The 69885-nt window shown below is 57.8% G+C and overlaps 2 long non-coding RNA genes across 3 annotated transcripts; one reads left to right on the top strand and one right to left on the bottom strand.

Moving 5' to 3' along the window:
• Positions 1 to 21942: 21942 nt before the first annotated feature.
• LOC138844517 (uncharacterized) lies at positions 21943 to 44731 on the bottom strand. Of its 2 annotated transcripts, none has more exons than XR_011380409.1 (2): positions 33357 to 44731; positions 21943 to 32880 (listed from the first exon to the last, which is right to left on the bottom strand). It is a non-coding gene; the product is annotated as an uncharacterized lncRNA (long non-coding RNA). The 2 variants fall into 2 exon arrangements; XR_011380410.1 differs by having other exon boundaries at positions 33699 to 44731.
• A 6927-nt stretch (positions 44732 to 51658) lies between these two features.
• Positions 51659 to 66112, top strand: LOC103352197 (uncharacterized). The gene is made up of 2 exons (XR_007910649.2): positions 51659 to 56727; positions 57159 to 66112. It is a non-coding gene; the product is annotated as an uncharacterized lncRNA (long non-coding RNA).
• Positions 66113 to 69885: the final 3773 nt, after the last annotated feature.

Raw genomic sequence — 69885 nt, 5'->3', positions numbered from 1 at the left:
ACGTCCGCAGCAATCTGGATCAGAGCAGAGTGACTAGGACCTGAAGCAGCACTGATGTGGGCTGGGTTATCCCAAGCACAACTTAACCCTCTGCGCGACAGCACCTGCCCTGGAGACAGCTTAAATCCACGCACCCCTGCCCCGGGTTACGCTCATGCCCCTGCTTGGGAAAGAGCCAGCTCACATCTCCACCCTCCTCAGTGTCCCATCAGCTCCCACCCAGGACGCCAGACTGCGAGTGGGGGCCACGCCAGGCTGTACCGTGCCAGCGAGTGCACGCCGGCCTGTAGTCGGAGCATATGGTGCCGCTCTGACCCCAGGGGGTGCCCATGAAGACTTCCTGGCCTGTATTCCAAGCAGTCCCTCCCCACATCGCACCTGTGAACAACCACGCCAGGGATGTTTAGAGTTTTCTGATGAAGCCCAGGGTAACCACGCTGGTGCTTTCCAACCAACCACCGCCTCCAAACTGATGACAGTGGGTCTTTCCTCCACCGCCGGCTCTATTCCCTGTGCCAGACTCGGTGAACGGTGCATCTGAGGTCATCTTTAAACACTCGGGTCCACAAGCACTGTATCAGGGGATCCTTACAGCACCCTGGAAAGGAGCCATTTTGGGGGTTCTGGATTGTGACCCAACCCTTGCCTGGCATTTACACAGTTTCTGTTTACATGGACAGACAACCTCAATTCCCAGCTCCCTAACTTTGAGGATCTCAGACTCGGATCTCTCCTGCATCTCACACCCGGGTCATGGGACTATTGAGTACAAGTTCAGGTTGTCTCTATAAATCATCACAAACCAAAACCCAATTCTGCTCCACTACAGCCCCTTCAGTGTGTGCGTCTGGGGCACTGTGCTAAGTGTCCCCCCAGAATTCAAACAGCAGGAAGGCAGGGACAGTAGGGTACCAGAGCCCTCTTCTCCCCAAACCCTGCACTTCTGACTTCCCTCTTCAATCTGCCGTCCCATCCTCCCCCAGGTAATAGAAGCACTGAACCTCTGTAGGCGACCCCCGGACCATTTTCACCATTGAATTCTTGCTCTGATGGCTAAGCTCTTCTGTCTCATGGCGGAAGAGTTTCTACCATTTTCTGTCTAATAAAATAAGCCCTGAGGCCCCCTCCGCTCTCTGCTCTACCGTGCGCTGGTGCTTGGTTTACTAAGGTGCATGAGTGGAATCAAGATAGTCAACAAACCCTAGCTTTCCTTGTAGATGCAAGATAACCTGTCTAGAAGGCGGAAGTGAGCACGGGTCCCCTTGATCTGAGACCCCGCTGAAGAAATCTGTGTCCCGGGTAGAAGAGTTGCCCTTTGGGCAGCGTAATTTGTGGAGAATAAAAATACATTAGCATAACACATTTTTGAAAGATTATCCCAGGGTCACTAACACGCAGAGTAGAGAGAGGTTGAGACTCCATTCTCTGTCTCAGACAAACAAAAGCCAAAGAATGAAACGCAGCCTCCTCCTTCCCTCGCCTCTCCCTTCCTGGTGCCCAGGGGAAGATGCGGAGGGAAACAAACCAGGTTCCCCGGCTACTCTGCCTTCCCTGCCCGCCCCTCCTCCCGTTTTCTCCCTTCTCTGGGTTTTAATGATGACTCCCTGAGCACCGTTGCTCTGAGATCAGGCCAAGAGTCAATATTTTTCAGTTATGAGTGATTAAGAAAAGCTTGTTTTGTTTCCTTATTATTTATGTCGTGAGTAAGTGATATTTAATCATTCCTGGACAGTGTTGATGAATTAAACATCTGAATAATGAGTGTCTGGAAATGCGGCCACACTTTCCAGAATTAATTATGCTAAAAGAGCCAATTTCAGTGTGTTCACACTACAGGGCTTCTTACGGAACTCTGCCTTAAGGTACAGCACGGAGACCCTCTCTGTCTTCCACACGGTGAGATGGATCGTGTGGCCCAAGGTGACTCAGCTGGTAGGTGACACAGCCATGATTCGGCCTGTGTTACTCGGCATGTAGCCTGCCTTGCTAACCACCAGGAGAGAGACTCCCTCCCTATAATTAGCACACTGGGATGCACAGCGTTTTGCAAATATGGCCGTGCAAGCCATGTCTGCCTGCAGTGCACCCCACACCAGCAACCCCCACCTTAGAGCCATGTGAGAACAACCTGGCAGCATCCTGCAAAGCCCGAACTCCAGGCCACGTGCCAAGCAAAGAATGACCTGCTCCAGGGATGAGCTCCGCGAGTTCTGAGCGCCAGGACAGAGGTCCTCTAGTGCCAGCATCCGTGATGTTACACGGTTCAGATACGCACTTGATGTGTTGACTGCTTTTCTTCTTATTATCTCCATGTAAGCGGATGTTGTTGCTACTATAAACTCCAAAACCTGCCTAAATCCTTGCTTAGAATGAGTCTAGATAAACGTTAATCAGATCAGCCCAGACGGCATATCAGGAACTCTAGTAACCGCAGCCTGAATGTTGGGGTTAGGAACCGCTACCGGGTTGTGCGATGTCCCTGCCTGGTGTCTGAGTCCCACGCTGAACCTCCCCAGGGCCCCAGGCCAGCGACGTCAGAGGCTAAGCTGGGGGAGCCTGCCGGCAGACTGACCCCGAGCACACCACTGCTGACGCGTGCGCCCGTCTGTCGACAGAGGGGAAGCAGAACTGCCACGTGCATCTCCGTGTCTACAAATGGGCTCGTTCCAGTCCCCAGCGAGCTACGGAACCCTGGGAAGATGAGAGATTGGAACTAAGCCACACTGTCAGTTCCTCCTGTGACTTAAGTTCTCAGACCCTCAGGGGGCTCCCGGGTTGGGCTAGGACGTCCTCCGTGCAAAACGTCATGGAGCGCGAGCAGACAGAGGTTGGTCCTCTGCAGAGACTGCTCCATGGTCAGCTGAGTGTGCGCTCACTCTCCCATGGCCCTGCCGCACAACCCAGCCCCAGCGCTGCCCTGCAGGCCGTGGGCTGAACAACTTTTGACTAACTATGGTCTTTCACACTGCCTAGCTTCCGTGCCTACCCAACTTACATGCACAAAAAGGCTAAGACATGAAATATATATACACATATATATGCGTATATATACACACACGTATATATACATACACACAAACACACACACACACACACACATATATATATATATCCCTGGTTGACATTCTCAGTTAAAGTCTCTGTGTATTGGGGGCGGCACTGTGGTATAGTAGGTAAAGCCGCCGCCTACAATGCCAGCATCCCATATGGGCGCCAGTTCAAGTCCCAGCTGCTCCACTTCTGATCCAGCTCTCTGCTGTGGCCTGGGAAAGCAGTAGAAGATGGCCCAAGTCCCTGGGCCCCTGCACCCACGTGGGAGACCAGGATAAAGCTCCTGGCTCCTGGCTTCAGCTTGGCCCAGCTCCAGCCATCGCAGCCATTTGGGGAGTGAATCAGTGGATGGAAGCCATTCTCTCTCTCTCTCTCTCTCTCTCTCTCTCTCTCTCTCTGCCTCTGCCTCTCTGTAACTCTGACTTCCAATTAAATAAATAAATCTTTAAAATAAAAAAATAAATAAAAGTCTCTGTGCAATAACAGAGGCTGAGGGCAATGAATGGTTTGATGGTCCTGGAATGTGAGCTGAGTGTTGAGTCAAAGTCTCCAGCTTCTGTTGAAGCGCCCACTACCTGCCGGCGCATTGACGCACTCTCTGTAGCTCACAGCGACCCTAGAAAGCAGACTTTGAGACCGAAGCACAGGGAGGTCAGTATCTGGCATCCAGAAAGCAGCAGGGCAGGTGCCATCCCAGGCAGAGCTCCCGGCTGAGCACCCTGCCAGTGACGCTCACTCATGCTGAGCAGTAGAGAAGACTCGAGGTGCACTGTTCCCCAGCCCCCGCCTGAGCCGGAGCTGCTCACCGAATGAAGTCAGAACGCTCCCTCGCCGGCGCCACGGCTCACTAGGCTAATCCTCCGCCTGCGGCGCCGGCACACCGGGTTCTAGTCCCTCCCGGTCGGGGCGCCGGATTCTGTCCCGGTTGCTCCTCTTCCAGTCCAGCTCTCTGCTGTGGCCAGGGAGTGCAGTGGAGGATGGCCCAAGTGCTTGGGCCCTGCACCCCATGGGAGACCAGGAGAGGCACCTGGCTCCTGCCATCGGATCAGTGCGGTGCACCGGCTGCAGTGGCCATTGGAGGGTGAACCAACGGCAAAGGAAGACCTTTCTCTCTGTCTCTCTCTCTCACTGTCCACTCTGCCTGTCAAAAAAAAAAAAAAAAAAAAAAGAAGAAGAAGAAGAAGAAGAAGAAGATACCGGCGCCGTCGGGCGCAAGCGGGTGAGGACAGCAAGCATTGCTGCCACGCGCTGTTTCTTGAGACGCTCAGAAAGCTTTGATCTCACGGCAGAATGGGTCTTTGTATGATTTGTGGTTTGGTTTTCTCTTTGCTGGCGTGCACAAGTTAATTTCATATCCCCCAAAATATCCTAGATCTGTGTCTAAGAAGGATTCTCGAAACCTAATGTGGTAGAAACCTGTATGTTCATAATTTATGTAAATCCTGCTACGGGGTGGGGTGCACCTTGCTAAGGCAGGTAGAACGGTCATCACTAGCAGCTGGTGGGGGGTGGGGGAGCGAGGGAGGGTGGACACCTGGCACCAAGACACTGCTGTGTAGGAGCAGTGAGCTCGTGTGTTCTGCAGCACGGGGAGCGGGGTAGCTACAGTTCACAACAGTTGACCGGGCTTTCATAATCCACTAGATGAAGACACGCAGACTCCACACAGAAGAAATGATAAGGCATAAAGAGATGGGAATGCGGAATGCCCCCTGATGTGGCCGCTAAGCGGGGCCAGAACTCACGAGCATGCGTGACTGTTGGATGTCAATGAAAAATAGTTCTCAAAGACTCTGCCGCTTCCTCTGAAAGTTAGGACGTCCAAGAACTACCGACCCGATGGTGGCAACAACGAAGGAAGCAGGCGCCCTCTGTCTGTGTGCAGTGCGGCCGAACGAGTCGGGTGGGAGCCAGCAGAGCAGCTGCTGCCCTCTGAATTCGGGGACGGGCCACACTGGGGTAAGGCTGGGGGCATGAGCACAAACCACCCTGAGGAGGCCAGGAGCCACACGAGGTCATGAGTGACGGCACAGCCACCCGTGGCTACTACGGACCGCCTTCTGTGGGACCATCGCACAGTCGTGCTGCCCGGCGCACTCGGCACCCTGTGAACGCAGAGCCCAGGGGGAGCATCCTCTGCTCGGCCATTTACCAAAACCCCCGCACCTGCAGCGACCCCCGGGCCAGCCTGCTGCTCCGGATCCTAACGGAGTTACGACGACGCCTCTGCCCTCTTTCTGTCTGCCGGGTCCTTGGGACGTCTTGCCCAGAGTGGCTTCCTTGTGACCCGACTCCCTGCTTCAGCTCTGCTCTATACCAACAGGAGTTTCGCGCACTACTTGTCTGTTAAAGGCTCGGGACACACAGCCTACAGTCACTGGCTGGTGTCTTGGCGGGTGCTGATGAGGTGCACCAGGGACGCAATGAACCGGGCAAAGCTTCTTCCCCGCAAAGTTCTCCATGCTTCGGAGGGAAAAATCGGCTCCGTCTCCTGCCACCTGTTCCCACTCACCTTATCTTCCTGCCACGCCAGAGCAGCCCTGTTCTTCACCCTCCTCTTTCCTGTCACTCCTCTGCCATCAAACTCCTACTCATCCCTCAATACCCAATCCAGTGATTAACTTGTACATGAATTTTTTTTAAGCAGAATTGTCTCTGTGCGTGTTCCTAGAGTGCTTGGCCTCTCTTCTTGTAGTGCACTTATCCCAAAAATTGCAAATATTTGCTTAAAAAATATCTCTCTTCCATAAGACTTCATCCATTTCTAGGGCGTAAGAACCATATTTTGTGCACATGGCATACCCAAGGGTTAACGGAGTGCTAAACTATGACAGAGATAGAGAACACGGCTTTGAAAAGTAATTTGTTAATGATTGCAAGGATGTAGACAAGGTTTGGGAAATCCAATGGAAATCCGGTACAAAATAACAACACACATCTGTATTCCAGCAAGCAAACTGAACATTGCCGATGGAACGCTTGGGGAAACACCCAGAATGGGTGAGTGTGTGAGGGGTTCTTGGACTCAAGACTGTAACAATCCTACCTCTAAATGACTTCAGAGGAATCTCTCCATCCTGTAGATCATTTGCTCAAAAAATGTCCAGTCCTTACCAGCTGGATGGTTTATGTCTGTCCCCGTGGTCCCCTGTTGGTCTGGTGTATCAGATCGTCCCCCTCGTCTGATGACAGGCACATTGCAGGGAGAAGGAAGATCGGGCAGGCTCCCCTTCGTCTGGGTACCAGAGACGGAGAGAAAGTCACTAACTGGCAGCCCAGCGAGAACCCGAGGCGCTGATGTCTCCTCCGACCTGCGGTGAGAGAAAGCCACGGAATCCACCTTCACTCTGCTGCGCTGCAAGGGAGAAAGGTTTTCAAACTGTCACGTTAGAAACGGGGGAGATTCGCGTGTCACCTGGAGCCCGCCCCAGGGGGAACGCTGGTGCGCCTCAGTGCATCTGCCAGGAGCACCCCACCCCCAACCAATCGTGGCAAGCAAGGACATCTCCAGATATTGTCAAATGTCCCTGGGGGATGGCAGGTGGGGGCAGAATGGACCCTGATTGAGGACCACTGACCTGGTGTACACTAACAAAAATGCCTGCGACCCGCTAAAGACAGCCGCCTTCTCCAAGGCATTGACAATGACAAGACACGGAGTTCTGTGAGCGTCACATCCTGGAAGGGGAGCGCAGAGCCCCCTGAGGAGCAGGGAACAGCCTGTGACCCCAGCTCCCCGAGGTCCACGCGAGGATGGCCCAGCTCCCTGGGCTTCTGTTGAAAACATGCAGCAAAGTTCCAGACAACGTCCTGCCCACGCAGCCTGCAGGCGTCCCTGCCGCGGCCTCAGCCCCCCTCAACCTCTCTATCCTGCAACCAGAGGAACCACACGGGGCCAAACGCACAGCAGGTCATCAGAGCACGGTCACAGAGAACGTAGTCTTACCAGGACCTCTGCAGGTTTAATCCGCTCGCCTCCAACATGGGGCCAGTGGACACGCTCCAGGGGTTGCCAAACCACATGAGACGGTGTACACCAAAGCATTGGCTAGCACGTGGTGCGTACCAACAGCTGTCTAAACATCAGTGTCCGTGTACTTTCCCCCTTCCCCGATCCCATAGGAGAACTGACATTAGAACAACTCTCACCTCCTTTTGCCAACCTCATCAAGATGGTAAGGAAGAGAAACCTGACACTAATCCGTCAGGACACCTCAATGAAATACAAAAGCCACTGAAAAAATGCTTCGTATAAAATAACTTTGAAATAAATGCCTTCAAATTGAACAGCTATTGACTTTCTAGTTGGTGGTTGGCTTCCTGATATTTGAGCCCTGAAATCATTGAGCCTCTAGCAAACATGCTTAAAGAGTGACAATTTTGTACTCCATCTGTTTGTTAACACTCCGTTCTCAAACCCACACCAAAGGGGCATGCGTCGCGGAGTTGATGGAAGAGACAGAAAACCCAGACCAAGGAGGTGAAGACAGCCAGGGAGGGGAAGCCACGGTGAGAGTTTTCTCTCGTTTTATACCCCAAAGTTAGGAACAATCTACACATGCTTGCAACATTTTTTAAACATCAAAAGTATCAGTGAAAAGTAAAAATAATCTGTCACCCTACACTACATTAAAATATTTTAGAGTGCATAACTCAAGGATTGGCAATTTTAAAATTCAGAATCGCAGTCTTCCCTTCCACCAAGTGTTGGCATTTGTCAAACGCAAGAAAAACACATCAAAACCGGGTCAAAAAGAGCCAAATCTTAATTTGGAGGACAGGAAATACAAATAAGCACGCCCAGCAGCCCCTCTTCTGAGGCTACGACCGACAGCGGCCGGCTCTTGGGCACAGATCTCCGTGGTTCTGCACCTGTCACGTGTCACGTGTCACGTGTCACGTCGTGACCTGCTCTGGTCACAGAGGAGGAGCTGACGCTGGAAGAAGTGCATCTTCAGCAGAGGCAGGATTTGAACTCAGGGCCCTCGCTCCTGCCCGTCGGGCCGGGTATCTTACCACCTCCCCGGTGCTCCCCGTGGGGCTGAGATACTCCCAGATGTGAACACTGCGGCCTGTGGCCCGGTGACCGAGCACCCACAAAGTGGGAGGACTTCTGAGAAATTCTTGGCCCTGAAGGACGGCCTGAGAGGAGGTGTCCGAGGGCACCGGGAACTGCGCACAGCACTGAGGACTCTGGGTCAGCTCTCGGCCCTTACGCCCTCAGCCAGGCCCCACAGGCCGCCCGCTGTCTTCTTAGCCTCTGTTCCTCTGTGAGCTTGTTTAGCTGATTCGCCTCCATCCTGTCTTCTTCTTCCTTCAATATTTAATTTATTTATTTGAAAGTGAGAGAGCATTGTGGGGAGCAACTCGGACTAGACTAAGTTACTGGAATTAAGACTTATTCTATGCATCTGCTCTCCCACAATATGGCGCTGGGAGAGGAGGAAACAGCTTCTACACAGCTGCCTCTCGCCAACTTGAGTGATGACCTGCAGGAGCTGATCCTGCTCCTGATTGGAGGAGAGCAGCGTACTTGGCGTGTGGGTAGCCGAGTTGGGATTGGTGGAAGAGGACTATAAAGGAGGAGAGAGACAACATGCACCAGGAACATCTAAGAGGAACATCTGCGCAGCCCCCGAGAGAGCCGGCCGGCGGTGTGCCGCTCCCCCGCGGAAGTGGGGAAAGTGGCAGGGGGAACCGCCCCTCCACGGAGGTGGAGAGATGGCAGCCAACCCGGGAAGAACCAGCAGCAAACCCGGGGAGGGCCGAGCAGACAAAAGAACAGCGCAGGGTCCTGTGTCGTTCCTCTGTGAAGACGGGGAGCGACAGAGCATGTGCAAGAGAGAGATCAAGAGAGATCTTACACCTGTTGGTTCATTCCATAAATGCTTGCAATAGCCAGGCCTGGGCCAAGCTGGAACCTGAGGCCGAGAACTCACTCCAGAGCTCCAACACGGAGGCGGGAGGCTAAGGACTTGACCACTGCCTGCTGCCTCCAAGGGTGCACATCCTAGGACACTGGATGGGAGCTCCCAGGGCTGGATCCCAGGGGCTCTGACCTGGTAGGGTGCACTCCAAGTGGGGTCCTAACAGCCACATCAAGCACCTGCTCCCATAGTCTCCTAGGAGGGAACGCATGTCAGGTAGATCAGCCAACAGCCACTGTGGGGTTGACTGGCGCGTTGTCAGTTTCTCATTCACTCGGGTGGACCCTTCAGCTGGACTCTGAGGTGCTGATGGGAGCTTTGCCTCCAACTGACGCCAACTGGAACATCTTGGTCCTGCTGGGGGAGGGAGTGGGTGGTTTAGTGGGTAAACTGCTGTGTGTTCCCTAAGACAACTGCACAGATTCCTACCCTCAGATGGGACAAGGCGGATGTAGCTGACAAAACTCCACCTCTCTTGGTTCCTTGAAGCTCGCAGGCCTGGCCTGGAGAAGTTGGGTGTGATAAGTAGGACCCCGGGATGTCACGACACCTGCCCGAGCGAGAAGTCGAGCAGACGGAGAGGTGGGGCAGCCGGGTGGAGCGGCTGGGCGCTGGGGAGGCAGTCACTGATTCGTTCACTTTCTGTTGGCTTGGGGATCGGAGCTGAGGGCGGTGGCGATCTTTGCCACATTATCTGGATTTTCTGAACTCTGAGCAGGTTTTTAGCAGGGTCTGGATGTGGTCTCTCTTGGTACTGCACCTTCAGGTTACACAGAAAGACTACGGCAGATTGGGTGTCGTCTCCTTTCCCTCAGATAGGATGGGTGCCTACCCCAGTACCTCACGATGGCACTTTATTTGGAGATGGGACCTTCACAGAGATTATCGAGATCCTACTGCAGCAAGACTGGTGTCCTTATCAAACGGGACAGCTTGGACTTGGACAGACGTGTCCAGGGGAGGATGACGGGAAGGGAGGCAGGGAGACAACGGCCATCTTCAAGTCCAGGAGAGTAGCCTTGGAGGGTGCCCCACAGAGGCCAGAAGGAGCCAACCTCTGCTCACAGCCTCCCTGAGCTTGGATCTCCAGCCCCCAGAGGAGATAAGCTCGTGTGTACCCCATCCAGTCCACGGCAGCCACGGACGTGCCTGAAGAGCCCTAGCAAGGGTTGGATGGCGCAGAAACTAAGACAGGCTTTAGAGCCCTGGGTACTCTGCTGTCAAAGGAGACAAACAGATAAAAGGAGCTTGACAATACATTTTTTAAGATTTATTTATTTTATTTGAAAGGCAGAGTTACAGAGGCAGAGAGAGAGAGAGAGAGAGAGAGAGAGAGAGGTCTTCCATCTGATGGAACTGCCAGAGCAACGGCCAGAGCTACTTCAATCCAAAGCCAGGAGCCTCCTCCAGGTCTCCCACACAGGTGCAGGGGCCCAAGCACTTGGGCCATCTTCTACTGCTTTCCCAGGCCACAGCAGAGAGCTGGATCGGAAGTGGAGCAGCCGGGACTCAAACAGGCATCCATATGGGATGCCAGCATGGCAGGTGGTGGCTTTACCCACTATACCACAGCGCTGGTCCCCGCAATCTGTTTTTTTAAGTGAGAGATCCACGCTGAAGGGAAGATCAATGAGTCAAAACCAGCCCCAGCTGAACTACTGCCTTGAATAAAGAAAATGGCCAATGGGACTCCAGCCTCCTCTCCGCCTGGTTGCCGAGGATGGGCACTGTGCGAATGGCTCCATCACCACCTTGGGTGTGCTGAGCCTGGGGCCAGAGAACAAGGTCATGGCTTCTTTCCTGCTGGTCGTGGGAGTCGGCAGCTCTTCCCAGTCAACCGGGAAAGAACACTCGCACAGGCGTCACAGAGCGCACCCGCTGGGGCACTGGGCTTCCTTCTCTTGGCTTCAACATGAAGCCAAGGGATCAGGAGTCACAAAGAAAACCAGCCAGCCTGGCTGTCAATCTTCAAGAAACACCGGCTGGGTGCCTGCCCTCCTCCAGGGGCTGGCGGGGAGCCGGGCTGAGCACGGTTGACTAAATAGCACACAGGGTCCCTGCCCACAAGGCACTTAACCCATTGTTAAGGAGCAAGCTTAGCCCTGAGCCATGGGGGGAGAAGCTCCCACCCACAGGGGCAGGACAAGGGGGCTTTTTAGTTATGGGAACAGAGAGCTGGGGAGGAAGCAGGAAAGCATGGGGGGGGGGCTGCTGGAGGGGGGGAGCGACTGTGTTAACCGGAGCTGCTGCGTCCAGGCCCAGCCGCTACTGGCTTCCCCCAGTGAGGAGCTCGCCTGCTTCCTGTCCAAGGTGAGACGCAGCGAGGAGCGTGGCTGTGAAAGCAATGCCCATGTGACTGCCGCCAGCCTTCCCTGTGCCTGAGCCCTGCAGTGGAGGGAAAGCACACCCCACTTCCACGCCTTTCGTCGTAGAAGTTTCTAGCTCGTCCTTGCCTCCCACCTTGAAGATTCATTTCTGCAAGTGTCTCTCCCCACGGCAGCTGCCAGCTGGAAACAAACACCAGGCTTCAGCGCTGTGTTGCAATGGGTGCTTCCAGGCGTGGAGAATGGAGCCAGGAAGTCTTGTAGAAACTTGTAAGGTTCGTGACTCTTGGCTCAGGGCTGCTCACGCTGTAAGAGAGCCCAAAGGGGCCAGTCCCCAAGGGAGAGGCCACCATCAGCATGCAACTCCTCTCCCGGAGTTCTACCCTGTTGGGGCTGCTGGGAGCAAAGCTTTGAAGCCACGGAAGCCCTGAGTCCCCCGAGGACTTTGGGAAGGCACACAGTGGGGATCCTTGAATTGCCTGCTCTGTCACACCCAGGGGTCTGCCTTGTTCTCTTCTCTACGCCTTGCCCCGTCCCCCCCTTCCACTACCTAACATCCACGCCTTCCAGCAAGGTGCCACGGTGAACCAGTGCACCTGCTCGATTGGGCCCTTTAGGCTAGAGAATTCCAGTCCCTGTCTGAGTATCGGTGAATCACAGAACCCCCCCGGGCTGGAACCTCAGACAGACGGAGGTCACATTATCACACCTTACAGAATCAGGCCCAGCTAGTCCTTAATATCCTCCAATGCCCAGTCCACACTCTTGGCTTTTTATGTACTGTACGTTTGCTCAAACTGGAATCCAGGCAAGACCCACACATCGCCTTCGGGTTCCTCAATCCCTGCTCCCTCCTGCATCCTGCTGTGGCCAGGCCACATCGCTGGGCTCCTGGGTCCACTTCTCAGCCCAGCTTGGGAGAGATCACAGAGCAGCATCTTGGCAGAGTGTTCCGTGGCTCTCCACTGTGTGCTTGTTAATCTCCCAGTCCCTGTGTTCTTGTTGAACACACGAACTTCTCATTCTGTTGGGTGAGAGACACTTTGTGGTGGAGACACCCTGGGGATTCTTACAAGGAAAATCAAGACGGTGCCTGCGGAATGCAAAGGGTTTATGGATTCTTAAACACGGTCACTGCTGCCGCCCAGGAAGCAGGTAGGTGACTGGGTTAGCAGACCGGCTTGGAAATCTGGGCTTTCTACTGGCCAGCAGGTGTTTGCTGAGAGAGACTGCTGGAGTCTTCCTTTTCCAGCACTCTGGAAGAGCTGTGCTGTGGTTGAGGTGCACACAACACGGCTGGACACAAGCTGGGTGTGCAACAAACAGTAGTAAAAAGACCATGTGTGTAAAATGCATATTATATCACCCATGACCATCCCTCTAATTCCTCTCTCTCTGTCTCTCCCTACCCCCTGCCTATCTCTAACCACATGTAGATAGGAATCTATGTAGTTTTTTTTTTTAATTTATTTGACAGAGTTATAGACAGTGAGAGAGAGAGCCAGAGAGAAAGGTCTTCCTTCCGCTGGTTCACTCCCCAAATGGCCGCTACTGCTGATGTTGCGCCGATCCAAAGCCAGGAGCCAGGTGCTTCTCCTGGTCTCCCATGGGGTGCAGGGCCCAAGCACTTGGGCCATCCTCCACTGCACTCCCGGGCCACAGCAGAGAGCTGGACTGGAAGAGGAACAACCAGGACTAGAACCCGGCGCCCATATGGGATGCTGGCGCCGCAGGCGGAGAATTAACCAAGTGAGCCACGGCGCTGGCCCCAGAATCTATGTATTTCAATGTATGCTTTGTGTTGTGCAAAGATTTGTTTCGTAGTCTAGGTCTGGACTCGGCTTTTCCTAGCAGTCTGGCCTTAAGCAGTTCAGGCCACTTGTTCGAGCCCAGTTCACTCCCTTGTAAAACAGGAACAGCCGTATCTGTCCTGAGGACCGGATAAGGCGAGGGTGCCACGCACACCGGTGCCACGGAGGTGCCAGGGCTTTAAGCACAGTGCCGATGTCGACTGGCAGGCTAAGCGCAAAGTACACCGGGTGGACTTCAAATAAGTGAACGCAGATGCCAATGCCATGAAGTAAGTCTTAAGCACTGCCTGCTAAAAACAATCATGTACAGCTTCTCAGGTTTGCCCGGGTTTCCCCGCCGTTGAATCGTTCCACCGGAATGCATAAGCAAAAAATGCTAAAGGACCCTGAAGCTTGGGGCTGTGTGTTAAGGAAGAGTCCCCTTGGGGCGGTGGCACCCTCCACGTGCATTACCAGGCAATCCCTCGCAAAGGTCAGGGGGCACAAGTACCCAAAGACGGATTCAAGATGTTCCAGTCACGTGGTTCAATCATTGGGTTTTAAATACCCAGCGAGAGGCATGGGGAAAGAATGGGGATTAACACACCCAGGACAAGGTGAAAGCAGTGTGGAAGGCCGCCATCCCCAAGTCCTGGTTTAGACAATGTTGATAGCTCCCCGGCCTCCTCCCAGCACACGTGCACACAGACACACACACATGCACACATACCCAGGTGCACACACAGGCACACACATGCATCTTCACATACAAGCACATAGACTCATGCACACACATGTACACACACAGGCACAGACATGCACACACACTCAGGTCAGCCTTCTTGGCTTGGGTTATGAAGAAGACTAGAGTAAGCAACAAGTGGGTACCCGAGAGAGGCAGGCACCTTCATGTGGTCTCTGAGCTGTGCAGAGCCGCGTGCTGCGTCACAGGTGTAGCTGCGGCCAACCGCGGGGACAGGTGGCCTTGGTCACAGCGGTGGCTTGCAGTTAGCTATGGGGACAGGCGTGCATGGTCACAGGTGTGCCTTGAGCTTAGCCCGCTGTGCTTTGAAGGCAGAACCAACATGGGTCTCCCTGTGCCTCCAGAGCTTAAGCCCTGGTGTGCGCTGGCTGCCTCAAGTGAACCAAGCATTATTTTGAATAGTTGGTGCCTCTGGGCCATTCCCCTCTTCCATCGGCCACCAGCACACATGTTCTCCGCCTCCCTGATGTGTGTTTAGCATGTCCACTCCGCTTGCCCTGCCCTCTTTGGTCCACTTCCCTTATTTTCTAGAATGAAGTGGAGCTTCCTGAAACAATACGGCAGAGCTGAAGCGCACCCTGAACTCCACAAGTGCGACCTGGGGGGGGGGGGGGCTCGAGCCTGGGACGCGGCTCCTCCTCCCCCTCCGTGTCTCCCGTCCTCAGAGTGATGTGACCCCGCCCTGTTTGCCAAATAATCAGCCCCAAGTGGGACCTGCTCAGAGGAAGGCTCCAGTGTGGCAAGTCAAGGAGGGGGCGCAGCTGCGTCCTGGGAAGGAAAACCAACGCTTTTACAGCAAGGGTGAGAAGATGGGGTGGGAGGGTGGAGCCCCCCCGCACAAACAGCACCCATCTTCACACAGCGCTTGTGCAAACCCTGCCCCCGGCCGGGCCGAGCTCCAGGTTGCAGTAAAACTCTTCCTGGGCAGCCCTTCCAACAGCAGGCTCAGGTGAGCCGGCCATGCCAGAGTTGCCATCCCAAGCCACGGAGGACGTTGTCACAGACGGCGAGGAGAGAACCAGGGGAGAGAACAGGCACAGTTGGATTTGTGAAACACACGGTAAGACAGCTGGTCAGGTAGGGGCTGCCTGCTGCTGCCACTCAGGCTATCCTGTGAGCCCTATATCCGTTGTGGCAATCCCTTTAAGTCAGGGCGACTGTTGCCATTTGCTTACAAGGGAGCAGCTGGCAGGACATCCAGAGGCCGTCTGTTACAGTACGCACTACGATCCAAGACGCAGACTTGGAACTGCAAGGTAGTTCCTCAGTTAGGGTGAGTTTTCCATGGCCCAGGGTTTCCCAGGTAGGTGATTTGCATTTCTGGGTAGGGCTGGAAGTCTATGTCCCTCTTTGTCTTAAGGGACCCCAGAAAATGTCCTGGGGTCACCCTGTCTAAACACTGCACTTCGGTTTGCATAGGCTTAAGGCAAAGAACGGAGACCAGGCTCAGCCCCGTGGGACCAACGGCAGCCCAGCGGCACACAGGGTCTGACGCTTGGAGACAGTGAGGTGACTCCTCCCTTCCAGGCTGCATGAGCTGAGGGGACAGAGCCAGACAGACCTGAGTCCAGGCTCTTCCATCTGGCCGAGGAACTGGGGAACCTGGGAGAACCCCTCTTTTTTCTAGCCTATAAAATGGGGAGAGTAGTGTTGCTAGGAGGATTATGGGAGAAAAGACGTGTAAAGTGCTCATCTGTGAGACTGGCTTACAGCTGGGAGCCCCTCCCCAAAGAACCTGAGCTCGTCTCAGTCTGTAAGGAAGCTTCATGCTGTGTCCGGTCATCGGCAGTCACGGTGCCCCCCAGACTCCAGCCACAGAACTGGGCAGGGCAGTGACAGGCGTGGGGTGGCTGCCATCGGGGGAGGGCTGACTTGTTCCATGCATCTGGTGAGGCGGGACGTCGTGTGCCCCAGGGGGAAGCGTGGCTGCTCTCAGCTGGACCTCTGGGGATTTATCGACCCCAGCCAGCGGTGCTCCCAGCATAAACTGTGCTGGGGCCGCACTGCACACCGCCGGCCCCCGGGGCCTCTAGCAGCACCCTGCGCCCCTGAGGGAGGTGTCCTGTATGTAGGTGTTCAGATGGCTCGGTTCGGTGATGTTTGTAATCCCTGCAACTCTTCCAGAAGCTAGGAAGCTAGGAGCCCTGCCAACCAATCACCACAGAGGAACCGATCACATGACGTCCACGGGTGAAGCCTGCACTGGTGGCCATGCTGTCACCGCACACCGCCCTGCCCAGCCTCCAGCCTCTTACTCCCAGAGGTCTCAGTGAAGACTCTCAGAGGAAGAATGGTCCAAAGCTGTCGGCTCAGCCGGCCCGGCCCTGTGGGGCAGGGGCGAACCCCAAGTCACACAGGCTGCATTATCACTGCAGACTCTGGGCAGCACAGCCAGCGTCCAGCCCCACACCTGCCTTCTGCAGATAAAGGACGGCCAGCTGGGGTGACGGAGGGGAGCCTGCAGGTGCCACGTGCCTCTGTGTCAGCCAACCAGACGTTCCGCGGCCGAACCTGCTGTGTGGCCCTGGGGGCCCTGAGCTGACCTGGAGTGCTCCCCTGGCTCCTCCCCGTCCACGAAATAAAGCAAAGTCCTTCTGGGGGATGTTCCAAATTGAGATGGAGAGTTCACTTGCCAGCGGTGAAATCTGTTTGTTCTGTTGTTTGTTCCTTTCTTTTTCTTTCTTGGTTTTTTTCTCATCTGGCTTAGACCAAGAAGCACCAGCCAAAATTAACATGCAAACCTTGACCTTAAAAAAGGAGTTAGAACAGCAGAGCAGTGTAAGTTACCTGGGGGTCCTTGGGCTGCAGAGCCCACGTCTGTGTCCCCGAGCCTGGGCTGGCGTGGGGCACAGTGGACGCCGCACATGGCCGACAGGGGCTCATGCGAGGGCTGTTCCTGCTGCTTCTGGTCACGATGTCCAGGGGCTGGGGACGTGCGGGGGTGTTGGGGCTGTGTGTTCCCACATGGGCTGTGGATCAAGGGGCAGTTTGGAGAAGCCCCGTGCCCTGTGAGCAGTGTGGGGAAATGTGAGAACAGAAGCTTCGTGGGAGACCACTCAGAAGCTCCGACTCGTGTGTCCTTAGCTGAGGAGGGGCCTGTCCGGTTCTCATCTAATGCATCTCCACCTGAGCTCTGGACCTGCATGGCTGCGGCAGGGCGAGGTCCCACGAAGCCCCCTTATTGCTGTCAAGCCTCGAGCTCCCTGGAGCAGAAAGGGGCTCCTCATTCGCTGCTGCCTTCCCCCGGGCAGGTGCAGCACCCAGAGGAAGCCATCGCTTCTCAGGGGCGGAGCCCTGGTCTCCTTCAGTCTTCCCAAGCCATGCTCGGTGCTAGACAACCCCCTGCCCAGGCACCCGGGGCTTCCCTGAGCTCATGGCGAAAGGAAGCAGCCCTAAAACGCCCAAGACACCAAAGACCGTGGAAAATGCACAGAGCCAGGCTGGCTGCACGGGAGACTCAACGCCACGGTCAAGTGCTACGTGCCCCTCAAAGCGCTGCAGTTATAGGATCTGTCTTGTGATCTTGTTTGATCCTAATTAATAACACCATGTGCTACCAGGAGCAATACCTGGCTGTGTCCTCTGGTCTCTGTCGTCTTACAACCCCCCCGACAATGACTTCATCTGATGCCAATCAGCACACAAAGGCCGCGCCCCTCACACCATAGCTGGATTCAGAAGGCACCCTCTTAACTCTTCGTAATAGGAATTAAACTCCAACATGGTCTTTGGAGGGGGCCAACTGCAGTCAAACCATAGCATCTGGGGGCTGCTGCACGTATTGCTGGCTGAGATCAAATCCTGCCTTTCTTCTTTTTTGTTTCCCTAAAAGAAAAAAAACAGCCTCCCTCCTTCCTGCCCCAGCTTGCACCTTCACAGCTTCTGGTTTGTGCAATAAATATTACATTGATCACACTGAACTGGAGTTACTAGAATGACTTGACTTCTGCTTTTCTGTTAGTTTTGATGCCCTTCAAACGTAGGCAAGCATCCGCTGCAGAGAAAATGCCTTGATTGTTTTTGTATGAGCCACTGACCACGGAAGGAATGAATGGGTGCAATTGTTTGTTAATCTGTGGAAGAAGACCAGCGGTTTTATCTGCAACATCAGCTCAGGTGACATTCCTAGAGGGATCTGCCAAGGTGACAGCTTTTGGAAAGCGGGACACCACGTCCAGGCCCTGAGACTGTGGCGTTCAGAGCAGTTTGCTCACTGCATGGGATGAACGCAGGAACACCACCTGGTCTGCAATCCTGCAGACAGGTGCACCCTGGCTTCAGGTACCCGCTCACGGAGCCGTGATGGGACGCCCCCCTGTGCAGTGCCCCTCCTCGTCCTGTCTGATCCCAAGCGCAGGAGACACTCACGCCCTCACATGTCCTAAAAGTTGACACAGGCAGTTCAGAAACTGCGGTACAGCACCACATGAAGGCTCACTGGTTATTTTTAAACCTGGCTTTCCTTCCTTGGGTTTCTAGCATCCGAGGTCATTAAAAATGAAGACACTGTAGGCGTTTCAAACACCCATCTGACTTCATTTCCACCATCGGGTTTGCATTTTCTCCCTGCGGTTGCCTGAGGTTGAAGAGAGAAAGCTCAAGGTGACTTTCAGTCTCAGCCCCAGTGCTCACGGCCCACCTCCCTTGCGAGCCTTTGCGGGTGCTCGGTCCCCGTGTTTTGCACGTCCCCCTAGTAAGAGGGTTTGCAAAACCAGATTCTGACGCTAAAAACGGAGGGTTCTAAAACTTAGGACACAGCGGGCTGAACAGAACCGCCTGGGTGTCATTTGGATGCTGGCGTTTCTGCCTCCACCGGGTAGCAGGAGCAGCACCTGTCTGGAACCTCCATCCTCTCCCCGAAGCAATGCCCGGGACCAGGAGAGCCGCCCGCTGTCACCCTGCACCCAGGCAGCGCAGGCCGCACCCCCACATCTCGCCTCCTCCCCCACACTGATTTGCTCCCTGGTCCACGTCTATTCCCTTTCTAGACCGCAAGGTTCTCTGAGGCAAGGACCCCCCTCACCGTCTTCCTCTCTTCCCTGCCCCCAAGCCTCTCGTGCTGTGTAGCAGACATGTGTGTCCAGTGCATAGGAACTTTCTCTAAGGGATAACAGCTCCCTAAAAGGACCGAAGACGAGACCTCCGAGCACATTGGCATTTGGATTCTGATCGGACCCACGCACGCCAGTGACCAGGGCTTCCGTTTCTCCCAGCCTGAGTACTCCATGCAGGTTCATCAACGGGATGAGAATGTTGTGTGGCCGGGGCATGGATCGCATCTCTGGGAGTGAAGAGCCAAGCCTCGGAAGGTCAGACTCGGCTTCCACAGGCACCAGACACGAGGCTGGGGGTGCAAAGACAGCGGCTGAGTTCCTGGCGGGCTGTGAGCACACACGCTCTCTAGCTCACTCTGTAACAGGGTCTGCAATCAATACCCATATGGCACACAATGGCGCGGAGACGGGAGGCCTGCAGCGCCGCCTCTGGCACTTGGGGAGCATCATGGTTGTCCCCCACGGCTGTCTGGCCTCCTTCGAGCCCAGGGTGATGCTGGCTTCGGGGGGAGCCTGAACCGTGCTGGTCAGAAGCCCTGGAGCAGCTTCTGAGCCGTGCAAGCCAGAGGCAGCAGAGGAGCCCGGAGTCCCTGGGCTTGCGCTTCCTCCCAGCTGGCCTGCTTCAACCCAGTGGATTATCCGTGGGGCTGGCGTCCCCAAAGGCGAGATTCGCTGAGCTGCTGGATCAGAGACACGGCGGCACGAGGCTGTCCCTGATGGGTGCCAGGGGCCCTTCCAGGTAGGCAAGGGTTGGACGTTTGACCTCAGGGCAGCGGTAAGCTCTCAGCATCGACTCCTTGTGCACAGAGGCCCGGATGTCCAGGGCAGGGCCGGCAGAGTGGGGAAGCGCATGCGTGCTGGCCCCTTCTTCAGTGCTGGGATATCTAGGCCTTCTGTTTCAACCATGCTGGGGCATCCCCATTTTAAGCAAGACATAATTGGGGTCCACATATCGCTTGTGTGGCGGAAAGTTACTTTCAGCCTCCTGTCGCCTGTGGGGCACCCTGAACTCCCTGGCCTCTTCCTTCCAGCAAAGCCCGGACCTCCACCTGCCTGTCTGTCGTGTCCAAGGCGCCTGTCTCTCCTGAACGGTAGTAACAGGGCCCCCTACCTGGTCTCTCTGTTCCCACTTTCTTCCATCTCCCGCGAGTCTCCCCTTGGCAATCTGAGTGCTCACTCAACTCAGACAGGCTCGTCCTTGTTCTTGGCCTCACGCTCTCTGCTGGCTGCGTCTCTCTGCTGTCTGTTGGGTGTTTCCAAGAATCCTGAATGGGGTCTCTGCATGTTGGCCTCAGCCCGCGGGCTAAGCTCCGCCTGGCCTCTCCTTTACGTGGATTTCTCTGCTGGACAGGTGGAATGGTCTGAGCCATCTCGGACATCGCTGCGCTCTTCCTCACACAAGGGCAGCTCCTCTCCCCGTGTAGGACTCTGCCCAATTCTCTTCATGGCTGCACCTCCGCACACCATCCTGACGTGACCACTGGATCATTCTGCTCCTCTCTGGTCCCTTATGAGGTGGCATGCATTTTAGCGATACCATCTGTCATTCTGTTTATTCTACCGTCACTATTGTTTGCATGCGATCCTCCACAAGCAGCCCTGAAGGCGGGACCTCTAGGTGGATTTGTCCGGGGCTCCTGATTCCCGCCGTGCCTGCTGCAGGTGCTTTGGGGACGCCTGAATGAACCCCTGCATTTGAGATGAACGGCGCGTGGGTTTGCCATCCATGAAAACGCATTTTCAGGTACTGACACTTCCTGCTCATTGTTACTGCGTTGGGGTTGGCTGTGGGGATTATGCTACCTTAGAGAGCAGATTCCACGGGCCTTCCCAGGTTGGCTCGGCCAAGGAAATCCCCGTAGCCAGGGGCCCTGTTGCAGTCACCTCCTGCGGATTATTTACTGCTGCAAGGTCAGAAAGGGCCATCTCCCCAGGGGCTCAGTGCAGCCCCAAGTACAAGCGAGCGGCCTCTCCCCGACTCTCAGAGGGGCAGGTCACAGCCAGGGCTGACGTGTCGCGGCTCCGTGTTGACGTTTGTCTCATGGCTCAAGAACATGGACTGACCTGGTCTCCTCAGTTCCCCTCCAATGCCAAGTGTGTCTGGGAGACGCAGCAAAGCTCACATGGCCCCTACTAAAGAAAAGGCACCCATCTGTCTCTGCATGAACATTCCAGACCCTCCAGCTGTTGTTCCTCATTACTGTGAGTTTCTGTTTTCTAAGATTTATTTGAAAGGCAGAGTTACAGAGAGAGGAAGAGGAGAGAGAGAGAGAGAGAGAGAGAGAGAGAGAGAGATCTTCCATCTGTGTTCCCTCCCCAAATGACTGCAATGGCCAGGGCTGGGCCAGGCTGAACCCAGGAGCCAGGAGCTTTGTTTAGGTGGCAGGGAACCAACACCTGGACCACCTTCCGCTGCTTTTCCCAGGCCATTAGCAGGGAGCTGGATCAGAAGCAGAGCAGTGAGACCCACTACGCCACAGCTCTGGCCCTCAGTGCCTGCAGGGAGAGGCAGGCAAGGCCCACTGTGGGCAGCGCAGCTCCACTATTGTCGGCACTTCCCACGTGCTCTTTACTTGCTGTAGTGAATCTGCCATATGTAAGGTAGGACATTAATTTGGACAATAATTTGCAAGGTAGGATATTAATTCTTTAATGAAAGAACACAGCAATAGGTTTAAAAAATCCTAGGCCGGCCCCACGGCTCACTAAGATAATCCTCCGCCTGTGGCGCCAGCACCCAGGGTTCTAGTCCCAGTCGGGGCGCCTCATTCTGTCCCGGTTGCCCCTCTTCCAGGCCAGCTCTCTGCTGTGGCCCGGGAGTGCAGTGGAGGATGGCCCAAGTGCTTGGGCCCTGCACCCCATGGGAGACCAGGAGAAGCACCTGGCTCCTGGCTTCAGATCGGCGCAGCGCGCGGGCCGTAGCAGCCATTTGGGGGGTGAACCAACAGCAAAGGAATACCTTTCTCTCTGTCTCTCTCTCTCTCTCACTGTCTAATTCTGCCTGTCAAAAAAAAAAAATCCTAAAAGATATCCTTATTTTTGACGCCATTGTTAGACTTGTAGAACTGTATATCAATAAAAAATGCAAAGAACTGTAGCAAAAATGTTCATACTACTTCTGGTGACAGACATGAGAAAATAACCTACCTGTGTGTGCGTGATGAAAATCCACCTGTTGATGTACATGCAGCTATCACATTTTTTTTCTATTATGTTAAAAGAAAAAAGATTTTAACAAACCAAATATACTTACATAATGTAATCACAGCCCCTAAAAGATAAAGTGTGTTGGTTTTAAATTTAGACCCACAACATTTTGAACACTCCTTTTATGAATGGGAAGAATCGGGCCAGTGCTGTGGCATGGAAGACTAAGCCTCCACCTGCAGCACCAGCATCCCATACAGGTGCAAGGTCCAGTGCCTGCTGCTCCACTCCCATTCCAGCTCCCTGCTAATGCTCCTGGGAAAGCAGTAGAAGATGCCCAAGTCCTCAGGCCCCTGCACCCACGTGGGAGACCTGGAAGAAGCTCCTGGCTCCTGGCTTCCATCCAGCCCAACCCTGGATATTGTGTCCATTTGGGGAGTGAACCAGCAGATGGAAGATCTCTCTCCCTCTCTCTCTCTCTCTCTCTCTGACTCTGCCTCTGTCTCTCCCTCCTCCTCTCTCTAACTCCACCTTTCAAACAAATAAATAAATCTTTAAAAAAAAGAATTGGCACAATGAAGCCTGACCTTGGCAACTTGCTTCTGGTGGGTAGAACAGGAAGTAACGGGATGTCAAGTCTAAGACTGACTTAGTCCCCAGGTGGGGCTTCAGCCCGGACCCTTCCCCAGGACGTCCATCGCTCATTTGTGAGGACCCAGGCAGCCTGTGGAGGGGCCCACGTGGCTGAGCAGCCACAGTCTGCCGGCGGACACACGGGTCCTGGGGGGCTGCCAGCAGCCACATGAGCCGCGCTGGAAGAAGGTCCTTCCCCTGTCCTGGTTGGCGGGGACTGTCGCCCTGGCTAACAGCTACTGACGAGAGAGCCTGAGTGGGAACAGCGCGGCTGCACAGCCCTGGCGTGCTGGGGCCCGAGACCTCTGCAGCACCACTGTGTCTGCTGCATCGCAAGGCTGTGCTCACAACCATCGCCCCCACAGTCACAGGGAAGGCTAACAGAGGCCTAGCGGTCAGATGGCACTTTTCTTCCCTTCTCTCCCTTTCCAAATAATCTATAACTAATAAGCACTAGTTACCCAGCACCACTGAGCTAACTCTGGGTGTGGAAGGGACGTGAACTTGGCTCTTGCTCAGAGATCTGTCTGAAACGGGGAAGGATGGGGCTGTCCCTTTAAGACGTGGTTGCTCAGGCACAGGTGCACCTGCCACTAGTCGCTGTTCCTTTTTAAAGATGCCGCTGACTGGGCCACAGCGAGGGGACCACTGAATGTTTTCCCAGGCCTTCTAGAGTTCACTGTGATACATCCATATTTGGTTTCTAGAAGCTTTTGGACAAGCTATGTATTCGTAAGGCCATTTGTTGGCTTCAAATCCTTGGGTACCTAACAGCACAACCACAGTTCTCTGTGTGTCAAATGATGCTAGTCCATCCTTTCGAATGGACTGGATATGAGCATCTGCCCAGGCCCGGTGCACCAGGGCCCTGCAGAATCGGCCGCTATGGTGGTGAGCACCAGGAGACGCGTACACCGCAGGTGCAGCGGGCAAGCAGGAAGCCAAGGAGTCGCAGCGGCTCCGCGAGCACAGCCGGCCGGGAGCTCAGTCGCGTCTCCGCTCTCCGCTCCTTCCTCCGGGACTGTGCTCACCTGCTCCTGCAGAGGGCCCAGCTCACACGCCTCTGTGCCACGTGGAAGTGATCCGTCCTGAGCTTCCAGTCGGGGTGTTTCCGAGCTGACGTCCGGTCCCGCACACTCTGGCACACACTAGAGGCGGAGTGAGCGAAGGTCCTGTCAGCACCACCCCCAAGATCACCGTGAGCAGTGGGAAAACACCCCGTGCCCCCACCACGGTCACGGGGGAAGCCCCAACACCCTCGCGGGCCATGTTCTTCAGCTGTGATGCTCAGCGGGCGAGCTGCTCTCCGTGCATTTCTGACACGCGACTGTCAGCTTCCGATGGGCTCACTGCGACTCCAGTGTTTTTTTTTTTTTTTTTTTTGACAGGCAGAGTGGACAGTGAGAGAGAGAGACAGAGAGAAAGGTCTTCCTTTGCCGTTGGTTCACCCTCCAATGACCACTGCGCTGATCCGAAGGCAGGAGCCAGGTGCTTCTCCTGGTCTCCCATGCAGGTGCAGGGCCCAAGCACTTGGGCCATCCTCCACTGCACTCCCGGGCCACAGCAGAGAGCTGGCCTGGAAGAGGGGCAACCTGGACAGAATCCGGCGCCCCGACCGGGACTAGAACACGGGGTGCCGGCACCACAGGCGGAGGATTAGCCTACTGAGCCGCGGTGCCGGCCAGGACTCCAATTTGTCACTGCCGGAGAACAGCTACATGGGCCCAAAGCTTGTGACCACGTCTATTTGCCATGACAGGAATTCTGCTTTAATCCTCAAATGCCGGGAGTTTGCTTTGTTCCTACTGAACTCTGAACTTAGAAAGCTGGACCCTTCTCTGGACCTGGTGAGCTCTGCCCTGTTAGGGAGCCTGGGGCCCCCTGAGACCCGGGACCGCGAGGTGTAGGCAAGTGGAGATTCCTCGTGGGGAGGTGGCTGCGGGGATCTGGGGGCTGAGAAGTCTCTGTCTGCCCTCCAAGGCTGGAGACCCAGGAGAGCAGGCAGTGCCAATCCAGCGGCCTGAGGAGAGGGAGGCGGAGGGTGTCGACCCCAGCGTGAAGACCAGGATGAGCGGCGTCCCCGCGGGGATTGGACGAGGTCGGCTCCCTCTGGGTGAGGACACCCCCTCCTAGGAGACTCGGTGGCCGGATTCAAATGCTACTCCCCTCTGGACCTGGAAGCAATGTTGGCTCTGAGCGTCCCAGGGGCAGTGAGGCTGGCACCCAAGGTCCAGTGCCGCATCCCCAGAGCCTGTATCTGTGTGTGTCTGTATGTTTCTGTGTGTGTCTGTATGTGTATCTCTGTGTGTGTGTATCTGGGTGTGTATGTACACGTATCTCTGTGTGTGTGTGTGTGTGTGTGTGTGGTCGCTGCAGCCGCCCCAGTCCTCACCATCGTCCTGATGCTTTGCTGATGCTGGCTCATCAGATCTGCCGTCCCACCCCCTGCAGGTGCGTCGGGACCTAACTGCCATTTCCGGGGTGTCCTAACAGTACAAGAGCCATCTCCGACCCCCAGCAGAACCACCCTGAGTTAGCCCCACGTAGCACACCAGGACGTGACAAGAGAGGGACATGTCAGCGAGCCAGTGCTGGGAACGCCAAGCACAGGGCCGTGAGACGCTGAACCGTTGCGAACGGCCCTCCTCCCTCCTCCTTAACGTGAGACAGAAGGAAAGCTGAGCACTGGGCGGCAGGGAGGAGCCGGGGACTCGGCCCACGTCACTCTGGCCTCTTTTCATTTGAGATGCATTTCAGTGAATTTCATGCCTTTGAGTGAACGTTAACCAAGCGTCCATTCTTGAGGGAGAGACCTGGGCCTCAGAAGGACTCAAACGTGGAGAGCCCACTTCCTCTGGAAGCATTTGTTCAGGGTCACCAGGAGGCACACGGTGGAAATCCTACGGCGCGGCCAACACCATGGCATACAGAGTTTCCTTCACGCCGGGCACAGCCCTTGCAAAGCCCGGTGCTGGAGGTAATGTGTGCCTGTCACTATTTTCAATTTCTTAAGACTTTTTTTTAACATAAATCCCCGCATTCCCACTTTGTACTGGGCCCCTGCTTCCCCCATGCAACCATGGAGTAGGTGACAAGAGCTTTGCCGCCTGTGGGGGGGGCTGGCTTTGTCGCCACCGTCAGCCTGCGTGGCTGGGGTGGTCTGGAAGCTCACGGTGTCAGCCGGGAGCCACGTGACCTCCTGGGACACAGGATGCTCGGCCACCAGGACCCGGGGCCACAGGCTCTCTCGGTGTTGGCTGGATCTGCCTACACAGTGAGCATCAGATGTGGACAGTGACCCTGCCTCTGCCTCTGCCTCAGCTCACCTCGGGGACGCCGGCCATCTTAGGATGACTACTCCCAGCCTGTCCGTGTCTGTCTGCCCCCCGCCAGCAGCCTCCGGGAGGGATCCTACCTGCCTCGTCTTTCGGCTGCGCTTCCCCACTGATCCTGTTCTTGGAGCTTTGCACAAGAAATAGCTCCCAGCTCTTGAATTCAGCTTCCTCCGCGGGAGGCACCACCCTCCCCCTCCCCAGGTCTGGGGTAAAGAAGCCACCTGTAGTGATGCTGTGTGCTATGTGTGGGGGTAGGGGCGGGGTGTAGGACCCTCTTTGCCTGATGGCCACCCTTGTTGTCACCACGACGCCACAGTTCGCTTGGAACTCTCCCATCCTCAAGTTTGGCAGCTGCAGGGAGATGTGTGCACACACCCTGGCCCACGGCGGGTCAGCGTAGGACTTTCTGACTTCCTAATGATGTGACGGCGACAGGCACACAGCGGAGACTGTACTCGGAATGCTGAGTCTGGATCCTCCCCCCGGGCCAGCTCTGTGCATCAGATCTTCTGTGGAGACGCTGGGCAGCGGCTGCACGTACAGCTGCCTGTCACTCTGCTGTCACAACAGTGCCAAGCGCGGCGCTGAGCTGCAGGGTGCACGGTTAGGTGCGTTAAACTGCGCTTTGACTTATGATGGTTTTTTCTTGCTGTAGCCCGTCGTAAGCTGAGTGGCTTCTGTACAGTTATGTCCTGGAATCAGCACCCAGCTGCACCTGTCCCTGCTCAGCCACTCCCTGCCTCTGTCAGTACAACTGCGTGTCCTTGATAGACTTTAGTTCTTACAAGCAATTGTACAGGCTGCCGCTTACTGGGCTGGACTGGTGATGCACATGGCGTCTAAGCTTTAAAAAACTCGAACAGGTTAGTCTACCCACAGTGTTCTTCTACCCACACATTAAAGATTAAGAGGGGTAGGCACTGGGCACAGCAGGCTAAACCTTGGGATACCCATATGCCTATAGGAGTGCCTGGGTTGGAGTCCCACCTCGACTTCCAATCCAGCTTCCTGCCTATGTGCCTGGGAGGCAGCAGGTGACGGCCCAGGTGCTTGGGTTTCTGCCACTCACATGGAGACCTGAATGGATGTCTGGGCTCCTGGCTTCAGCCTGGCCAGTCCAGAGTGCTGTGGGCATTTGGGAAGTGAACCAGGGGATAGAAATTAGCGATCTTTCTTTTCTCTCTCCCTCTCCCTCTCCATTTCTCTCTCTGTCTCGGTCTCTCTGCCTCTCAAAAGCACGCGCGGGAATTGAGGCTCCCGGAGCTGCGGTCACTCGCGCAGGGCACCCACTCACAACCCACTCACAGGTGAAGGAGGGAGGCGCCGCTCCTCTCCCAAGTCCAGCCTCCTTCCACTAGAATTCAAAGCGCCCGCTGATGCGTGTTCCAGGAGAAACCGGAGGGGAAGCGGCCATCAGAGGAGCCGGAGGAGGCCTGCAGGTCACCCGGGGCCAGGCCCTGCGAGCGGACCCCAGGGTGTGGGCCGGGCCTGGGCGCGGCCGCCCTCGCACAGACGCCACTGGCATTGCTGCAGGCTGCCAAGCCTGTCCACGGTGCTGGTCCTCCAGGGGTGCACAGACGTCGTCCTCACACGCGGCCAGCCCAGGACGCGTCTGTCCCAGGATGGCTGCGCGGGGCAGCGGCAGGACCCGCCACAGTGCCCGCATGGGCTGGGCAGCCTTGCCTGCCCCATCAGCTGCTCTGCATTTAGGATTCATGAGGCCTCTGTTTCCATGAAAGATAAACCAAGCGCTGCCCTTGACAGCTGTTTAGTCCAGGGTCACCCCCCCCTTCCGCCCGGCTCCTCCGTGGGATAGGAGCGATGTCGCATTAGCACCATCCGTGTCCTTCCATCCTTCCAATGCAGCCTTAACTGTTTGTGTGCCGAGCCAGCCAGGGGAGAGGGAATCAGGACAGAGAAAACAAGCAGAGAAGAGCTGCAGGACAGAGCGGTGGAGAGCAGACAGGAGGAGTGAGAATGACCGCGCCGTGTGGATCAGACCCCGCTCCGCCCACAGCTGGGTCCAGCGGGCACTGGACCGGGGCACTCAGCGGAGCGAGCACAGAAAGCCAACACCGCACCACATCACTGTCCGCTCTGGCGGGGCCCGCCCCTTGGTCCCGCGGCGCAGCTCAATCTTGTCGAGGATGAGGCCTTGGAAATCCGAGAGCAGCACGGATTCCCGCACAGGGTTCGCACGCTTTCTGAGAAGGCAGTGAGGTGACTGGCGTCTGACAGGCCGGCTCTAGTGGAAATTCAATAAGCCCCACTGCAGGAGCAGCCTGGGACTCCCAGCAGCCTGCCACGGGCCGTGGCTCAGGGGTGAAGACGCTGGCACTGGAGCCCGGTGGACCTGGCCGTGTCTGGAGAGCTTTTCCACTGTCGACGTGCGTGTGGCCAGGAACGCTGCTCAACATCCCACAGGAGGGGCCCGCTGCACCTTCTCTCCGGAAGGTTCCCTGACGCCCCCGCACCGCCTCGCTGGGGTTGGGTTCCTGCAGCTCTGAGCCTTCCCTCCTCACCTACGCTGGTCCAGCTCAAGTGCAGAGCCCACCTCCTGCTCCGCCCCCAGCACCAGGGGAGGGCGGGGCCTCATTAGTAAGATGAGGAGGGAGACAAGGCAGGAGTGGTGGCCGATGGCAGGTATAAGGTGCCACTTTGAAGGCAGACCAAGAGGGTCGGAAGTCACAATATTTAGGCTAGGCCCCACCTCCCTTACACCCCGTGCCTGTGGCTTAACCGCTCGGATGGGCCTCAGTTTCCCCACCTGTAAAATGGGGGCATAGAAAACAGTGCTGTCTCTCACCATGATATTGAAGATCAGTGGGATGATGCACTTACTTGGCAGCAGGCCTGGAGAAACCACTCCACTGGTTTTTCCCCTAATCTCCCTTTTTCTAAAGATGACACTGTGGCCAGTAACAGGCATCTTGTTCTGCCTGACAGGAATGATACAACAATCAAACCGACGCATCCAGAACTGTGTGGCCCAGCTCCTTTGCAGCCTACCGGAGGTGGTTTGGAAACAGTGGAAACAGGGCTTGGCGTGGTGTCTGTGGCCATCTAAGATGGTTGATAATCACCCCCGTGTGTGGCTTAGCTCCTTGGCCTCAACCCATCAGCAAAACACTAACCAAACAGAAGGCCAGGTGCACAGGAGACGCAGCGCCCAGCTCCAGCGCGCCACGCCAGCTCCACATCGGCTGCGCGGGGCCTGACGCCCCCTTTACCTGCTGCGCCGGTGCTGCTCCAGGGCAGCTTCTGAGCCAGGCCAGGGTCTCGGCCACCAGACACACTGCTGCCCCCAGCACTCGGGGAGAAAAGCGGGCCCAGGGGATTTTCCGGCCAATGCAAGCCAAAGGGCTCTCACCCCAGCAATCCTGGGAGAGACCCAGCCTCATGTTCGAAAGAGCTTGCTCTGTGCTCCGGACCAGCCGATTTCCCCAAGGGGACTTCGTCTCCACTTCTGAGAGGAGGAATTCAGACAAACTCACAGAGCTCAGGTCTGGGGAAGGAGAGCTTTGTTGGAGTCTGCAGCCCCTCCGCCTCGCCCACTTCCTGCACCTGCCAGCTCTCTCAAGGGCCTGTCCTAGTCCCCTTCTCGGGTCTCCGCTGCTGGCTTCCCATCCTGCCCCAGGGAGGCAGGGAGCTAAAAGCAGTTGTGGTGAGCGATGGTATCAGCCGCCCCTGGTGACCGGCACTTGGGCTAAAAGCCTCCGGTTCCTCCTGGCCTGTGATCGGGTTTCCCTCTCCGGACCCACCTCCCTCCCACGCAGAGGCAGGGTCAAGGCCAAGAGGCCCCTCCTTACCCACAGCCGCCCACCCACTGCACCTGCCCTGGTGGAGGTCGGGAAATGTCTCCCGGGGGTGGGGCACACGGCTCCCCTGGAGCCGGGCTCCAGGCAGGTGCCTGTCCCGGGTCCCTGGAAGGCTGGGGCTGAAATGCCAGCGAGGAGGCTTTGAGCTGACACAGCAGCCTGGAGGCCGAGGGGGTGCAGTGTCTCCTGCCCTCCAAGAACAGGTAGGGTGGGTGGGGATGGAGACCCCAGGTTCCCTGACAGGGTCACAAGGTTCAGGTACAGGTGAGGCCCCCCCAACCCCACAGCCTGCAGCCAAAGGAACCCTGCTGGGCTGGGAGAACCCAAGCAGAACTCACTCTCCAAGGGGGAGCAGGGGAGTTAACATGTACTGAGAGGGGGCTGTGTGTCTGGCCCTTCCCACGCGTCACTCCGGGGAATCCACACACTGCATTTTACATTTTAGTTCCATTTTTCCACACCAGGAGCTCTCCAAAAAGCTCATGGGAAATACATATGATGAAAAAACTGTACATGCACCAAAATAAACTTATCTTTTCGTGTCATTTTTCTATAGACTTTTGAAAAAAAGTTTTTAGTATTTATTTTATTTGAAAGGCAGAATTACAGAGGGAGAGAGACAGAGACAGAGAAAGAGAACTCTTCAAACTGCTTAACTCCCCAGATGGCCCCAACGGCCAGGGCTGGGCCAGGTCAGAGCCTGGAGCTTCTTCCAGGTCTCCCATGTGGCTGGCAGGGGCCCCAGCACCCGGGTCGCCTTCTGCTGCTTTCCCGGTTCACTGACGTTTGTGGAGCAACCAGGACTCAAACCAGCACCCGTAGGGGACACAGACGGCAGCCTCACCCACTGTGCCACATGTCCGCCCCTTCCATGGAGTTTTTAAAATATGCTTGTGTTTGTGCCGGCGCTGCGGCTCACTAGGCTAATCCTCCACCAAGCGGCGCCGGCACACCGGGTTCTAGTCCCGGTTGGGGCGCCGGATTCTGTCCCGGATGCCCCTCTTCCAGGCCAGCTCTCTGCTGTGGCCCGGGAGTGCAGTGGAGGATGGCCCAGGTGCTTGGGCTCTGCACCCCATGGGAGACCAGGAGAAGCACCTGGCTCCTGGCTCCTGCCATCGGATCAGCGCGGTGCGCCGGCTGCAGCGCGCCGGCCGCGGCAGCCATTGGAGGGTGAACCAACGGCAAAGGAAGACCTTTCTCTCTGTCTCTCTCTCTCACTGTCCACTCTGCCTGTCAAAAAAAAATAAAATAAAATATGCTTGTATTTGTGTGTCTATATTAACAGAAAGGTAGTATTTTATGTATGTATACTCGTTAACCTCTTTATTTTTTATCCCTTTTTCTTTCTGGTACTGTTCTAGATAATTTATTGACATCAGTATTCTAGGGCAGCAAATTATCCCTACTTATGTATTTTTAAAAATTTTTATGCTTGTTTTATTTGAAAGAGAGACAGGAAGAGAGAGAGAGAGAGAAAGAGAGAGAGAGAGAGAGAGAGAGAGATCTCCCACCCACTAGTTCACGCCCCCAAAGCCCACAGCATCTGGGTGGGGCTGGCCCAGACCAAAAGCAGGAGAAGAGAGAGAGAGAGAGAAAGAGAGAGAGAGAGAGAGAGAGAGAGATCTCCCACCCACTAGTTCACGCCCCCAAAGCCCACAGCATCTGGGTGGGGCTGGCCCAGACCAAAAGCAGGAGCTGGCTACTCAGCCCAGGGTCCCCATAGGGGCGTCAGATCCCGGACCCCCTGAGCCATCACCTGCTACTCCCAGCACGCGGCTGATCCCGAAGCTGGAATCCGGAACAGAGCAGGGACTGGGTGGTGCCGCAGCATGCGAGCCAGAACGGGAGGTGATCTGAAGCTGCCCCCACTTTTCGGTCCCTTGCCCAAGTGACTGAGCGCAGCCCCAGCCTCCGCTCTGCCCACCCCCTGCGCTCTTCCTCAGCCAGCTCCCCCCTGCCTCAGCCAAGTGCCCGCCCACCCAGGCTGTCCGGACACCTAGTCTGACAGCAGCGCTCCCACCCTCGCCGGCAGTGGCTCCCTCTCAGTAAAGCTGTCTGGCTGGGGGTCCGTGGTCCGTCTCCTCTCTGTCTCGCCCTTCCACCCTTACAGGAAGCACACGTCCCAAGCGATGCCTTTACCATGCACACTCCTGGCTCTCCTGTAACTCTGGTGCCGGTTAACCTGTTCACCTTTTTAAATCTGCGTGAATGGCCGGTTTTGAGTGTGTATTTCAACAGGTTCTGACAAGTGTGCACCTGCACCGTTGAGTGACCACAGCCAGGGAGGTCCCATTGTCGCATTTGAACCCCAGCGCCGCCCCTGGCCCTTAAAAACCACCCGTCTGCTGTCGCTGTGATGCTGTTTTAGTGGGATTTCAAACGCATTACAAACGCGCCGTGTCCACGCCCGTGTCCACGCCCGTGTCCACGCCCGTGTCCACGCCCGCTCACTTAGCGTGATGCTTTTCGAATCCCGCCTGCTGCTGCACATTGCGGGAGTTCCCGCCTCCGTGTCAGCCCTTCTGTGGGTCACACGGCCGGGTGTTTATCCATCCTCGAGTCGATGAGCAACCGGGTTGTGTGCAGCTGCAGGCTGTTCTGCACGTTCGAGTGCAGGCCTGTGTGAGCACACGCTTGTGTTTCCATTGGTCAGCACGCGGTGCCATTTGCACTCCCACCGCTCACGGATGGGACTTTCAGCTGCTGCGTCCCCGGCCCCCTCCGCGCTGGGGTCGCTCGTTTTCATTTCACCCGCTCTAGGGCATGCACGGTGGCGTCTCACTTCACCGGGGCGTGGCCTTGCCCTTTCCTGAGGCTAACCACGCGGCTCCTCTGTCCGTGTGCTTACTCACCAGCTCCGCATCTGCTTGGGGAACGTGTTCGAAACCACTGCCTCCCTCCACACGCGACTGCTTCTCTTCGTATTGCTGAGCGCTAGCGTTCTCTGCGGCGCCTCTCGTAAGCGCTTTATTAGCTATCGGCTTCGTATGTATTTTCTCCCAAGTTATTCCTTGCTTTTTGCATTTTCTTGACAACACCTATGTAGGAATAGATAGCTTTAGCTTTTATAGAGAATGATTTACCTTTCATTTTGTGTGTGTGTGGTCTCAGCATTCTTGTGTCTAAACTGTGAAATCCTTGTCTAAGCCAAAGTAAAAAAAAAAAAAAAAAAAAAAAAAAAGTCTTCTGTGGTGCCTCCTTCCGGATGCTGTGTAGTTCAGCTCATACTCTCGGGGCAGTTTTCCATTTTGAAGTAGTTTTTTATTTAATCTGAGAGCCAAGGATCACTGTGTTTTGCACATAGGCAACCAACGATTCAATTAAGAGCCGCTGAACAAATTGGTCCTTTCTCCACCAAATTCCCTCGCGTCTTTTTTTTTACTAATTAATGCCCAAATACAAATGGCTCTGTCTCTAAACTCTCTACTGTGGTCCAAAGATCTGTGTTTATCCTGATGCAAACAGTTCACTGGCTTAACTATCATAAATCTACGGTACCCAGAAGCCTCCTTACCAGGGCACCTGCTGTCAATCAGCGTTCTCCATCCCACCCCGTTTGAGGACGGCCTTCCCAAGCACCGCCCACTCCAGCTCCCGTTCTCAGGCTGTTTCCTCCTGGCGCCTAAGGATGCCACACAGCTGCTCTCCGGAGCTCCCGAGTCCTTCACGGGGAGGCCCACACGACTCCAGGAGCCGCTCCCAGAGGGGCTTTGTCGACAAATGACTGCCCTTCAGGGGTCTTTTCTTCCCCGCTGGCCGGCTGAGTGCCCTGTTCTAGAGCGAGCGCTCATGACCACAGGCCGTCAAATGCCAAGGTTGCCCGAGGCCCTCAGTCTCCCAGGACCCGCAACCTCACCTCCCGCACGGCAGCTCGCTGGAGGCCAAGATGAACAAAGTCAGCACCGCACCAGCTGAGCTCCGGCCAAGGCAGGACGCACCCACACAGGTGTGGGGTCCAGGCTCACTCTTCCCATTTCTCTGTTCCAGTGACTTTCAAAGGCCCGAGGAGCTCTGACCGTAGCCCCACAGGGAAGAAAGTGGCTTTCTTTGCACAGGGCACAGTCCCTACGCATCGTCTCCAGACTGAGGTTGGACCCACGCACCTGTGCTGTAGAACACAGGTGGGCCATGGGGCAGGCAGCCTCAGAGTAGCCGGGGGGTTGAATGAGCTGACTTCTCTGATGTTGCCAATCCCAGAGTCACAGCTCTGATTCCAGACACATTAGTTGTCCTTTTGGTCTTTACAGGCATCGAGACACAGAGGGTCTAGGCAGGAGTGGAAGAGACGGACAGGTGGGCGTGGCCAGGCGAGGCCACAGGGCACAGGTGCTCCTGCAGAGCCATTCTGGGGCTGGAGGTTTCGCACCTGCTCTTCTCTCTCCATTCCAGTGCCAGAGTTTGACCAGAACTCTGAAGCGATGCCTGCTCTTCAAACGTCCACTCGCTCCCCCGTCCTCTCTGGAGACGCCTTCGTGCCGAGAAGGTGAGTACAGGCGTGCCAGTGGCAGAGCAGACAAACCGGGCCGGGCCTTCCCTGGACAGCTCCCGGGAGAGTCGGGTTGGGTACTTTACAATTGCCTATCGCAAAACCCCGGGTGGTGTTTCTCCCAGCACCTGGCAGGTGAGATGCTGAGAACAGCTTGAGGCCCCGGGACAAGTCCGCCTTGCCTCTCTCTGACCCAGCCGCCGATCCGGCTGGAGGCAGCGACGCCTTCGGTGGAGGCAGACCCTGCTAAAGCTCCCGGGCGGGGACACGGCTGCCGCCTTGGTGGCCAATGTCTTCCCCAGCATCCCCAGGAATGTTTTCAAAACACACATCCACAAACACATTTCTCTAAAGCAAACACATTTTTGAAATAACTTGGGTTTTCTTCATAGCCTCTGGTCAAAGACCCATGAGACACCAGGCTGCTGTCTGCGGCACACACAGTGGGACTCGGGGATGCGTCTGGGGCTGGCGCGGGTCTGCCAGCCCAGTTGGTTTATCCCAAACCTCACAGCATATCCAGGAATCAGACCCGCCATTTGTAAGCCCTTCATTTCAAAACCAACACGCGACATGAAAGAAATGAAGCAGTCCCCCGGGGGCTCTCCAGTGCACAGTGTCCTTACCTGGGGTCTCCAGGGTCGGGACACAGCACGGCACAAAAGGGGGGACTCACTGGACGGAGCCCGGATGCCTCCGGCCTGCAGGCTACGTCAGAACACGCCTGGTGCCATCTTGCCCACTGTGAAGCAACGGAGACCTTGGGCAGCCCCCCTGGCCTGCACCCCCTTCTAGCCCCTCCCTGGCAGAGACATTAACACAAAGCCTGAATCTGAAAAGTGACTCTCAGGGCCTCAGAACTCCCATTTAAAATTTCACTTAGCTGGTGCGACCAGATCTGCTGCATTTTTAAGCCCCGTGAAATAAAGCTGCTTTATCGTCTTCAAAGAAAGTAGGAACACACTGTATCCGTTAGCTCCCTGCCGGATACCTGGTCAGAGCCAGGATCCATCCAAACCCAACACTGCACTCTGGACAGCTGCCGCTCGCTGCACAGCCCACGCCCTTGAGATGGCCACAATGGGGCTCGGAGCCACAAGCCCTGTTTGTCTGGCTACCTCCTCCGTCCGAGGGCTGAAATCCTCAGCAAACAAGAGCCCAGGGCGGGTGGGTGGGTGGGGGATGGTTCACAGAAATAGATTCCTATCGGTAAAATTCCACGGGAGAGACAGAAACACACGTGGGCAAAATCGGGCGGCAACTTGAGTTGAAGAAGGCAGTTTTTCATGCCCGCATCAGAACGCCGGGGAAACGAGGCCGGGGAAAGGAATCTCACGGCAGCATCGAAACCGGCTGTGCCCCAGGAAAGTGAGCCGAGGCCACCTGACCTGACCCTGCTTCAGCTACAGCAGCAGTCAGAAATCACAGAAATTCTGACACTCTGCATGTTGGCAAATGCCGGGCCTAAGCTTATGCCTGGGGATGGGATGGGGGTCTCTCTCTCTCTCTCTCTCTCCACACACACACACACACACACACACCTGCAGATATTAGGTCTATGCAAACACCTGCTCATCTCCATAGGTTTTTAGACCGCGGTTCAGAATCGTCTGAGCCAGCTTTGGGAAAAGCTTGCATCTGCAATGCTAGTCGTAGTACATGACTGCGAGGTACACAACAATAGAATGACCATAAAGCCAGAGAATCGTAACCTTAGTCCATGCCCTCAGTTAAATGTCTGCGTCCCTACGAGGTGCACGTGTTGGAGCTCTAATCCCCAGCCATGACGGCTCAGCAGGTGGATCTTTCCGGAAATGACTCAGCTATGAGGGTGGAGCCATCATAAATAGGATTGCTGCCTGTCTTAGGAGGCTTGAGAGAGACTCTCTGTCCAGCATGTATGGACACAGGGAGAGGAGAGCTGTCCACACCCCGCCAAGTCAGCCTGCACCAGACACTGCACCTGCTGGCACCTGCATCAGGGACTTCCCAGCCTCCGGCTTGTAAGACAACTGTGCGCGTCGTAGCTGACGTGGACACTGGCACTGAGGAGTGTGGTGCTGCGGTGAGGATTACTCGAAGATGTGAGCAGGCGGCGGTTCTGCCGGGGGCGCTCCAGCAGCGGCAGGGGAGACTGCAGCTCGAGCCGCTCGGGTCTGCATCCCACCGGGAGAGACGTGCAGATGCTTCTCTCCGGAATCTTCCGGAGCAGCAAGGCTCCCGTGTTGCAGCTTTGTGTGTGCGACAGCCTCTCCGTCCTCTCCCGCCTGGTCACCGCTTCGCCTCTCTGGGCGTTCGTCCAGTGCTATAGCTTTCTGGGTGACAGATCCCCTGCCCTGCCAGGTTCTTTGTCTCACGACCACGATTACTGAAAAGGACAGAGAAAGTCCCCCTGGCAGCTGGGAGGGCTGCCCCAGGGCACTGCCCCCCCACAAGGGGGCGCCCAACCCAAAATTGCTGCTTGCCCTGAACCGATCCTCAAGACGGCCTGGCTCAGATTTCTGTATGCTACACCCGATTGGTTGAGGTGTATGCTAACGAGGTAGTCTGTGTGAACCAATCAGGGGTCTGACAGTGGAGCAGCCCGTTTTGCACAGAACTCTGCAGACCGTACAGCATCTTCCCCATCCCTGGGGGAGCACTTCCTGTGGGCGTACTCCCTTCTTTCCCTTCCGGGCCCTGGAGTCCCCGTCAGATGCAGCTGTGGGGTCTGATAATGAGACGAGGCTGGAGACATTTTGGCCAGCACACTAGAAACAGCCAGGGTCTGCCTTGAAGGGACTGCTGCTGTGGGTTGTGCACGACTCGTCTCCCCAAAACTCACGCAGCATGTTTAAACCCTGATGTCTTAATGTTAACAGTAGATGGATTGAGGGAAGACATTTGAGGCAGCTGTGGGGACTGCGAGATGGGACCAGTGGGAGGCCCTTGGGTCACTGAGGGTTTTCCCCTTGGGAGTGGTTCTCACTACCTGAGTTCAAGGTCAGCCTAGTTCTCTGCCTCTGCTTCCTGCCTCAACATGGGATGGCTCTGCACCTGCCCTCACCAGCCTCAACCGTGTGGCAAGGACATCGGCACAGGTGTGCCCCTTGACCTCACCTTCTGTCCTAAAGAGCAGACTGCCAGTTTGGACCGAAGGGATGGAGACTGCTGGGCTCCTGGGAGTTTACCACTAGGAACCTGAGCTGTGCACCAAGAAAAGGGGAAGATGGCCCTGGTGACTCCAAGAGATCATTGGGGCCATCACGTGGCTTCCAAAATCTCTGCCTCTGACCCGGACAGTGGGCACAAGTTTCCCAGAGCCATGGTGGTGCAGCTGAGAGCAGTAACTCCACCGAGCAGAGCCCCATGAAGAGCGGCCACATGGCTGGCTCGCTGCTCCCGTGGGAAAGGCATCAGGCAAGTTACTAGCACAGAAAATGTAAACACTGAACACAACGTGATAATGTTAAGGGGTAGCTATAGGCATCTTCTAAAGATGTATTTTATTTATGTGAAAGGTGGAGTTAGAGAGCTCTTCCTTCTACTGGTTCACTCCCCAAAAGGCCACGAAGGTCAGGGCTGGGCCAGTCCAAGGCCTGGAATGCCATCAAGATCTCCCATGTGGGTGTGGGGCCCGAAGCACTTGGGCTATCTTCTGCAGCTTCCCGGCAGGTGTGGGGACCGGCAGTGACTGCCAGCGGTCGGTGATCTTCAGGATGCTGGAATTTCAGGGGCAGCTGCAGCCGCTTCATCGCAATGCAGGCCCTAACTGTGGTCGCTAAAAGAAGAAAATGCGTTCTGTAAGTTCCTTATGCGAAATTCTACTAAAGCTGGCTATTTAAACACTGAAACATATACTCTTTCAATTGTTTAAAAAGTATGAATCAAGTCCTTACTGATCGCGTAATTAACACACGTGCTCTGCAGAGGCGGTAAACCTGAGTCACCCCGACTGCAGCCAGGTCCAGGGAGTTTCCCCCCAGACCCACCCAGGGCCTGGCCCCACCTCCCTAGGTCTCCTCCCCTCGAGAACCCCACCTTGAGGACCACCGACCCCCACCACTTTCTGTTCTCCTGGACAGACTCCTTCTCCCTCATCTCTCCAGCCACCTGTCAAGCTGCACATCGGTTGCTTGGCTCAGCGCCATCGTGTACCCCCTCCCCTGGGTGCTGCCTGGCGCTGGACAGCCTGGTGTGTCCTGTGCACACCGCAGGCAGGCCAGCACCTGGTCGGCCCTCCAGCAGGCACCGGGGGAGAATGACTCGGTGAGCTCTGTGCCGACCACTGCCTGAGTTACGCCCCGATCGCTGGCTTGCGATGCCACCAGGACTGATGCAGTCGCTAAAGGCGGAAGCTCGCATCTGCAATCCACAGTGACCACGCTGGTTAGGGGGGGAGAGGGGAAGGAACTCAGTCCCCATTCTCCGAGGGGGGGCTGGGGCTGAGGCACTGCCTCCCAGCCCTGCCCTGTTCTCGCCTCTGCCTTCTTCACGCTTTTAAGGAGCGTCAAAAGCATCAGCTTTGTGTGATGCACCTCAGTTTCCGGTTAGAAAGCCTTAAGGACCGGGCCAGCTGAGCAGCTGAGCACCAGTGACTGGACAGGAAACCGTGGGGGCGTGGCGGGGGAGGGGCCATGCGCTCTGACGGAGGCGGCACCCTCGCCCCAGCCTTCGCCCGGCACTGTGGGGTTGCCTGACTTCGCCTGGCTCTCTGCAGGGATGCGTTTCCAAAACTGGACTCAGACGGAGTGAACCTGGACCTGGGTCTTCGGCTCTCCATCTATTGCACCTGCCACTTAGTGTGAGGTTTTAAAATCTGCCCATGCGAGCCTCTGCCCACTTATTTTACTTCCTCACTCCCTTCCTGGGCTACTTTCACTTGTTCTTAAAAAATAAATGTTTCCAGCTGAACAGTGGAGGAAATACCATTCCACATTCAAAAAAAAAATGCAATTTTGATTGGCTTGTGTGTAACGTATCACTTTGGGGACCCTTGACCTCGTAACCTCTCCTGGTGATGTCACATCTTTCTTCTGTGCAGGGTGGGGTCCCTCCACCTCCCACTCCGGGGTGGCATCTTCCACCAAGTGCAGGGCCCCACCGCCGTCTGTCCGTGGGGAAGCAGGAAGCCCCCGGCCCTTCTGCACCTGCTCCCCGCCCCCAGCCCGTGCAGCTCCGCCTTTCTCCATCCCTGAGCCTCCCCCAGGGCTCCTACCGCCCTGTGAGTCATTGCAGCCAATAGGAGTAGAGGTCCCCTTGCTCCCAGCCGCGGGCAGCTCTGGCTCTTCCCGTCCCAAACACCCTCCCTTGTTCCTCACACGGGGTCATTCCTAAAAACTGACTTCTACAGTTCCAGAACGCCGAGGCGGACTCCGCTGGAGAAAGTGCCGTCCTCGGACGCTGCTGAAAGCGGGGGGTCAGGCTCGGCAGGCACAGAGCGCCAGGCAGCCGCAGACGTCCAAACCCCACCGCACCCCACAGTCAGTCCTTCCCCTCGGGGAAGAAGCGGACCCTCTCTCCTCCCACGCTCAGATCCGCTCCAGGGAGTCCCTCTCTCACCCCGCCCCCGGACCACTGCTGGAATGTGCTGGAATGTTTGCTACACTGCTCCGCTCTTTTGAGGTGCGAGCTTGGCTGACATAACGCCTTTGTCAGAACACCTTGGCACATGCTGCTTTCACGCTAATTTTCCCCAAATCTCCACTGCTGCAGCACACAGAGCTACGAGTGGTGACCACGGTCTGCAGTGGCCCTGTGACGTGGTTAGCAGGCGTGGCACAGGTCCTCATTGTCACAGCAGTGTCCAGCCCAGGACACCGGTCTCTCCCCAGAGGAAGGCCTTCCCTGGTTCCAGCACTTTGGGCCCTTATCTTGCTACAGTGGTGATGCAAAATGGGACGTTGTTGCAAAGCTGCGTCCTTTTGATGCTGGCCCCGCGCGTCCCTCTGGTCATGGTGCAGCTGTCCTCAGCTGTCCTCGGGCGTGACGACTTGGGGACGTCCTATGATTCCAAGTCCTTGCAGCTCATTCGCGAGTTGGAAGTCACATTTCTGAGCACTCGGGGACAGCCCAGCTGCTCTGGTTTCTGCAACTCAGGGGGCCGTGATGAAGGTTGAGCAGCACTAGCCACAACCCGCCCCAGCACGGGCCCCGGCGGGAGTGCTGTGTGCTGCCCGCTGGCACGCCCTCTGGCTGGTCCGCTGTGCACAAACCTGGGGTCTCCTCCTCGTCTTCTAAGACAGCCCAGCCTCTCCTGTCCGCTCTGTCCCCCTTCAGCAGTCATCTCCTTGCAGTGCTGAACATGACTCCACGGCCGTTCCTACTCAACGGCAGCTTCGGCCACGGTGTCACATCGTGGTCAGCGGGCTCGGCGCACTCTGTGCTTGTACCAGCCCAATGCACCCCCGTCCCCGGAGCTCTGTGTGGCCACCCAACAAGGCAGGAGTGCCCTCGTGTGACAGCCGTAGCCACCTGGCCAGGGGAAGACGCCACACCCACGTCAGTCCTGTGTGGGGTGGCCAACGCCCCATGCTGTCTCACCTGACGGGAGTGCCGTGACCCGACGGAAGAGACCCCCGCCCCACTCTTCCCATGGCATTAACCAGAATGTGTCAGCGTCTGACTTCGTCATGTCCTCGGCACCAGCTGTGTAGGCACCGTCTGTGTCTCGTGGCCATTGGCTCCCCAGCCTCAGCACCTAGAAGATGCTCCAACAAACACCAGGCTGGCCCTGGGATTTGGGGCAGCCCCAGTTAAGACCACGCTCGCGACACCCACATTCCATATCAGAGGGCCTGGGTTTGAGTCCTGGCTTCAGTCCTTGCAAAGAGCAGTGAACCTCGCAAAGTGGCAGTGATGGTCCAAGCACTCGGGTCCCTTCCCCCCGTGTCATGGCGACTGAAGTCCCAGCTCCTGGCTGTGGCCTGGCTCAGTCTCAGCTGCTGCACTGCAGAGGGAACCAGCACGTGGGAGATATCTCTCTCCTCTCCTCTCCTCTCCTCTCCTCTCCTCTCCTCTCCTCTCCTCTCCTCTCCTCTCCTCTTCTCTCTCTCTCTAGAGATGAGAACAGAGAGCTGCGGGTGCAGCACTGGCACCCGCGTGTGGGAGAGCCACTTCACAGCTGTCCATTTCAGGTCCTGGGGGCCCCATCAAGGACGATGGTGCCCCCCCCCCCCGCCCCAGCTGTGTCTTGCCTTGGAGAGCACTTTGAGGAAGTCACACCGGGAGGGGGTCTGAACATGGGAGTGCCCTCTGCCCACATTGTCCCGGCCTCTGTCTGAGCCTAGGTGGGACGGCGCTGTGTCTGTGTGATCTGGCATCACCATGAGGGTCTCCCCTGCAGGCTGGGGGTCCCAGGGACCCTTGCCAGCCCCGCTCAGCCTGTCTCTCCACGCACGGCCCCTGGTCTCTGTACTGTGGAAGCTCAGAGCAGCTCTGACAAGCCTGGGGTAGGCAGACCCTGGAGACTTCTTGGAAGCTTCCAGACCCTCACTGCCCTCCCAGACTCCATCCCTACCCCCGCCCCCAGCTATGCTATTTCCTTTTACGGAAGCAAACTCCACCTGTCAGGGAAAGGGCCCTCTGTCTGTCTCCTGACCCAGCGGCAAGTGTGGGTGCCTCTGGGAGCCAAGTGACCAGAGCTGAGCTGGCCCTGTGGCCCCAGGGCCACTGCCCACACTCCCTGCTGCAGCCGCTCCTCCACCTTGCACATTTTCCGTTCCCCTCTGAGCCCTCCCGTTGGGCTTCTTAATCCCAGAGCAGCTCTAGAAAGCGCCCTCACTTCCTGTCCCCCAGTCTCCGTGTTCCCTTTCTCGCCTGGAGCATCCGCCGGCTCCCCTCCTGCCATCAAAGCTTCTGGAGCTTTCCGGGACCCGCCCAGCCTGCGCAGGGAGCATCAGTGGCCGGCCAGCCCCATCCGCTCCTACTTGTCACACTCGGGCTGCGCAGGGTGTGCCGCCAAGGAGCCAGCTCCCAGGGCGCCAGGGCCACCCCGACTCCAGATGCCCCTCCTGCCTCCCTGGCTGACCCTCCTCGGCCTGCCTTGGAGGGCTCCCTCTCTGCTCCCGAACACACCCTCAGTTTCTACTCTTTCAACCACACTGTGGAATAATTACAAATCGGGACACGATTCACCAACTCTGTGCGGCTCACGTTGTTCCCATGAGCTCTGCATGTAAATAACCCTGGCTCAGCAAGCCTCGACCCCCCCCCCCCCATGCGTGCTGTCCCCATGGGCAGACTCCTGGTCCCTGGAGCCCATCAGTGGTCCTCACCCAGGCCGAGGGCCCTCCTGACCAGTTCCAACCTCCCCTTCTTCTGATCTGTGCCCCACACAGAAGTGAGAGTTTCTTTCTTTTAAAGACACCAGGGTGACGTCGGTTTCGGTTTGCCTGACACTTGGCTAATGCTTGGCAGGTAGAGGCTAACAGCTATCACCCGAATGCACAGGCATGAATGACTGATGAGCAGTTACGGCGAGCCGTGCCCTGGGCCCGCCAGGATCGCAGCCAGCAACGATGAGATGGGTGCCTGGCTCCCCGACCTTGTGCACCTGGGCTTTATTAAAGACACAAAGTAGAAGAAAAAATGCTGATAGTCTCACTGGAGAAGGAAACCCAGGCAGGGCAGTGGAGGGCGTGTGTGCACCTGAGTTCATGCATTTGCTCGGGGTGACACCTCTGCCCAGTCTCCTTGAGCCAGCAGCCCGGCCTCCCCTCCTCCGCCACAGCCCAGCCCGGTCCTAAGAGCGGAGACGTAGGAGCATCGACAGCCTGGCACCGTGAGCCACTGGGAAGCAGCCACGACCCGGGCTCGGGGGCTCCCAGAGCTGGGCTGCAAGGCGGCAGGGGGTCCTCTGGCCCTTGGCTGGGCCTGCCATCGTGTCCACAGGGGGTTTCTTTGTAGCCAAGGCAGGAAGAACCTGGGACACCACTGTGGAGCCAGGCAAGTGAGGCCCTGTGTGGGGTGGCTACTGCCTTGCCCTGGCGGAAACCAAGGCTGTATGGTCCCTGTGTGCCGACGGCTGAGCCGGCTCAGAAGGGTGGACCCCGTCCTCAGGGCCTGGGAGTCTGCCTGGCTACAGAGCCGGGGCACCAACCCCTGAGAATTTTAAGGGTGGAACATTCTGCTGACAGTTGGGGGCAGCCGTTGAAGCCAAGGCTCAGGGCAGGGCAGAACTGGCCGTCCAGGGCAGGGCGCAGAAGAGGCTCAGGGAGGGAGGTGGCTCAGCAGGCCCCACAAGCAGCAAGGTGGACAGGGCTGGGCAAGCCGCCTGGAAAGGAGAGGAGCAGGCAGGCATGGCTCAGGGGCCCATGAGGACCCAAAGGGACGGGCAGCTGGAAGGCACAGTGTCCGCCTGAGCCTGGACAAGGGCAGCCCAGCCCCTGCCGCAGCCATGGAGCTGTGGAGCCCAGGCCTCTCCCCCTCCCAGAGTGGGCCTCCATCTCCAGAGGCTGGTGCCGTGCAGAAGGCGTCCTTGGGAAATGAGGACAGCACGAAGCACAGAGGCCTACTCTCCAGACACAAAGTAGGAGCGAGTGTCAAACGCTAAACCCACCTTCATTCATTCATTCGTTCAACAAATACTTATTGAACATCTACTGTAGGCTGGACTTGGGCATCCAACAGCAGGCAGGACAACCCCTGCCCGTGGCACCTACGGAGAGCTAGAACACTCACCTGCGACCGGTTTCTTATAAAGGCTACACATGTGCTGCGTTGAGCTCCAAGCCCTGCCCCAGCTTAGGGCTTCCCCATGAATAAGGGAGCTGTACTCTGAGAGATGCGTAAGAATTATGATAGGGTAGCAGGCGTTCTAGGTGGGAGGAGCGGCACGAGCAATGCTGAGCGTGGAGAAGGCGTGCAGCACCGTCAAGACGGCAGCGGCCAGCCGAGGGGTGGGCGGGCACGAGGTCCTGGCGTAGACACTGAAGGCAGAGGCAAACCTCGCACCCAAGGCCAGGCCACAGCAGAAGCCAGATGCAGAAGGCTAGAACACGCCACACACGTGCAGTCAGAAGAAAAGATGTGTTGATAAGCGGCACCCAGGCCGAGGGGCCCCGGGCCGGGGGCTGCCCCTACAGGCAGGCCACACTCTCTCCCGCTGGGTGTCCGGGACGGAGGAGAAATGGGAGGCAGCTCAGGCACAGGGGCTTCCCCAACGGAGCCCTCGTACAGTGTTGTTGTATCCGTCCGTATGTATGTGCGTGTTTCCCCCGACCCCATCTGCAAAGCTCTGTAGGAGGGTGGCTCACCGTCCCCTTTCACGAGTGGCGAGCTACGGCTTAGCGCAGTCACTTGACTGGCCAAAGGTTTGAAAGGGACAAAGAAGGAAGACTAGATGACACACTTCTCTCCAAGTGTCCCGAGCCCGAAAGTGCCAGCAGCCGCCGTTTGACAAGACAATGAAATGGGAAATGTCTCTCCCCATAAATGCACCCTCGCACGCCGGTGAAACAGTTGGATAAGACACGGACAGGGTTCCATGCCAGGTCTGCGAGTACAGATATTAAATGCTAGGTCATTTACTGCAAGCCTCCGGACTAAAATAAGCCATTTCCAGACATTGAAAACCATAAAAGGAAACGCAAAAGAGTAACTGGAGAAAGGGCGAAATGCATGAGACGCTGTCACCTCGAGGACCGGTTGGCCGCGCAGTGCTAATGAATACCACACCATGCAGGGCAGGACTTGCCAAAGGCGGGGCAGGGGTTCACCTGGAAGACGGGGTTGTCAGGGTCATCCAGCATGGCCACCCTGGCCACTCCAAGGGCAGAGAGGCAATGTGGGAGTTGGGGGCTGCAAACTCAAACCCTACAGATAAGGATTGGCTGGGCATGGCGGGGGGGGGGGGGGGGGGAGAGGTAGTATGTGGAAAGACAATGCCGGAGAGCGGGACCCCTGGCCCCACCCTCAGGTTCCCCCTCTCCTGCTCCCCTGCCGCATGACAATATGCTTCCAGTGCCCACCTGAGCGCTCACCAGAAAGCCTGGCTCAAGCCCCAGCTGTAACAAGCTCTCTGGGGGCTCCCCACGGCCAGGCGAGGGGGCCGCCTCCCTGTCCTCCCACCCTGCACCTCTGACAGCCCCACCTCAGCTAGCCCAAATCCAGCCAGCGGCGCCTGGCTGCTCCTCCCTGCAGGCCACCAGCTCACCCAGCCCTCAGATGCCTGGAGCCCGAGGGCGCAGCCCACCCTGAGCCAGGCACTCCCTGCCCGTGCGCTTTGCGGGACTTAGCTGCTGCCTGTTCCCTGGGACAGATGCTCCTCTCTTCTTTTGTCCTAACTCCATCCCAGACGTGCATGGCCCTGCTCTGTCACTTCAAAATGCACTCGACTCAAGGAAATGAGGCACACCCCCCTTCTTTAAGGAAAGATGGGAGTCGGAGTTGATGGAAGAAACCCCGTGGGGGCTTCCAAGCACCCGGCCAGCCCCACTACGCTCTACATGGGGGGAGGGGGCTCTGGTCCCAGCAGGGTCTCCCCGAGGGCAGGCCGGGCACGGGCCTCAGCCGCCCCTCCCTCTGCGGCTTCTTGTCCCTGGGCCTCCCCACTCACCTCTTCTCACTCACAAGCTGTGGGGTGAACGTGGGCTGAGCCTGGGGTCCCTGCGGCAGCCCTGTGGGAAGGGGGCTGGGGGAAAGGCGGGGGCTGCTCCCGGGGTGGGGGCTGGCACCGTCCCTCCCCATCCAGGGCTGCTCAGCACTGCAGTGGGCAGGCCTGGTCACCAGCTTCCCCCCTCGCCCCCGGCAGGTGCAGAACCCCATCTTTGGGGCCTCGCATCCCTTCTCTCCATCCCGAAAACCCTCTCCGTGGCAGAGAGCAAGCTGTCGCCCCTGCAGGGCTTCTGTCTGCGTACCCCCACCCGCACCCCCACCCCGCGCAGCGGAGGCCAAGCTGGAACCACCGCTGGGTAGCTGCAGGTCCCCCTCCTGAGACCTCGTCTCTGCACGGATCTTTGCCCGCCTCCGCTGCCCCACGTCCGCCCTCCGTGGCGCGTGCACGCCGTGCCCCACGGGGCTGGCCAGGCAGCCGGAGCCGCGCCCAGGGTGGGACGGGGTCCAGGCTGCCGTGGAGAGCCTGCCATTGAGCTCCCTCTTTCACGCGTGTCGCCGAGGCCACGGCGAGCGTGCGAGCGACGAGCTGGAGTGCGTTCCGAGTCATTTCTCACATCTGAAGCTACGCCCTCTAGGGGTCAAGTGGAAACAGACCCTCGGGCACCCCCTGCAATGAAATACTAGGCCCTGTGTAGGGACTCCCAGAAGGGGACCCCTCCCCTGAGAGCTCAGGCACCCCTGGGGAGACTCAGAGCGAGTGAGCGGGGAGGGCGGGCGCTGGCTTCCCGTTTGAACTGCACCACCCACCGGTGCAAACCGTGGCTGGGCTCAGTTTAGCCAACCGAGCACTGGTGTTGCAAGGACACAGCATGGGCTAAAAGTTGGCTCGAGGGAGAGCGTGTGTGTATGTGTGTGTGTGGACAAAGAACCGGACTTGGCACGTGAATCCGTGAAGATTTCGTCTGCCATGGGGAATGTCCCGGCAGGAGCTGGGGAGGGGGAGCCGCCTGTGTGTTGCAGGTTTTTCATCTCCGTTGTGTGTGTCTGAGCCCCGCTGTTTGCCTCAATGGCAGCGGAAATTTAAAAGGGACTTTTCTGGCCCAGGAAGAGAAACCCACCTGCCTGTCTCAGCGCCAGCCCCACGGGCACGGTTTGTCCACCTCCCACGGAGGTGCAGCCTGGAGGAAGCGGCTGTCCCCAAGTCACTCCTGCTTCTCTCTGGCTCATCTGGGTCGTCCACTCTGTTGAGAACCCACTGTGGCTCACTGCAAGGATGGGCTCCCGGGCAGCTGGGGTGCCGGGTCACGGGTGGGTCAGGAACAGGCGTGTGGAGGTGGAGGTGGTATGGAGCGACCTGGAAGAAGAAACTCTTAAGGAGAAGTCCCAACCCCACCTCCCAACGTGGACGCACCCCCAGCCTCTCTGTTCTGCTCCAGACCTGTGTTCAAGGCGAAGTACGGAGCATGGGGGAGGGGCCCAGTGTGCATTTTCCAATGAACTTGACTCTGATGGGCGGCGTCGGTCCTCAGAGGCCTGACCTCCTGCATCTTGTCATGAACCACTCAGTAGCACGCGAGCCTTCCTTCCCACGCTGGGCAGGGGAAGCCAGTGCCTTCTGCCCTCGCCCAGGGGCTCTGCCCAGAGGTACTGCAGGCTTGTTTTCGGATCCAGAGAAACTGAAGGAAGGGGTCCAGGCCGGGCCCTAATGACACAGGTTACGGAGAGCCCCTACCTCTCGTGGCGCTTGCATCGCGGGAAGTGGCAGAGCCGGAGTGGGTGGAGAGGGCTGGAGGAGGAAGGGCCCACTCGGCCTGTGTCTCGCCGTGCGCCGTGCGTGGTGCACGGGTCTCAGGGGGCAGAGGCTTCATTCACATTCTTTTGGAAGAGAAAAGGCGGGGCAGGGCGGGGGGGCGGGAGAAGCCTCACAGGAAGTGTGCATGTCTTTCCTCCTGTGGGGACACAGCGTGGCCGTCCGCGGTGGAACCTTGCGTTTCAAATGCAGGCTCTGCAGCAAGGAGCAGGGCCTTGGACCTGACCACGCGCGCGGCCTTTGCAAAGCGTTTTTCCTTTTGTCATTTCATTGACATTTACTGAGTGTTCCCTGCGGGCCTGGGCCAGGGCGAGCACGCGGCCGAGGCCCGAGGCCCTGCCTCCCAGGACTCCACAGTCTAACAGTGAAGATTCGGTTGCAGTACCGGGCCGGGGGCGGGGGGCGACCAAGCCAGGAAGCAGCCACGGCCCACCTGTCCCCACTTGTCAGGAGCAGGGGCTTTGAGGCAGTTGCCTCCCAGGAGGGCAGGGCAGGGAGGGAAGGCTGAGGGATTACCATTCCTGTAACAAGTCCTCCTTCCCTGTTTGGGGTAAGACACCAAGCTCCAGCCTCCGGGTTTTGACTGATCAGAGTATCTTCAGCCGTGCAGTGAGGCAGACGGCAAGGGCTCGCGTGAGCTCCCTCCCCCCAGGGTACAGAACAAAGAGTACACAGTTGGCGCACAAAAGACGGGGGCACAGGTGCCCCTAGAACTGGCCCTGCGGGAGCCGGGACAAGTCTGCTTATGCACAGGGTGTTTTCCAGCTCTGGAATCGGGACTTGGGAAGTGAATTCATAGGCAACGCAGGGGAAGGGGCGTCCCTCCCCAAAGGCCCTGTTGGGGCTGAAGCCTGGAGATGCCGACCTGCGCTCGGTGTCCCCGCGGTGCTCGGCACCCGACGGACGTCCAAGGCGTGGGTCGGGGCAGCCTCACAGACCCCGAGGGGGATGAGTGTCTCGCTGGTCTTGTTTCTTTATTCTTGCATTCCAACGCACGTATCCGACTCCCCCGCCCCACGGGGATATGAGCCCCAGAGCGGAACTAGAAGGTGGAGGGGTGCCTGTCTTTGGCCTCTCCACTTCCACTTTGGTATTTCCCTCTGATGAGCCCCTCTAAACCTCCGGGAAGCCCCGGGTCCATTCTGCCCCTCCAATTGCAGCAGCCGTGGGTGCCCAGTTCTTCCCCGGCGTCCGTGGCTCGGGCTCCCCAGAAAAGCCCAGGCCTGTCAGGAGCGCCCCTGCCTTCCCCTCCCCCTCCACTGGGCCAAGTATTGTGGAAAGAAAAATACGAATGCCGCAGCCCCCGAAGCCGGCTAGGCCTCTCACCTCCTCCCCCACCCCACCCCCACCCACGGGGCATCCTGTGGCTCACTTCTGCCTACACACAGCCAGCCACCAAGTCACAAGGCTGCCTGTCGCCGAGGCCCTGCGCCCCTTAGGAGAAATGTGGGGTGCCTGCTTTTCCAAGCAACCCAGAAAGAGGTCAGGTCTCTTCTGGTTTAAGAGGCAGGATCTGCAAGTGAGCCCACTGCCCTCTCTGCCTGCTTCCCCGCCCCCAGCCCTCTCCCTGCTCAGCAACACAAACTTTGGGGAGCACCTCTCAGGCCCGAAGCCCCGCCCTACTGAAGCCTTGCACCTGTGCCTCCACACCTCTGGAAGGAAGGGCCCGCGGGGCGAAGGTCCTGTTGGATGCACCACTGCCTCCTCACAGCCAGGTGCCCATTGGCTGATGATGTTGGGTCACCACAGACAGAGTAGCTATCCTGCCGGGAGAACTGACAGCCGCCAATTGCGACAGCCCTGCCTCAAGCCCACAGAGGCCGTGGGCTCCAAGACTGGCAACCTCAGTGGAGCGTGCGGGGGGGCTCTGTTTACTGGGACACAAGGAGAATGCGGTGCCGCGGCCACAAAGAAGGCAGAAAGCCCGGCCAACTGCAACTGGCAAAAGACAGCTTTGTTCTGTGCGGCGAGAAGCCTATCACAGAAGAGAGAATGGGCCCGCCGCCCCCCACTCTGGGATCACAAGCCTTCTGGGGGGTCCTCTCCCCACAGAACCTCTGGTCCCTCCTGCCCACCGGCTGTGACTCCTCACAGCTCCTGACTTGAACACTTGCGGCCTGGAGCCCGGCGTGGCAGGTGCCTCACCCAGCCTCCGATTCTCTCCAATGAAACTCTTCCACGGGGCACAGGGAGCTCCTGCAACTGCCCAGCAGGTGCCTTGCTCCTCGGTGCACCCCAAGTGCAGTCAGTCGAGGACGGGGGCCAGGACCACCTGGTGACACAACCAGGAGGACGGTGCAGGCCTCCTGGATGGAGCCAGGACAGTGCGGGGGGGGGGGGGGGTCAGCACTGAGTGTGTGGCTCCTCCCACCAAGTGTGGCTCCTCCCACCGAGTATAAGGCTCCACCCACCAAGTGTGTGGCTCCACCCACCGAGTACCTGGCTCCACCCTGCACCCCAGTTTCCTCTTTTGTAAAGCAAAAGTGGCCTGGGACCAAACCCTGAGGCAGGCCGAGCCCAGGAAAATAGGTTTGTTTGGGCTCATAGTTCCAAGGCGCCAGGTCCCAGGGCCACGGGGTCCCCAGGCAGCACGTGCAGGGCTTCACGTGGCAGAGACGGGGACGTGGGCTGCCATCTGTCCACATCTGTGTGGGTGGCACCTCCCACCTGACGCAGCCACCAGGCGCAAGCACGGGGCTCCACCCTAAGCGCCTGATACCACCTGCCCATGTCCCCCGGGCCCTACCCGCACTCACCCCTGGCGGCAGCAGGGACACCCGCCTTGGGGGCGCACCCCAAGTGAGGATCATCTGTGGCCGACTCCCGGGTCCATGGTACGTGCTCAATAAATGAGGCGTCGGCAGCACAGGAAGCTGCGGCGGCAGGAGCGCTGCTGGCTCTGGACACCCGTCACCCACCACACCCACGCATCTTCACCCACACGGCACGTCAGCACCTTCCCAGCTGCCCGCCAGAGGCACTGGGCAAGAGGGTCCCATCCCACTGGCCACAGCAGCGGCCGGCAGTGGGGGAGGGGAAGGGCGGGTCTTGACCCCCTCCTAGCAGGGGGCCGGGGGCCTCAGTGTCCCCATATGTAAAATGGAGGGCTTGGGCCTCCTGACCTGCTGGGGCGTCTCTTGTCAAAGACGCTGAATTTGGCTTTTGAAGGGAAAGCAGACTCGTCTTCCGAGGCCGACGCATGGAGAAAAAGTGGGGGAGCCACATAGCCACGCCAGCGTCTCCCTTCCAAGGAGCCCTTAGAGTGCCCCAGGCGGTCCTCCCAGGTCTCCCAGCTGCTCTGGAGGCTTAAAAACCAAAACCACAAAGCAGCAACAGCAGCAGGAAGAGCAGCACGCGGCCCTCCCACAGGGCGGGGACAGGGGACACGAGGAGGCGGCTCGCTCCTGCTCTCCACTCCCTCCGTTCTCGGTGAGCCCAGTCCCAGCGCCCTGGCACTGTCTCTCACCCAATTCCACACCCCTGCCTGCAAGGCTGCACCTCGAGTCCTGCAAAGCCTGGGACCATGGCTGGGAACTGAGTTCAGAACGCCAGGGGCCCACACCTACGAAACCCCAGGCGTGGCCTGGACGGGCAAGCCACTGTCCTCTGAGTGCCGGCCCGGCCCCAGCTGTGCAGCCCACGGGGCCGGTGCCCGGGGTTCTGGACCCCCTCTCGCTGGACCGTGAGCTCCTTGGGAACACTGGCAGCACCTCGCTCCCTCCGCCTGGCGAGCAGCCAGCCAAGGGACTGCGCAAAGGGGACGGAAAGGTGGCATGGGGGCGTGATGAGCGTGAGCTCACTGGCGGCACCCAGCGAGGTGGCAGGCCCTGGAGCGAGGGCGGGAGCTGGGGCCCAGGACAGAGGACGCTGGGGTCAGCAGCGCTGGGTGAGCACAGTGGGCGTGTCTGCAGTGAGCAGGCCCAGCAGGAGGGGAGGGGGGGTGGGGAGGACACTGCGGGGTGGGAGAGAGAAGGGGAGGGGAGGACAGGGCGAAGGGGTGGCGGAGAGTCACTGAGGGAGGTGGGGACGGGCAGAAAAGGGGAGAAGGGGGAGGGGAGGACGCAGCAGTGAGGGGGAGGGGTCCCCCATGGGAGTGAAGGGAGGAAGGCCTTTCAAGAAGGAAAGGTTGGCCGGCGCCGCGGCTCACTAGGCTAATCCTCCGCCTGCGGCTCCGGCACACCGGGTTCTAGTCCCGGTCAGGGCGCCGGATTCTGTCCCGGTTGCCCCTCTTCCAGGCCAGCTCTCTGCTGTGGCCAGGGAGTGCAGTGGAGGATGGCCCAGGTGCTTGGGCCCTGCACCCCATGGGAGACCAGAAGCACCTGGCTCCCGGCTTTGATCAGCGCGGTGTGCTGGCCGCAGCGGCCACTGGAGGGTGAACCAACGGCAAAGGAAGCCCTTTCTCCCTGTTCCCTGTCTCTCTCTCACTGTCCACTCTGCCTCTCAAAAAAAAAAAGGGGGGGGGGCGCAGGGCCCTAACAGAGTGGTTTTGAGAGAGATGCAGGAGGGGCTGGCAGAGGGAGAGCAGCGTGGGTGGTACTGAGTCCCCAGGACACTCTGACACTCCAAGAGAGCTCTGAGCCCGCGTGGGCTCTGGTTGTCTGTCTAGTGAAGGTGAGACTCCCTGCGCCGTGACCTGGGGTTGACCCGGAGACGAGTGGAGACTTCCCGTGTCCAAACTCCGCATGGACAGGCACCCTCTGCCTCCTACCGTGCGGCTTCCTCTGCGGAGGGGGGCACTGAACTGCTTCACAGGGGAACAGGCACCAGGGAGACCCCACCCAGGCCCCCCCGGCAAGCGGGCCTCACCCACGCTGAAGCCGCCTTACCCACATGGCCCAGGTGAGCCGTGGCCTCCTCGGCTTGGAACACCCGGCAAGGAGCCCGTGCTGCCGCCCAGAGCTTGCGTCCCACGGCAGGGAGCAGTGTTCGCGTGGCTCCTGGAACCGCAGAGGGAAGCAGCAGGGTGCCCTTGCCTCTGGAAGCAGGGCGAGCCCGGTGCGTCCGGGACCCTGGACTCCGTGAGCGAGATCTCGGTGCCTGTTTCTTTGTTTGAGAAGCAGGAAGAATTTTTCTCGAGTTTTGGAAGAACGCCCACGTTTTCAAAGCCCTTGGGGCAGTGACCAGCACATACACGGCCGAGCTGGCTCCTTCCACTGGGAATGCCGTACGGGGGCCGTACACACAAGCCCACGACGTGCAGCCTGCGCCGTCTTCGCTAGGAATTCATTCATTCATTCAACACAGGTTTTTGGGGTGCCGCGGCAGCGCCAGGCACACCGGGAGGATCCAGTGTCCCGGCTTTGGTCTCCAGCGCCGTGCAGGTGCTCGCGGTCAGGCGTGGGCGCTCAGTGGGAGCGGCTCGGCTCAGCAAGGGAAGTGGAGCTTCCAGCCCAGGCACCACCCCGTCTCTGCCCCTGGGGGAGTCGCCGGCAGCATGGGTCTGGCAGCCGTGAGCACGTGAATTGCTGGGCTTTTCCTTTGTCCGCTCAGCTGTTGTGCAGAATTTCTCCTGGCCCTCCTTGTCCAGTTGCCCTCAGCTCCCAGCAGGGCTAGGGAGAGGCCGGAAGCTACACGGTTTTCTTCTCCTTGACTGATTTGTTATTCCGTGGCACAGCCCCCACTTTGGCAATTTTTCTGCAAAAGTTGACCCCAGGTTTTGCATCCATGGGCCTGGCTGCTCTACTGCGAAGCCAGCAGCTCACCCGCCCCAGCCGCTGCTGACGACGAAGCCGACACTCAGTGCTTGGGGGATTCTCAGCGTTCTGCATGGGTGTCCCTGGCATCCTGCGCCCACGGTACCCTCATGTCATGCCAGAACGGCATTGGGGGCCTCGCGGGAGAGCTGGCAGGCCTGCAGCGGCTCCTGTAGAAACCCCGAGACACCTCTCCCGGGGCCGAGCGGCGGGCGCCGCAGGTGTCTGAGTCCCGCTCCAGAACACCCAGTCATTGTCTTTGCAGAGTGTTCTAATGTCGACAGCGCCGGGAAGGCAGTAGCTGGGACTCGTGCTTAGGCCTTTGTCATTTGTGATCTTCATGCGGCTCACAGCGACTCGCTCACGCCATACCGAGTGCTATTCTGGGGCTCCTCCCTGGAACCTCCGTGGCCGCCCACAGCCGCCACTCACAACCTTGCTGCCTGAAGCGTGGTCCCTGGGCTCGCAGCACAGTCACAGGCTCCACCCAGGCAGCTGAGCTGGGGCCCGGCCATCCATGCGTATCCCACAAGTTACTACTATGCTCCCATTTTATGGATAACAGGACCAAGGCACAGCGAAGCTAGGCGACCAACACAAGGGCCCCCAGCCAGGAGGCGGCAGAGCCCAAGGCCCCTCACACCACACGTGCACTGTTGCTATGACCACTTACACATCTCCCCAAGGCCACTTCTTGTCCCCAGGACCCAGAGAGCCCCGGCCACCTCCCTCTGCTACTGGCCCCTCGCCGTGCTCAGCACACATCACAGCCTCTCGTGTTCAGTGCCTCCCCAGGACTCCTAAGATCGCTTCTACCCAGAGGGGAGCAGACGCAGGACAACGTGGCACCGGGATGTCCTCACACAGAAGACTCTCCACTAGAAGGCTCCATGTCCCTGGGAATCGGAGCCCACAGGTCACTGCTGCCCAGAGCCCTGGCTCGCCTGGCCATGCTGGCCAGATGGGGCCGTCTGTGCTCACAGCGTGCAGATGGCGACACGCTGGCCACATTTGTGCGTGGTGTGAGAGCATGGCTCTGCTCTGTCACCCCTGTCAGAAGAGGGCACCTTGGGTTTGCGTGGGTAGACACTGCTCCTGTGAGTCAGTGAACTCCTGGGGTATCCGGGTCCCATGAGAAATGGGGAGAAGGGAGCATCCGGCTAAGGACAGCTCTGCGTAGGAGAACTGGCCACCCTCCAGATTGCACTTGCCCACCAGAGGCCGTAGTGGACACAGCCCAGGCTGTTTAATGAAGAGTCTTCATCCCAACAGCCACCAGCTGGACACCCGAGCCTCAGCGTGGAAGTGGACGTGTGGTTTTGCTGCCAGAGCCACTTGGGCCTTGGAGGCGCCTCCACACCTGCTCCTTCCTAATCTCAGTGCTCACTGCACTAAAGTCTTAGCACGCGGGGGCTGATGCCTGGGCCACGTGGCATGGCCTGCCCAGCCCCTTGGGACCAAGGAGGAGTTCTTCCCGCTGCTTCTAACTTTGGGCCGCCAGGTACTGCAGGTGTACGTAGCTCCTGCTGTGAGTTTCAAGGTCTTGTGTTAAGTCCAACTACCCTCTACAATCGGCTTTGGGGAAATCCAGGATGGAAAACTGAGTCCTGGGCCGTATCTGCCTGTGCAGCAGCATTTGTGTGTGCACACTCACCTGTGTACACGTGTGTGTGTGCATGCAGGCATGCGTGTAGATGCATGAGTGCACGTGTGCTTTAAATCTCTGATGCTAACGCTTCCTCCAAAATGGTCACACAAGAAAAGTCACAAAATAAATAAAATAGCCCAGAGACTGTCAGAAGAGGGCCCTGAGAGATGCCCCCACTGGCTGTCACCAGAGGAAGTCCCTCCTTGGCGGGAACCCTCAGTATTTTGATTGGCAGTGAAGTAGTAACTACCCCTTGGTTTTTAAGCCTTTGTCACATTTGCATGTGGCCTTGCTATGGGAAGAGGGAGGAGTCCTGTCCGATCGCTCAGCTCCTACCATGTCGAGATGCAGAAACCCCCTGCTCAGCCATGACACCCAGGGCCCCAGCGCTGTCAGCCCCAGTCCTGGAGCTCACAGGCTCGCAACAGGTGCAGCAGTGAGCCACTCCCAGGAGCCACTCCTCCACGACCCCACAGAACCCCCGGAGACTTGCCTGTCTGTCATCATGCTAAACCCGACCCCTCTCTCAGCCTCACAGAAGGCTCCTCCACCCGGACCCTGTGGTGTTCTCTGCTGTGGGTGACCCTGTGCCTGGCTGGGAGACTGCCTGCCTAGCCCATACAGGAAGTTAAGAGGGCACGGCACACCATGCCCCCCGGGAAAAAACCCTGGTTGAGGGCTTAGCACACTGAGACCCCCCCACACATATGACCTGACTGCTGTCAGGAGGCAGGAGCCCCAGGCACATTTCCCCCACCCCCACTTCCTGTTGAGGGGCCTTGCGATTGTCAACTAGGTGAGCAGCTCCTGGGTGTGGCCCAGACCCTTAAGACCATCTGAAAGTCTACGTGGGCTACGTGACCTCAAGCTGACTGGAGAAGCATAGTGGCGCCAGTATCGGCTTCATCCTATAGAATTAGTGTTGCTACCCTGAGCTAGCTACTCCCCTTCACCTGCCCTATAAAAGCTTGTGCCTGACTGCTAGTAAAGGGACACGTTCACAGAAACGGTCTCCAGTGCTTCTTGTCAAAGAACGCCGTCACCCCACCATCCCCACAGTGTGGGCCTCGCAGGACGAGCCCACACTCTGCTGACTCCCATTGCTAGAAAAGACTCCTGGAACTCAGTGGGACCCCACGCTCCCACCACCTGGTCCCAGGAGCTGAACAACGCCCCCCCCAAGCCTCCCCAAGTGCTGGGTATCCCCTGCTGGATTCCCGAGAGGAGGACGGCTGCCCAGCGCTAGCCTGTGACTCTGCAAACCCCTGGGCGTGCTTACGGATAGCGACCCCTCGTGCCTGTTCAAACAAGACGGATGCTCGTCCCCCATCATCAGGAAAGAAATGACCGCTCCCACAGAGAGGGCGCTGGTGCAGCCCGCCCAGAACCTGTGGAGCAGGAAGACAGGAAGGCCAGGGGAGCCAGCACTGTGGCACACACCCGTGACCTGAGCCCCAGGAGGGGCGGATGCTGGAGGCGCCCTGGGAAGTGCCTCAGGAGAGGGTCTGGGTGAAGGAGGGCATGGCGTTTGAAGGGGCTCTCAGGCGGAAAGCACACTTCCTTTTAGGATTTGCTCTCTCTTTTTCCCTAAAAGAAGACAACGTAGCCTCCCCCAGCAGCACAGAAAGGCCCCCGTTAGAAGTAACGCACGGATTCTGGTGTGGATTCCCACCTGTGAACTCATCCGCACAGAAGAAGGCACGGGTGAGACAGGTAAGCGCGGCGGGAGCTGCTTTTACTGACAGACAGAAAGGAAGCAAGTGGGACTCTGGGGGTCCAGAGGGGCCCTGCTTTGGAGCCCAACTTTTGTCTTGCTAAGCAGGGAGCCCCTTCTGACGGGCTGGCAAGGTGCTAGCAGGGTACCTGAAGCGGATCGGTGGCTAAAGACGGAAAACAGCAGCCAGCCAATGGGTCGGCGGGCTGTAGTTAGCCAGAGGTCTCGGCCCTGTGCCGGGGACTTTTGTAGGCAGCTTGAGAGAGGTTTTTCACCTGTGCGAGCTTGCAAACAGCATCCTCTCAGCTTCCAAGAGGCAGCTCCCACTGACGAGCTGGAGGTGTTTCTGAACCTCGCTTAGAAGAGGGAAAACAAGGGGAGGGGCGCCCCTGCCTGTGCATCTCTCTAACACCGCCTCCTCTCTCTGAAGGGACATGGAACAGCCTGGGCAAGAAGACCGGGCCTCCCAGCGACCACCGGGACTTTGAGCAGGTGAGCTGTTCTCTCTTCTGCACAGTGCAGGTGAGCGCACTTTACTTACCCAGCTGTTCTGAGAATGAGGGGGTCAGCGCTGTCCAGCACTTAGCTGTGTGGGGGGTGAGTCCTGAACGGGCACCGTGGGAGCCACAGCAGCACCAGGGCAGCAGTGACCAGCAAGGCAGAGACACGGCCCGTGAAGTGTCGGCACAGGTCTGCCCATTCGGGCAGCAGTGACCAGCAAGGCAGAAACACGGCCCGTGAAGTGTCGGCACAGGTCTGCCCATTCTCACGGCACCGTTGATTCTCCAAGAGTTCTTTGTATATTCTAGACACAAGCCCTTTGTGACATACACATATAACACACAAATAGACATTATATTGAAATATCTCTCAGTATACATTTGAAATAAACACACCATAAGGCGCTGGATATCGTTAGAGGTTAGGGAAAGGCGAGGTGGGGCCACCGTGAGCTGACACTCGCGCGTCACAGGTGAAAGCACACCAGCACTGGGGAAGGTGTGGGGACACGGCAAGCCTTGTGCCTGCGGTGGGGGCGGGGTGCAGATGAAGGAATCATTTTGGAAGACAGTTTGGCTGTTAAACATTCACCCACGGTATGCCTTGGGTATTTACCCAAGAGATATGAGAGCCTATGTTTATGCAAAGAGCTGCCCGAGGGTGTCCTAGCTGCCCCCCTGCTCCCTGGAGCAACTAAGTGGCCCAAGTGCCCAGGCCCAGCGGAAGGGACAGAGGCTGCGGCATACTGACCCCTTGGGACAGACAGGAGGACGAAGGCGAACCTCACGGCCTCCATGCCGGCAAAAGATGCCAGACACCAAAGAGGACGCCTGTGCGCTTTCTTTACGTAGAGTTCAAAGACAGGCAAGGCTGCTCTGGAGAGAGGCCACGGCGGAGCGGCTGCCTCTGGGAGGAAAGATTGGCTGGAAGGGGGCTGGGGAGCAGCGGGTCTCACCCGGGAGATGTGTGCCCCCCAGAGGCGGCAGTGCTGGGCACGTTCTGATGGCTGTGCCAGCCACATCCAGCGGGCAGGAGCCAGGGATGCTGGTAAGAAGCCCCAGGCACAGGACAGCGACTGGGGACTGGGGACCCCGCCCTGGGGAGGCGGAGGTGGTCTGTGGCTTGATCGGTTCCATGAGTGTCACACACCTGTGACAGGGCGTGCACGCTGTGTCATGATTCCCCCCATCGAATAAGACACCCACCAAAATAACCAAGGAGAAGAATCAGCCAGGGATGCTGCCTTGGGCACAGCTGCCCTCTGCCTCCTGTGAGCTTGTTTTCGCTTAGTACAATGACCCCAGCTCGCTTTTGGTTACTCTTCGCACAAAATGGCTTTCCCATCCAGCCTCTCGCTCTCAACCCGTTTGTGCCTTTGGATCGAGAGACTGGTGGAGCGCACACAGGAGGTCTTCCAGAAGTCCGTGCAGAATGTGTACATTGAGAAAGCTAGGCCGGCGCCGCGGCTCACTAGGCTGATCCTCCGCCTTGCAGCGCCGGCACACCGGGTTCTAGTCCCGGTCGGGGCGCCGGATTCTGTCCCGGTTGCCCCTCTTCCAGGTCAGCTCTCTGCTGTGGCCTGGGAGTGCAGTGGAGGATGGCCCAGGTGCTTGGGCCCTGCACCCCATGGGAGACCAGGAGAAGCACCTGGCTCCTGCCATCGGCGGCCATTGGAGGGTGAACCAACGGCAAAGGAAGACCTTTCTCTCTGTCTCTCTCTCTCACTGTCCACTCTGCCTGTCAAAAAAAAAGAAGGAAAAAAAAGAGAGAAAGCTACATGCGGATTGCAAAATTTCTGCACCAAAATAGACATTATCTTTCCATTCAATTTTTCCAGGAACTCTTTGAGGTCCCCTCAGTGAGCCTTTTTCCTCCGTTCTCTCATTTTCTACGTTTTAATGGGAACTTCATTTGTATGTAAGGCGACTGTGATCAGGACTGACTTGCTCCTGACACTTGGCTATCTGTTTCCTGCCTGTCAGTTCATCCCCGCCTTCTCTTCTGTTGATTTTGACCCTCAGCCTCTCCTTGAGTCTTCTCATTTCTTTTTCTGCATATTTTTACCCGTTCTTCTGTTACTGGCTTTCCCGAGGACCCCACCACCAGAAATTTAGAAGGGTCTGGCTTGAACTGATGGCCTCTTGGCTTCCATGATGACCACCAGCCCTGCCCACCACGACTCCCCGTCCTTTCACTCTGTGAAGGGCGTGCCTTGCAGCTGCCTGAGCGTCCACTCCCTGGAAGCCATCGGGCAGGTGACTCCAACGGAGCCATCTCCAAGCCGGCTGCCTTTTTCTTCCACCCTCTCAACTGTGTCTGAACCCCCGGCAAAGTTTCCCTCTGGCTATGGCCCATCAAAGTCTCAGCGTGTCCGTGAGCTCCCTGATGGCCGTCTCTGTTTGTTTCTTGAGAAGCTCTTTTTCGTGGTGGATGATCCTCCTGCGGGGTTTCTGTAGCTTGCTGAGCGCATTTAAAAGCCGGTGCCTTAAATATAAGGTCTTTGTCTTGTTAGCCAATGTCTTGGGCTTCCCCTGGAACGATTTCGGTTCATTGGTTTTTTTTTTTTTTTTCTTTTTATTTTATTTAGTTCTGCTGTGAAGTGGCCCACCTTCCTTGCTTGTCGGCAAGTCTCATAGTTTCTGGTTGAAAACTGGATTTTGCACAGGATACTTCAGGACCTCTGCCCCCTCCCCAGAGATGACTCCTGTGGCTTGTGGAGGGTGGTCGCATTGTCACGCTGTTCTTTGTCCTCCTCCACTGCTGGCTTTGTGGTCAGCCGGCGGCTTTGACAGAGATGCCCTGGAACACCTGAAGCCAGAAAGGAAAGCAAAGCCCCACGCTCCCAGTCTGCGCAGGCGGCTGGGAGTCGCTGCTCCCTCAGCCCTCACTTTGTGCTCTGCAGAGCCTGACGGTCAGCCGGACACGCAAGGCTGAGGTCTTCTCGGGTCTCTTCCGAGCCCACGTCTAGCGGCAGGCGTGCACTGGGTCCCGTGGCGCACCCAGGAGCTTTCTCAAGCCTTGAGGTGCCAAGCGTCCCCTCCTGCAAACTCTGGTTGCCTGCTGCTGGCTCAGTGGCTGTCCCCAGCCCCAGCCGGCTGCAGGCTGCAGGCTGCGTGCCCCTCCCATGCTTTGGACACCGACATCCAGGAGGCCACCTCAGCCCTGACAGTGTTGCGAGGGTGAAGCAGGAGCCGACTCTGAGCTGAGAGCTCGGGGCGCCTCCAGACCACTGGCTCTTGGAGAACAAGACCCCTGGTGCCCCCTCTGCCTCGAGCAAGCCACAGAGAGTGCGGCGTAGGCTGGGGTGGGCGCCAAAGCCGCAATGAAGCCGGGCATGGGGGATTAACACCCGGATAAGCAAAGACACCGCCGGTCTCACCAAAGTTTGGTGCCTTCTTTCCTTTGCACTTCTCGGATCATTTTGAGTTTTCTTTACCAGGGTCTAGATTTCTGGAAGCGCGGATCCTGGCAGCTTTGGGGGCTGCTTCATCTCGCTTCACTGGAGGGAGACGGGTCCTCAGAGCTCCACCTCCACCATGCTCCCAAATGTTACTTTTTAGATTTTTTTAATCTTTCATATTTTTCCAATGGAATCCCCAAAAAGTCTCCGTTTTAAACATATTGAAGTCTCATGTGCTGCCTTGAATAGGATCCGCTTTCCTTAAAACTTGGAGAGAAGTTTGCAAGAGATGTTTGCAACCAATAGGACACAAAGTTTAACTTCCATCCACTAAATCAACCACATTGGCTCTTTTAATCAAAAATTCTGTTTTCTTGTTAGTCAAAGATGAATCGTACATTCAGTTCTCTTGTTGTCTTCTCCTCATATTTCCAAGTTAATGCTCTATAACTTATGCTGTTATTCATCAAAGGAAATTGGTTCTAAATCCCCATTGTACCTTTGCATTTTAGCTGTTTGTTTCATTTAATGCTTTTCGCCTAAAATTCGATTCTGTCAAATATTTAGCCTGCCTTCTGTGCTTTTTTCCTTTGTAGTTTTCCCACTCGTTTTTGGCGTTTGTTTCACTTTTAACTTGAAAACGTGATTCGGGGGCTGGCATTGTGGTGTAGCGGGTAAAGCCGCCGCCTGCAACACGCATCCCATATCTGCAGTGGTTTCAGACCCGGCTGCTCCACTTCCTGTGCAGCTAGTGTGCCTCGGAAAGCAGCAAAAGACGGCCCAGGCGCTCGGGCCCCCGCACCCATGTGGGAGACCTGGAAGAAGCTCCTGGCTCCTGACTTCAGCCTGGCCCAGCCCTGGCCGTTGCGGCCATTTGGAGAGTGAGCCGCTGGACAGAAGATTCTCTCTCTCTCTCTCTCTCTCTCTCTCTCCCTCCCTCCCTGTAATTCTGACTTAGACGTCTCTAATGCAGCATTCAGCCTGTTTGACATCATCTCATGGCCACTCCGTTGGGACGAAACATGGCTGCTCTTCTGTCACGTCAGCCCACGCTTTTGGTCCTCCTGTTCCCTGGCTCTTTTCCACTTTATTTCATTCCAGGCTGAATGGTCCATTTCTGTGTATCCTCGGGTTTACAGTTATGCCTGTTTTCTAATCTACAAGTGATTTGTTTAATTTTAAAAAACACATTTGAACTTTTTCCTCTAACTGCTAGAGTCAAAAGTTGAATGGCCTCGGTAGGGTCACCGGGACCTTGGTCCGCCTCCTCTCCTCCGCCTCACTTTCATAGAACTCCAGCTTTAGTTTTAGAAACCTGTGATTTGGGGAGCCTATAACTCAGTATGTCTTAACACTGTTTGTCTACTGTTTGGCTAGACGCTGGAACTGGTGTCCAGTCGTGTGGACAACTGCTCACGCCTGCATTTCTCGCCAGTTTCTCTGCTCTAGGAAACCATGACTTCTTCCTCCTTGCCAGCGTTCTGCTTCTCGGGCAGAAGGCGCACAAGTGCTCCAGGAAGAGTTCACAGGACTCAGTGGAGGACCCCTCCCCAGAGTGCTCAGGTGGCGGCACGGGGAGGTGCGGCCATGGAAGCAGCGCGCGGAGGAGCGACTGAAGGGACAGAGACGGCCCCGTCTCCGCCCTGGGAGGAGAGACGGCCCCGTCTCCGTCTTTCCCCAGGTCGCAGACTCTCTATCAAAGCAGGGCCAGTGTCCCCATTATGTGCAGCCCTGGCTCGGTGCCCAGGGCCCAAGACCCACTCAGGACTCATAAAAATATCTTCCGTAACATCTGAGAGGGAAAAAATGCCTCTCATCCAGCTTGGAGTCCGCTTATCTTCACAAATATAAGTTCAAAATCCTTTGGTGGAGGGAGAGCCCACAAAGGAGTGCCTGCAGCCCAGGAAAGCCGTCAGGGGACCCACACACGGGCGCCCTCTGTCCCCCGGAGTCGCCATCTCCCCCCTCAGAACTCGGCCTGGCAGTAGCGCCGGTGAGGAGATTGGTGGATTTGGTTTGCTGATATTCAGTGTGCCCCTGGGATCTGGAGTATCCCGCATTCCTTACACTCACAGTTTACCTGGGCGAAAGCAGTTGGAGATTACCTCCTCGTCATTACTTCTGTCCAGAGTGTCTCAGGCTCACGCGAGCTGACATCTGTTCGTCTGACGGCTCCTTCCCGCTCTGTCACTTTCTCCCTCTGGCAAGTTTTGGTTTGTGTGCATTGCATCGTCCAGGCAGGGGCCTGCATCCCTGCGCCATTCCTTGTCCTTGGAGAAGCACTCCCAGGGGAGCGTCTCAGGCTGCTGTCTTTAATTGGTGTGGTTTCCGGGGTCGCCAGTGTGCCGCCTACTGTGTCGTGGACGTGGTGAGCTGGACCGAGCTTCCACTCCCTTCAGGATGTCCTGAGCTTGCTGCCACCCCGGCAGCGGCCAGGAATCCTGCCGTGAATGCCCTCTGGTGCCCCTCTGACCCCGGCAGGCTGTGGTCCAAAAGCTCATGTCCCCCCCGAAATTCACGTGCTGTGACCTGGGAGCCGGACTTCCGGTCCTGAGCAGGCTGGGCTGGGATACAGACGATGGCCGGGTGTAGACGCCGTGGACAGCAGATTTCCTGGCTGCTTCCTGTGTCCCTGCAGTCACTGCATGTTTGTGAGTGGTCGCCATCTCTCCGGCACAGGGACAGCCTGGTGTCGGTGCGGCAGCCACTCCCTCACCCACTTCACCACTCCCTCCGTGGGGAGTCTAACGCCTGCGTCCATGGAGTCGTGACCGAGACCATGGTTGTTCAAGGTAACACTTTGTGGCCAAGGCAAGCGTCAGCGCCAACTTTGAAAACGGAAGCCGGAAAGCCTTGCTTTTCAAATCTCTCACATTCTGGACAAATCTCAGGCACGAGACCGGGGGCCTAGCAGGCAAAGTCGTCACCATGATCCTACGAAGAACCCTGGGCACGAATTTCAAAAACCTTCTTGTGCCATTTCTCCATTTTTCCATGAATTTTCTGAAGAACCCTACAGGGTTGCGCTGTGATGTCTCACACCCAGCCACCCAAGCCGGCGGACTCAGCACCAGGAATCACAAACCCTCGGCCCAGGAAGAGCACCCGGCAGAGAGCCTTGCACGTTTCCGGAACCTTCAGCACCGAGCAGCAGCTACCAGGGGTGCGTGCTCACGGTCGCCCTCTGCCCCCCAGCCTGAGCCCCGTCTCTACGCTGGAGAAATGGGAGGTCTCCAGAGCTGCGCACTTGCTGGCCGGGGGTCCCACTGTGCTCACCTGGGTCCCGCTAGCCCTGCCAGAAAGCATCGTGTCCTCCCGTGAGCCATGTCTGCTATTCCGTGTTCCTTGGGTGCACCCCTGGGTGGAACAGGGCTCCCAGGCTACGCTTGCACACTGCGTCACGCGGCACTGGCCTCTTGCACGCATTGGGAACACTTACCCGCCACCAGCCAGCACCAACCGTCCAATCTCCCATAGACTGAAATGTGAGGGCCATGTGGGAACCGGTTTTCCTGGACATTGGGGACACAGCGCTGAGCCGCAATGGCGTCCATCAGATTGCAAACCGCTCAGTCATCGACAGCAGCCGGAGTAGGGAAGACTGAAAAGCTCAGGAAAAGCCAAAGGTTCTTTTTGGTCCTTGCTTTTCCTAAAAGCCGAATGCCAGGTACTTCTTGGTGCGCCCAACAGATGCAAGTGCGGGGCCCAGCCAGTCGCGGCAGACTTAATCCTGGGTAGGGGACTGTCCAGGGTGACCAGGAACCCAGGGGCGGAATGGCGGCCAGTCTGTGCTCCCGCAGCTCCGGCATGAATCCCAGATCACCCACAGAGAAATGAGCAGAGCTTCGGAGGAGCATGGTCCTCATCGCAAAGCCCCCACAGCGCCTGGGAGCCCAATGTCAGCTGAAGGATGTATGGACTGAGTCCCAGGAGAGCAAGGGCTCTGCGCCAGGCAGCCCCGACTTGGCCAGCAGCGAGCGCACTTTGGGGAACTGACTGCTCACCCCTGAAGTGTGCCGCTTATCACCCAGCCCCACGCTTGGTGTGGAAATTCAGGGAGCACGCTCTTGAAAACACTAAACATTGGGCTTGACACAGAGAAGTCACTCAGGAAAGCGTGCTGTCCCACAGAGGGCAGAATCACACTATGATATGGCTGCTGCTTCCTTGTCAAGGGACCAAGACATTGTATAGATACCAAATCCTGCACTGTCCGGTGTTAGCCATAGAAACCCAGCGTCCACCGAGACAGCGCCCAGTGGGCCGTCCACCCACAGCAGGCGTGATCTAGCAGGTGCTGGCCAACCTGCTAGGCCTCCTCACCCACGGCCACCCCCGCTGCCTGACCCAGGGTGGGGCACTCAGGACTCAAACAGAGCTGACCTGCCGGGGAGCTGGTGTGGGCGATGGGACAAGGCAGCCGGCGCCTTGATAAGCACACAGTGGCTCAGAGACTCCCGGATGAGAGTCCTGGGCTCCCCAAGTCTGGGCTGTGACGGTGCCTAGAGGGGGAGACGCTGTAGACTGAGGAAGGTTGGTCACTTCTCTGTCCTCAGCGGGATTATCAGGGAAGGGCGGAGCTGGGCAAACAGCCCAGGGCCAGGCACGTGTGGGCTCTTTGGGGCAGGGGCACAAGGGCAGCAGCCCGGCTGAGTCCTGTTCCCACGGCGGAACCCCAGCCTCCCTGCCAGTAAGGACAGGCTCGTTCAGTCCCAAGGATCTGTCTCCCATCGGCCGGGGGCTGAAGGTGGTTTCCGTGCATTTCCCAGGCAGGGGGCACAGCGTCGTTGTCTTCCTTCTCATGAGCCTCTGACCTGGGGAGCCGAGTGCGGCTCGCTGCCCGCACTGCCGGCGGAGCCTCCAGACAGTGCCCCCGAAGCTGAAACGTTTGTGGCTCTCAGCTATTTGGTTCCTGGCTCAGCCTGTCTGTCTGTGCCAACCGCTGGGATTCAGCACGCGTCCAAGGCAAACCTCAGGCAACGTGGGGGGCGCTGGGTGCCGGAGGGTGGTCACCCACGTCGTCGCTCGCCCCGAGTGCTCAGAGCCGGCAGCCCTGTCCCACCTCTGGAAATTAATGGTGCCAGCTCAGCATATTGGCAGAGAAAGGAAATTTACACAGCAAACACACGTGCTGAAAAACTGGAGATATTTGCTTAGTGGGAGCTCATTGATTGCAGTGACTCCAAGATCAGATGACACGGCCGGCCAGGCGACCTCAGCACAGCAGGCAGCGGCCTCGTATCGGCAGGACACTGATGGAGAGCCCTCTCCCGGGTCCAGATGAGCCATACGAGGGGTGTTCATCTCAGAAGTGGCCCATAATTTTTCTCCAAACCCAAGACTCTGCATTAATTCCAGCACAAACAATAATAAGGAAATAAAATCAGTGATGTATGTCTTTCCAATATCCGTCCTCGCTAAGAACGCCCCACTCCTCTGGTCAATTAGAGCTCATCTGAAATAAAAAGCTGAGCCCGCTCCAATAGGCTTCCAAGGTTTCTCGGTTTCCCAAATCCGCCACAATTTCAAAGGAAAACTAAGGGCACTGCCCCAGCCACTCCTTAGCTACAAAGGCAAGCAAATCGCTAACCATGCTTAGCAGCCGGGTTAGAGCAAAGGAGAGAAATTAGCAAAGTCCACAGGTGCCTGGAGAGGGGGTACTTGAGGATGGGGCCAAGGTCAACCCAAGGTCAGCCGGCAACTGGGGGGCAGTGTGAAGGGGCTGGCTGAGTCCTCTCTGGGCCCGGCCACTGCCCAGCAGAGGCACCAGTCCCTCCTGACACCCCCAGAATGAATACCCCTCACCCTCTGTGCCCCTGGGGTTTTCAACACTCCGCATCTCAAGGTCAGCCTTGGTGAACCGAGGCCGGCTCAGTCTCTGGCTCAGGGGCCTGAGGAGGCTTCCCCAGGGCCTTCTCCCAAACAAGAGGCCCAAGGGCCTGAGACCAAAGAGAGAAGGCACTTCAGGGGCCGGGTGACGGCAAGCCTGCCCTGCCTCGGCCACACAGGACTCCAGGGGCCACCCACCACTCCCCCATTCACACTGGGAACCGCCCTCTTCAGCACGGCACTCCCCGACCCAGCCACTCGGCTCTGGGCTGAGCACCCTCGTCACAGCGACAGGGACGGCTCCAAAAGGATGCGCCTGTGGGTGGGTCCACCCCTCACACCCCCTGACCTGCGTCCCTGCCTGCCCCAGCCTGCGGGCACCGGCACAGCTGTGACAGCAGCACTCGGGTGGCATCTGAGAAAGGTCTGGTTTATAGCAGCTCACCAGGAGCCTGGGGAGGCGGGGGGTGCAGGGAGGTGGGAGGGGGAGAGGGGAGAAACCAGAGGAGCAAGGGGTGGGGTCCCCGACTTGGGCACTGGGGTTCCAGCGTTCAATGGGTGTGCTTTTCCTCACTCACCTCATTTCAACACTCACACACGCCCTGGCGGTGGGAGAGACGCGTCCAGGAGGTGAGCTGCCCCCAGGGCCAGCTGAAATCAGCCTCTCCAGGCTGGGCAGTGCCGGGCAGCAGCCTGGACTGAGAGGCAGCACCCTGAGGACCTCAGCTCCTATGTTCGGAGGCGTTACCCGCAGAGGCCCCCAAGGCCTCCAAGGGGTCGGGGGTCTGCTTTCTGCCAAGGGGCTGAACTGGGGGGAATTGTCTCCCTTGAGGCTCGTTTCAGTCTGGAAACACGGGGTCACGTGTTTTAGAAGACACACAGCTTCTCAGTTAAGAAGTTGTTTTTCCGCCTTTTCTCGTGGAGATGGAGCCGGGGCACGGAGCCCGCCGTGGCTTGCTGATGACACACGCGGTGAGCGGCCAGGTGTCACTCTGAACATGAACCTGGGAGCTTGGGAGACAACGCCTGCTCCAGTTCCTGATCCTTGATTTCCAAGGCTCCGATCTGAGTTGCGAATGGCTCCGGTTGCCCAGATACTTTGTGTCTCACCCGAGCTCTTAGAAAACTCAACGCCCCTGATGCTGACGGCAGGAGGAGTGGCAGCAGAAGTTTGGGGTCATTTCTCTATTCTTTAATATCATTCTAAGGGTCCTGGTTACAAAGAGATGGAGACAAGATTGCACTTTTCAGGGGCTTCTCATCCTAAGACAAGGCTCAGCTCTCTGGCCGGCTGGGAGATTAATCCTGATAACGCCACCTGAGCCCAGGGGCCGCCGTGCGGGGGCGGGAGGGGGACACTCAGGTTCAGCTGCCAGTGGCTAAGTCAGGACGGGAGCCAGGATCCCTCAGCACGAGAGAGAGCGTGTGCATGCACACGAGAGCCAGAATTGACCAAGCCCAGCTCTGACACTTGCTCCAAAGGTCCAACTTTGAGAAAAGCGCGTGCTTCCCTCTGCAGGCTGCAGCTCCGTGCTTTGTACACAAGGCAGGGTGGGAGAGAGGCCTTGCAGCCAGCAAGTGCCCTGCCCAGCGCCCCACTTGCTCTGAGGAGGGGCACGGGGTGGCCCCCAGGCCTCCTCTCTCCTCACCGAGCTCTCTGGACCTCGCCGTGTGTTCAGAGGACCCCCCTGCGCTCTCCAGAGCTGGGACTTGCACTAGGCGGCCTCACAAGGTGAGGCACAAAACCTTCCAGTCGAGCCCCAGGAGCAGGGCAGCGGATCAGCGCCCCCGCGCCCCCCAGTGCCCTGCCGATGCCCGCTGTGCAGTCAGCACCGCCCACCCCGGCTCCCGCCATTTGCCCGAACCTCTGCCCCAACCTGCCTGCCACGCCACACTCTGCTCGGCCCACCCTCCATACCTCTTCCCTGTGTGTGTCTCCCGTCTGCGAACGCCACCCCTGCTCCCAGGGCTGGAGCTTAGCACTCGGCCCTGCTCTTCCAGGCCAAGGTTTGGCACAGCCTCCGAGCATCACAAATCCAAGGTGGCCGGTCTGGCGTGTCTCCTCCAATGCCTCAGGCCCTTCAGTAGGACATGGGCCAAACGGTCCTTCAAAGAGTGAAGGCAGGAGAGGGCATGGGAAGATCGGACACGGGACTCGCCACCTTGCCCGGAGTCTCCACCGCTCTCGCAGGAGTCCCTATCCATGCCTTGTTCCCGTCCAGCAGCGGGCACCATTGTGCCCTGTCAATCACGGCTCCTTCACCTCTCGGCGGCTCTGATCCCTGCAAACCCCATGCTGCTCGGGGTGCCCTCCCCTGCAGAGCTGGGTGTTGGGTGAAGGGGGCCCAGCGTACCTCCCGGGGGGCCGAGACACCGCAGCATGTCCACAGATGTCTCTGCCCGGCCTGCCCCTCGTGAGGAAGTCTGGTGCCAGGGGCCTCCAGCCCGGGACCCCCGGGGGCAGGAGCTGAGTCTAACAGAGAAGGCTCCTGTGCCAGCTCCAGGCACCTGTGTCTGGGAACACGGCCTGGGCCCGCCACGGTCCCTTGCAGGCCCCACCCACGCTGCCCCTCGTCTGGCTGTGCCTCACCACACTGCCGGCCTCCGCCTCGCCCTTCCAGCCGACACTCTGACAAATGGCTTCGGGGGCAGACTTCTCGCTCGTCTCTGCTTTCATCGCTGTCTCCTCGTGGACTCCCGAGCCGAAGAAACGGGTATGGTTGGGTCCTCGTCACCGGCGCCTGCTCCGCCGAGTCTGATGGCCAATCCACCGCCCTCAGGCTAGGAGGAGAGGAGACCTGGCAGCAGATCTGCCCCGAGTCACAGGCACCAGGTGTTCGGAAGGACCTCGGGCCACAGGATTTAACCCTTCCATTTTTCCATTACAGAAATGCAGCTGGAGACCCCACACAGCACGTTTCCCTAGAGACCTGCCATGAGTTGGCAGATCTGGGTTTGCATCCTGGGTTCCTGACCACAGCCAGCGTGGCCCACGACACAGGCGTCCACTCTCTTGCACTTCCAGCGGCCGTGGTCTGAGGTCCAGGTGTGGGCAGCACCTCCACAGGCTGCACCGCCCTCCCCTGGGTTCTGGGAGCTCCACGTGTGCATCTCATGTCAGCGTCCGACGTGTGTGTGTTTGGCCAGCTGTGGGTCACCCCGGGGGTGACACCTGCACTGTTTCAGACTCAGCTGTAACAGGAACCCAAATACCAGCTTTCTGTTGTCCTGGCGAGGTGGGCTTCCTCAGAGCTCCACCCCTCACAAAGGCAGCACGGAGGAGAGTGTCCCAGGAAGAAACAGGAGCAAGGCCAAGGTCCCCACCCCTCCACAGCAGAGGGGCCCACAGGATCTGCCTCTCACCTCCATCCTGCACCTGGCAAGCATCCCCGCAGAGGAGACGGCACCTTGGCATGGGAGGTTCGTC

The sequence above is a fragment of the Oryctolagus cuniculus genome, chromosome 12 (assembly GCF_964237555.1).
Source record: "Oryctolagus cuniculus chromosome 12, mOryCun1.1, whole genome shotgun sequence".
NCBI classification, from domain to species: Eukaryota; Metazoa; Chordata; class Mammalia; order Lagomorpha; family Leporidae; genus Oryctolagus; species Oryctolagus cuniculus.
The sequence above is the reverse complement of the archived record's forward strand: the minus strand, read 5'-3'. Positions and strand labels throughout refer to the sequence as shown.